Source organism: Camelina sativa, chromosome 13, assembly GCF_000633955.1.
Source record: "Camelina sativa cultivar DH55 chromosome 13, Cs, whole genome shotgun sequence".
Classification (NCBI taxonomy): Eukaryota; Viridiplantae; Streptophyta; class Magnoliopsida; order Brassicales; family Brassicaceae; genus Camelina; species Camelina sativa.
In genome coordinates, this window is record NC_025697.1 from 7,897,768 (window position 1) to 7,954,275 (window position 56,508).

At 33.7% G+C, this 56,508-nt stretch overlaps 8 protein-coding genes and 2 long non-coding RNA genes across 16 annotated transcripts; 4 read left to right on the plus strand and 6 right to left on the minus strand.

Annotated features, from left to right (window-relative positions):
• Positions 8,953-11,197, minus strand: LOC109124755 (myb-related protein 1-like). Of its 4 annotated transcripts, none has more exons than XM_010455748.2 (7): positions 11,077-11,197; positions 10,775-10,990; positions 10,610-10,686; positions 10,364-10,421; positions 10,173-10,257; positions 10,024-10,093; positions 8,953-9,850 (listed from the first exon to the last, which is right to left on the minus strand). In XM_010455748.2, the coding sequence occupies exons 2-7, from the start codon at positions 10,980-10,982 to the stop codon at positions 9,140-9,142; spliced, it is 1,209 nt and encodes a 402-aa protein (XP_010454050.1). In that variant the 5' UTR covers positions 10,983-10,990; positions 11,077-11,197; the 3' UTR covers positions 8,953-9,139. The 4 variants fall into 4 exon arrangements, with proteins under 4 accessions (XP_010454050.1, XP_019090329.1, XP_010454048.1 ...); XM_019234784.1 differs by having other exon boundaries at positions 8,953-9,862; XM_010455746.2 differs by having other exon boundaries at positions 8,953-9,868.
• On the plus strand, positions 9,736-10,829 carry LOC104735879. Of its 2 annotated transcripts, none has more exons than XR_002034839.1 (3): positions 9,736-9,823; positions 10,533-10,637; positions 10,737-10,829. It is a non-coding gene; the product is annotated as an uncharacterized LOC104735879 (long non-coding RNA). The 2 variants fall into 2 exon arrangements; XR_759505.2 differs by lacking the exon at positions 9,736-9,823 and adding an exon at positions 10,202-10,288.
• Positions 10,885-13,700, plus strand: LOC104735878. Its single transcript, XR_759504.2, has 4 exons — positions 10,885-10,973; positions 11,092-11,290; positions 11,549-11,620; positions 13,184-13,700. It is a non-coding gene; the product is annotated as an uncharacterized LOC104735878 (long non-coding RNA).
• On the plus strand, positions 14,039-15,626 carry LOC104735882. Its single transcript, XM_010455749.2, has 6 exons — positions 14,039-14,231; positions 14,355-14,405; positions 14,505-14,556; positions 14,949-15,007; positions 15,146-15,191; positions 15,340-15,626. The coding sequence occupies exons 1-6, from the start codon at positions 14,163-14,165 to the stop codon at positions 15,462-15,464; spliced, it is 402 nt and encodes a 133-aa protein (XP_010454051.1). The 5' UTR covers positions 14,039-14,162; the 3' UTR covers positions 15,465-15,626.
• Positions 16,249-18,475, minus strand: LOC104735883. 2 transcript variants are annotated; one of them, XM_010455752.2, is made up of 3 exons: positions 18,295-18,475; positions 17,352-17,713; positions 16,249-17,269 (listed from the first exon to the last, which is right to left on the minus strand). In XM_010455752.2, the coding sequence occupies exons 2-3, from the start codon at positions 17,547-17,549 to the stop codon at positions 16,508-16,510; spliced, it is 960 nt and encodes a 319-aa protein (XP_010454054.1). In that variant the 5' UTR covers positions 17,550-17,713; positions 18,295-18,475; the 3' UTR covers positions 16,249-16,507. The 2 variants fall into 2 exon arrangements, with proteins under 2 accessions (XP_010454054.1, XP_010454053.1); XM_010455751.2 differs by having other exon boundaries at positions 17,352-17,769; positions 18,295-18,474.
• On the minus strand, positions 22,799-24,863 carry LOC104735884 (NAC domain-containing protein 92). Its single transcript, XM_010455753.2, has 3 exons — positions 24,426-24,863; positions 23,882-24,162; positions 22,799-23,615 (listed from the first exon to the last, which is right to left on the minus strand). Exons 1-3 carry the CDS (start codon positions 24,625-24,627, stop codon positions 23,088-23,090), a joined length of 1,011 nt encoding a protein of 336 aa, XP_010454055.1. The 5' UTR covers positions 24,628-24,863; the 3' UTR covers positions 22,799-23,087.
• On the minus strand, positions 33,999-37,794 carry LOC104735885 (apyrase 2-like). The gene is made up of 9 exons (XM_010455754.2): positions 37,158-37,794; positions 36,392-36,520; positions 36,232-36,288; positions 36,059-36,151; positions 35,573-35,778; positions 35,286-35,377; positions 34,930-35,147; positions 34,647-34,836; positions 33,999-34,377 (listed from the first exon to the last, which is right to left on the minus strand). Exons 1-9 carry the CDS (start codon positions 37,479-37,481, stop codon positions 34,265-34,267), a joined length of 1,422 nt encoding a protein of 473 aa, XP_010454056.1. The 5' UTR covers positions 37,482-37,794; the 3' UTR covers positions 33,999-34,264.
• Positions 37,975-39,654, minus strand: LOC104735886 (probable aquaporin SIP1-2). Its single transcript, XM_010455755.2, has 3 exons — positions 39,117-39,654; positions 38,449-38,724; positions 37,975-38,356 (listed from the first exon to the last, which is right to left on the minus strand). The coding sequence occupies exons 1-3, from the start codon at positions 39,411-39,413 to the stop codon at positions 38,198-38,200; spliced, it is 732 nt and encodes a 243-aa protein (XP_010454057.1). The 5' UTR covers positions 39,414-39,654; the 3' UTR covers positions 37,975-38,197.
• On the minus strand, positions 46,241-49,008 carry LOC104735888 (jacalin-related lectin 23-like). Of its 2 annotated transcripts, XM_019234735.1 has the most exons (4): positions 48,934-49,008; positions 48,396-48,612; positions 48,099-48,202; positions 46,241-46,396 (listed from the first exon to the last, which is right to left on the minus strand). In XM_019234735.1, the coding sequence occupies exons 2-4, from the start codon at positions 48,594-48,596 to the stop codon at positions 46,351-46,353; spliced, it is 351 nt and encodes a 116-aa protein (XP_019090280.1). In that variant the 5' UTR covers positions 48,597-48,612; positions 48,934-49,008; the 3' UTR covers positions 46,241-46,350. The 2 variants fall into 2 exon arrangements, with proteins under 2 accessions (XP_019090280.1, XP_019090279.1); XM_019234734.1 differs by lacking the exon at positions 46,241-46,396 and having other exon boundaries at positions 47,623-48,202.
• On the plus strand, positions 51,696-52,265 carry LOC104735890 (NAC domain-containing protein 35). Its single transcript, XM_010455758.1, has one exon. The coding sequence runs from the start codon at positions 51,810-51,812 to the stop codon at positions 52,263-52,265; it is 456 nt and encodes a 151-aa protein (XP_010454060.1). The 5' UTR covers positions 51,696-51,809.

The window sequence follows — 56,508 nt, forward strand, 5'->3', positions numbered from 1 at the left end:
TAGGTTGCTGACCCAGTCCTTCCTTGGAGAAGGCTTTTGTCTTAGTCTCTTTCTCACAAATTTTAAACCTCTCCATCTCTTTCTCAATAAGCTTCCGAGCGTCAACCAGAGATTGCTCATATGACGCACTGACCTAAAAGTCAAATGACAGACATTCTCCTCAGTTTCGGTCTAATAAAACGAATGGATATTAAGATTCATACAGCCTATATGAAACCACCACCGGTGCAAAGAACCTTTACTAAAGATGTTCGGTTTGGTTATAACATGATAATATTGAAATCACCACAATGAATTTAGACAATAGAGATAACTAAACAAAGCCACAGCTAACGGTTCGCAGATGCAATTAAAGAGAACAAAAGGGGGCCATGTAAGGGGTAGAAGATGAAGAAGAAGAAGAAGAAGAAGAAGAAGAAGAAGACTTACTTTTTTATCTTTGATCTCACTGGACTGAATCCAAGTCTTGATCTGGTCTCTGTAGCGCTGCAACTTCTTGATTTCCTTCTTCAAGTCCGCCTCAAACTTTTCCTTTTGGTTGACATTGTCTGTATCATATACCTGAAACACCAAAAAAGTCAGTGTTTTTTTTTCCTCTGTCCAGTAAAAAACTTTTCTGCTTCGAAAACAAACATTCTGCTCACATTCCACTGCATAAAAAACAAACGGAGCTCGATATTGAGTTCCACTGGGAAAATTTACCTCACAAAACAAACAAACAAATTGTTTATTAAATAAACAAAAAACAAATCAAGTTCGATCAAGGGCCCAATGCATAAAAGCAACAATCGCAATCCCTAATCTACTACACACAGTGATATCAGCAAACTCAGTTCCATATTAACACGCTGAAAATGGTACTAACACAGTTCCTAAAACACGCGAATCTAAAAAGTTCAATTCTATACATCTTCCTGCATTATCGATGTAAACAATTGAGAACCAAACAAAACAATCAATAAAATTGAGGAAAAGAGAGGAAACGTTACCTTGTTCCAGATGCTGTCGAAAACATCGACACCTTCTTGAACCTTCTTAAGCACCCGATCTATCTCGCCTTGTAATTTCCGGCTCGCACCCATCACAGCCGAACCAGAGAAGAGACTCCCAGAGAGAAAAAAAACAAAGGTTAATACGTCGGATTTTGGGTTTGGGGAAGTAGCGCTGACAGTATTTAGGGTTTTTTTCTTCTGATTTTATGAAAAAATTGAAAAATAGGGTTTCGCTTTCAGAGGTGGGACGAGAGGAAGAAGAAGATGATGATGATGTGTAAAACAGATGATGAATGGATTTTGATTGGATCGTTAAGAAAGATCAGAACGAGTTTAATTAACGAGTTTCGAGTTCGACATTGACGGCCCAACTTTGTTATAAAGAGTACCGGGCTTTTTTTTTTCACCGATTTGCCCCCTCGTTCTTTTATTACTTTCTGAATTATACCCTTATTTTTTTTTGTCAAGCTTTTTCATATGTGAAAGTTTAATAAATTTTATGGATATAAAATCATTAACAAAATATTGAAAGTGTTTATTTTTAGGTATGAAGAAAAAACATATAAAGGCAAATTATTTAATTGTGGAAAAAAAATAAAGGCAATTTATTTAAAAATAGTTATGAAAGATTTTGAATTATGGCGCGCATAATTCATGGTTTTAATTTTCTCATCTAACGGTTTTTTAACGATACTATTTTACCACTCATATTAAGTATACTTTTCAGCCTTTTTCATTGGATCAACGATTTTTCTTTAACTTTTTCGAAAAAATAGATACGTACTCAACATTTGTATTGAAGGTATATCCATTTACATAAAGAATCTGAATTTATATACTACCATTTAGCAATTCTTGTGACGGTTTATATGTTTACTTAAATATTATTAATTAAATTCAAAACTACATAAAGAAATTAGTTCAAAATAAGTACATAATATTTGAGTTATGGTGGTTAATTTTTCCATCTAACAAATTTAAAAGATATTATTTTCGTGCTCAAATTTAAATAGTAAATACTCTTAGTATTTCCTATTACTTTTCCAATTGATCTATAAACAAATTAAATTTAAACATTTATCGGAAAAGTGAAATAAAACTCTCTTACTCAATGATCAGTAAATACTCGCTTTATCTTAAAGAATTTTGAATTTAAATATACCTAATTAGTAAATTGTACCACTACTATGATATCTTATTAATTAAGAGGGTGTTATTGGATTCTAATTTATCAAAAAAAACTTTGAAGACTTCAACAAGATCACCAAAAATGAATAAGTAAAAGATTTTTAATGATCTATTTAAAGAAATTAAAAAGATTTTAAGGATTGATATAAAGTAATATATAGTTTTGTTAATTGGTTTTCAAAAATCTTGTAAAATGTTCCAAACAATCTCTGTATTTTTGTGATACTTTCCATGACTTTATTTTGTAAAAAAAGTGTATAAAACCATGAACTAATAAAATAATAATTAAATTCATCAACAATCATAGATTCTTTTGTTTTAGTTGAATAACACAAAATACAAAGAAAAATACTATTGAATTCATTAACAATCCTATATTTTTGGAGATGGTCTTATACTCTTCTAGCACTAATTGGACTTATGACGCCAAAATACAAACATTATCGTATTGATTATAATAAATGGAATCATATAACATAACAAATTATATTAATGTGTGTTCCTAAACAAATATTTTGTGCGTGTAATGTACCAATAAGAACTCATGTTCCATTTGTTCCTTCTCTTGGAGCTTGGGGAAAGCCTCTAAAAATTCCTTTGGATTTAAAAGATCCAATCCCTGAATTTTTGCTTTCATCCGAGAATGCAAAGATCACAGGTAATGTAAGTCCACCTTTTGACATACTTCCACCAAAGTTCAAGGAAGATGGTCAATTGCGGTTCCCATGGGCAGCCAAGATGGACCCAACAATTCGCAACCTTTATCGTACAACATCACCAACTTATTTGGAGGATGGTACTCCCATGGTCGAGATTCCTAATCATGTTTTAGTGCAGGGATTAGAAAATCAGAAGGAATTTTTGGTTGGTCAGTTTATTAGATGTTATACACCATCTGGAGGTGTCATACATGTTGTTGCTAACAGGATTTGGGGTAAGAAGAGTAAGATCTTCACTCGTAATTTAGGTGACTCCTCTTTTCTTTTTCATATCCCACATGAGTCTACTAGAACTTGGGTGTTAGAGCGTGGTCTATGGCATATTGATGATTGCATTATGTTTGTGGCACCTTGGACTCCTACTTCTTCTTTAGCTTTTCCTGAGATCACTTCAGTTCCGGTATGGGTGACTTTAAAGAACAGTCCAAGCTGTCTTTATTCAGACTGGGGAATTAGTTGGATAGCTTCAGGATTAGGAGAACCCATGCTAACTAACAAACCAAGGTTGGATCCAACCCTGATGGGTGAGGCCAAGTTGATGGTGGGAGTGGAATTAAACAGGCCTTTTCCACATAGAATTGCATCTGCTGACAAGTTAGGTAATGTCTCAATGGTAGATGTTGAGTACTCTTGGCTCCCAAAAAAGTGTGATAAATGTGGTCACCTAGGACATAAAGAAACTAGATGCCTCCTTCTTCGCCAGTCCAATACTGTCTCCACTCCTTCAAAGGGTTCTCCCTCAGAGGTTGTTGCACCAGTTGAAGAGCAAACTGTTGTCTCCCCCCAGCCAACTCCACTCGCTCTTCTCAAAACGTTCTGATAGATATTGTCTCTTCTTTAAGTCACTCTCCTTCTATATCGGAGGATGGACCATTGACACCAACTACCGTTGTACATGGTTTATCTCCTTCTAATGCGTCTTTTAACGCCATCTCTTTTTCCGCTACATTGGCCTCTTCAAAGACTGCACCAACTAAGACTTTTTCAATGATTGGCTCCCCTCCGGCTATGGATACTATAGTTACTCTTACCCAACAAGGTTTATTGGTAACTGAAGTTGCGCAAGAGAATATTTTTGGGAGCAATACATTTGCTTCTTTAGATACATGTTTTGAGATGGGTGACTTCTCTCTAAGGACTCGAGGAGGGAGGTCAATCAAACCTACACAAAAAGTTCAAGAGAATGAATGGACTATGGTTGGAAGACATGGCAAACGTGGTCGTGGTGGCCGCGGGGGTCGTGGTTAAGCATCATAGTTCCTTGATTTCTCTTTCTGTAATCTAGAATACACTTGTGTGTTCTTATCCTTTTAACTACTTTCAAAAACTATATGACCTCAAAGTCAAATCCTTGTATTACCTTTTATGCATTTAATTTGAAAGCCTTTTAACAAAAAAAAAACAAATACTAGTTTACCTGCAGTATATTAACTGACAAAAATATTTGTGTTAATTTTGTACTTGTCAGATATATCCTATTCCTACCATTCATTAATATTTTTTTTTTTCATTTAATAAAGTCAAAAGATATGTTCAAAATACTAAACAAATGTCAACAACTTTTTGACTCAAAACAATTTTATTAGCATAAATGGAAAAACATTTAACAGTAAAATTAAACAGATTGGGAAATATGAGATTACCCAAGAGTAAGATTAACTATATTTTTTTTTTCTGGGCAAACAAGTAAGATTAACTATATAAGTGGAATTTCTCTAAAAGACTAGCATAATCTTATTCAGTTAAATTTATACAAAAAAAATTATTATCATCATGGGTATCACAAAAGCTTTGGTGATTTTTCAACTTGTCATATTAGCAGTTTCGATGTCCAACCATATTGTTATTGCCTCAGGTATATTTTAATCTTTTGTGTTTGTGATTTTGTGTTTGTGATTGTGATATTCTAATAATCATAACTTTTGGAGTCTATACAAAATTCTAAATAATGTATGGACATGTTATACGTAATTATATATACAAAGATACAATACACATACTTGCATATACATAAAAATTGTTATATTCTCTGTTCAATTTTTGAAAAATGGGCCCTAATTACATATAATTTTTTTTGAAAATTATTTATGAACCTTAAAATATATTTAATTTAGTATAGCCAGGTGCAAATGCACTTGTTGCACATGTCTATCACTGGCCATGCATATATATATTTTAATATATATTTTTGGTGGTTTTGTGTAGATGCACATATCAACAAACTTCCCGATAATTGCATTCATGTCTGTACTAAAGGACATGGGTATTGGTCACGAGTAATATATGGGTCACGAGAATGTTTCGCAGACCGTACTAAAAGGGGATACCACAACAGAGATTGTGTAAGCCAAGGTATCGTAGATCATTGTTGTTGTTTTTAGTCCCCTAATGCTAAGCAATTCAAACGTTGTATTTATACAATTATAGCATCAGACTTAAGAGTATCGTGTCAATTTACAATAATAAAAAAGTATTGTTTTTTTATATGCCTTCGCAATCAAACTTAAAAAAAAATAGTGGATATGAATCATATGATTAATTTTATAACAGTAAAAGTAACATTACCCCGAACAAAACACTGGACTACTTGATGGTCGTGCCTAAGTTAGCCACCGCCACAGAAGCAAGATTAGCTCCCAAAACATGAATTCAACCGCATTGAATCTCACTTCTTTATTTGCTTCTCTCTTACAAGCACGTTTCTGAGTTTGATCCAAAAAATGCATATGTGGTAAGATCTATTTGCATCACTAATTTTGATGTTAAGTGAACTGGAGAGTTTTAACTTTGATGGCTAATGAGAAAATTCTCCTTTGCAATTTGATCTACTTGGGGTAATTCTCCAAGTCTCTTCTTCTATTTGATCTCTGCTAAAAGTTAAAACATAATTTAGTTCAAAAAATTGGAATCGATTTAGCTCGTCTAAAGGCAAACCGGAAATTGCAGGAGTTGGGTTTTAATCATTCAGAAGCTTTTGTAAGGAAAACACTCTCAGAGGAAAAGAGGGTTGTCGTTTAGTTTGTTGAAGAGTTTTAAATATTCTGTTTTCCTACTTGTCCTGTTTCGAGTTTAAACAAGTACGTAAATTACATTATGGCCTTGTTCAGAAGTGAATCGCTGTCGCAGCCACCAGTGACCAAAACTATGCTTTTACTTTTCTTTCACTCCTTCTTCATCTTCTTTTCTTCTTCTTCATGCCGTTGCGACTGAAATCCAATCTGGAGTGGCCAGATGAAATAGTGACACCACATATACCTTTGTTTCGAAGGAGCTACTGTCGCTTGTTTGAACTATGTACAAAGATCTACGGAGAAGATGATCTGAGAAGATATTTTGCAACCTAAAAAACATTTGAGGTTTAATTGGGAATTTGCCAGTATTATGATTTTACCCTCTTATATATTAATAATTACAATATGTTGTTGTTACTAAAAGAGTCGATGGTTTGAGTGGTGCAGCCAACAAAAAATACGTCGATCGTCTATGTATTTTGAAATGCTGATCAAGCCAATAAATGAGTTTTAATTTACAAATTTTGTATTCTATTTTCAACATAGCTACCGCTGTATTATTTGTTTCTAGAGTGTTGTTCCAGTTCTATATTTTCTTATTTTGAGCAAGCAATCTTTATGGTGATTTGGATTTTTTTTTTTTGGCTCTGTTTTAACTCTTATTATTATTATTCCTTTTTATTTGTTTGTATTTGAAAAATTGGAAGAGCTATACTGTTTATGAAGACAAAGGGTCGAGAAGCGTCATATATTTTATTACATCGAACGGATCAAAAAGCGTTGGCCATTTTAATATGTATAAATAATGAGTGAGTGTATTCAACATCACATTTTAAGTGATTTGTGTAAAAGTTATAAATCCTATGTTATTCAATCATGGATTTTAAAAAGTCTCATGAAATCCACTGTTATTCAATTGATGATTTAAAAATCTACTTTGAAATCCACTGTTATTCAAAACAGTTTGTGGATTTGGATTTCAATAAGTTTTAGGGATTTTGGAGGACTTTGGATGATTTTGGAGGATTTGTTTAGTTAAAAATACAAATATACAAATCTTATGGTTTTAGGTGGGATTTGAAAGAATTTTACCATAAATCATATCAACTCCCCTAAAATCTATCAAAATTCCAAATTTTCTAAATCCCATAAAATCCTCCACAATCATTGTTTCAATACACTCCCCTGAGTTCTTCAGAATGGTTTTAAATCCCCTATATATTAATAGAGAAGGACTTTCACCAAAAAGCTGAGGTATCGCGCTTACAGAGCTCTTGTACATTTTTTAATTAATGTCGTTACTTCTTATTATTATTTACATAAATATGCAATTAGATATGAGGTAATGTTTTTTTATTAGTCTTTAAAAATGAAAGATTTAATACACTATTAAAATCCAAAATATATTTAATTATCACTTTCATAACTTATTTAATTATTAAAAGTAAATTACATTTCACAAAAAATTATAAACTATTTATTTAAGTTTTTGAAATGCTAAAGTTATTCTCCTATTTTGAAAAATTCTGATGACTATTCAACTATATTTATTAAATTAATTGAATAAATTATTAAAATAATCGTAAAAGTATATTACATACCACAAACAATTTAAACTTATTCACCTATTTAACTTTTTGAAACGCAAAGCTTATTCTCCCGTTAAAAAAAATCCAATAACTATTCAAGTATATTAAAAATTAATTACCACAATATAATCTTAAAAATAAATAACATTTCACAAACAATTTTAAATATGTTCACCAATTTAAATATATGTGACTCAACAATCTTAACATGATATTTTGAAAACCCTAGACAATCATTTTTCCCTATAAGTTTTCACCAGAACTACATTTTTTGATTATTTACCACTTTTTATATATTTTTCTCATTGCATTTTTAGACTTAGGATTAGTTTAAATTAAATCAATTAGTCTAAAAAATATTGCTTTATCTATTTAATGGCATAGTGATTATAGATAACAATGTGAAACATAAAATATGTAAATTTGATTTTAGAAACACAAAAAAAAACATCAAAACTTTCTCCACCACATTGAAATTCTTTTTCACGTTTAAATAGTTCACGGATGAAATGTATTTTTACACAAAATAAACGAAAACTTGAATAAACGAAAAATAAACTTTACTTACAGATTTTGTTTAGACAAACGAATCTTAAATTTCAAATAATAATATTATTCATAATATTTTATTTGAATCAGATTTATTTTGCACTATGTGCGGGTTGGTACCTAGTCTATCCTTATCAAGGCCAGCTAAATAGAGTTACTAAATGATATTTATAGTCATTTACAATTAATGTTTTTGAAATCATATAAATATTATATGTTACTAAATAAGTCAGTACGTATATTCAAACAACATAATATTCAAATGAAACAACAACAAAAAATGTAATATGATATTTAATATTTTAACTAAAATCACACGTAAAATCGCAAATAGATATAACAAAAAAATATTATCTTTTAAAGTATATATGTTGTATATCGCTGAGTAAAATAAATTTAATATTTATATAGATATATACTCAAAAATTGAAATGATTATATTCGAGCTCAACAATTTCTACTGATAGGAAATATTTTATTGTACAAATTCTAGTGTGTAAAAAAAATTAAGAGCCTACTAAAACTTCAGGGACGAAACGTGACATTGGAAACAAATGAGGTAAAAACTCGACCAAGATCTACCAGACCCGACCCGGTTTGAAAAAAGGCGTCGGACAATCCCACTATCTTCTCGCCTCGTTGTGCAGCCGTTCGTTCCTCACTTTCCGGTTTCTCTCCGATTTGCTACGATGCGTCCCAGACTCTCTACTCATGAGGTGTTCTGAAACGCATTATACGCAAAGGCATCGATGATCTCTCTATCTCTGCCTACACATGTGTAGTGTAGGCATGTTTCTTACTTTGTTGATGTCCGAATTTGATTGAAAGCACGGAGCTTTTACGTCCTTATGAAGTTTAGTAAATTTATCTGTATTACTGTATATGGTGGAGATGAGATCATAGCTAGGCAAATCAATAGTGTTGCACAAAGCTTCGACTAATAATTCAATCTTAGACGAATCTCTCAAGCTAACAAACAAAGCAAATCGAAGGTTCTCTTCTTTGAGGCTTTTTTTTTTTCACTTTCTTTGTGATCGATCATAAAAAGGTTGATGCTTGATGCAGTCTTTTATAGCCTTCTTAGTTTCTTCTCAGTTCCAACTAAAACCATTCAAATCAAACTGTTTCGTTGTTGTGCCATAGTTTTCGTCGTGTGTGTTAAGATCTAGCGTTGTTCTCGTGTGTGTTTCCATCTTGCAACCTTCACCATTCTCGTTGAATCTTTCTTGTGTATACTCACTGTTGTTGCTACTCCCTCCTCTGTGTTCATGTTGTAACCCCACTCCTATTGACAATCTTCCAGGGCTTCTTCTTGAAGACGAGATTCTTGCTTCTGCGTTGCTGTTAACCATTGTGGAAATATATGGTTGTGGCCTGTTATTATTCTCTCTGATGCTTTCTTCTTCTGCCCATGTGAGCTCCATTCTATGGAAGAATGGTTCTTCCATTACCTCTTTCTGCTCTGAAGTTGAGTCTCCGATGTATGTTCTTAGTCCCAATCTGTTGTTCTCAAGCATCTTTGGTGCTTTCTGGGTTCCTTCACTTGAGGTTAGGCAACTGTCAAGGGAGGAGTTAGGCGGATAATTAGTTGTTTGCATCTGTTGTTGATGGCGTAGCTTCTGCACTTCTTTCGGTTCTAGGAAACTAGAGTCTGGATATTCTGCTGACACTTTAGATACTAATTCTGAGAGTTGAGCTTTTGTTGCTTCGATCCCAGCTGCGCCTAGGTTCTGTCTTCCAAGAGTTTCTTGTGCTTTCTCCAGGATCGACTGCAGGTACTTTCCTTGAGCCTCTATCCTGAGCTGCAAATGTCGCTGTACCTGACTCAGTATAAAATATTTTTAATGAAATTGTAACTAAATGCTTTGTTCTCTCTGTTTCTATATGGTAGTTCTAGCTTCTATTGATGGCTGCTCTATTATACACTATACTTATGATTTTCATCGATTTATGTGTGTTTTTAACATTTTGATACCTCAAGCTGCTCGTGTAGCCTTCTCTGAACTTCTATTTGCATTTGAAGTGCATCACTTATAGGCAAGTTCCTGAGTGCACAAAAATATGTCATTTTTTTGAAAATGCAATACGTTAGAATATGTAAGCAAATAGCCATAGATTTCTTACATGCTCGGCTGTGGTCCAATGCTTAAACTCTCACTATGACTTTCCTCTGCTTCAGGGAGGTTTTCTTCTACCATGGTCATCACACCTAAACCAGGTTACTTTAGTAACACTTGTAGGTAATATTTTGGAGAAAGGAAAATGAGTCTTTAGATTGAATTCTTTGTATTCGAGTATTGAATAACTAAGCTTACTTGTCTTGTTTAAACTGCTGTTGGCTTGTCCATTAAGATTCTTGCTCAGCCTATATTTCTGGTAGTCAAATCAGGAAATCAATAACCTTTGTAAAAGCAAAAAACAAAAAAAAAATATTACAGATCTTTCACTTCTTGACATATCGTCATTTTTGTTTTTCTTTAACAGTTTTTCTACCAAGCAAATTCATCAACGTTGAGAGCTGATGAGTTTAGGCATGCATGTTTAAAGTGTTGATAGATTACCTGAAGATGACTCTTGAGATGGTATAAGGTAAGGCCTGGAATACCCATGACTTTCATGATTGTCTTAGGAGTAGCTTCTGCAGAAACAAAAGTAGACACATTAATACTGATCATGTCTAAAAGCCAGGTTGTCAAAATGGTTCATTTGTTAATAATATAACGTACTATCTCCTCCTCCAAGCTGGTTGACCGCTTCAACAAATCTCTCGTGAAGATCTGGAGTCCATTTTAGTCGTGGCTTTGCATCGGTTGAGAGGATGAGTCCAGAATCTCCTGTGCCATTTCCTCGGAGGAATGGATGCCTTTCAGAAGGAATGGGCATTCTCGATGAAGAGAGGATGCTCTTTCCTTGGTGCTGGTTGTGGTAATACATAAGTCTGTCTTCAAAATAAAATAAAAATGTAAATTTATTCAGCTAGCAATACGGCATTAATAATGAGTGTAAAGACCAAATGTTTTTCTTTTACCTGACACAATCTTAGTTTTTAAGTGCAGCCTGCTGCTCTCAGTTCAGAAATACACTATGGTCTGCAACTCCACCAACTTGGGAAGATGTCTTTGCTGCTTTCCTTATTTATGCTCTTTTTCAGGCCGGGTCTCTCAAGAGTTAAAAGTCTTTGCAACTTTGCTTTATATAGAAAGTTGAATGGGAAAAAGGCAAACTAGAGGATGATAACTAAGGTATGGAATATGAATAACTGGTCCAATCGTTGCTTTGTTATTTGTGTTCTTATCGTTTATACTGTAGGTTGTGTGCTTAGATTTTTTTTTTCATGTTTTGATTCCTCTGGACTACAACTTTTCAGTGCAATTCAAGCCTTGCATTAGATACCAGAATTGATCCAAAATTAATGCATCATATGCGCATTCTTTCACCATTCTGGTATATGAAAGTATCTTGTTCTCCAAATCTTTTTGACAACTTTTCTACTTGGGCAGGGGAATTCATTCTTTTTCCTTATTCCTCAAATTTTTTCAAAGTCCACAGCTCTAACCTCTCTATCTCTTGAGGTATATTCTCAATGCTTTCCACTTGTCTGTATTGTTTTTGTTCCTACTTGAAAGTCATTTTTTTCCAGTCTCTAGATACATCTTTAGTCTAAACATTTCTATTGAAACTTTAGGATAGATTTGATCAAAATCAACAATGGCTTATTTGGCCATGTTTCAACAGTTTATAGTGATTATATTTGTATGATTTTATGATGAAGAATACCCAAATATGTTTCATCATTGTTTTGTCTTGAAAGATAATTGAGAAAGCGAATGTAGAATATTTCATGCTGTCTCCTTCAACAAGTGTAGTACCTATTCTCTCTAAACAGTACAATATTAGTGGGGGACCCATAGCTCTCATTCTTTGATTGGCACAACTTATTTGGCCCATCTATGCATGTGTTATCTATGTATGCATATATGTATGTATTTATGTGTGTGTGTAACGTTTCCTGTCTGTTCCAAATGCAATTTAACATGTCTTCGGTGCAATATTTGTATGTTTATGTGTGCATATGTATAAGTTCGTGAAGCATATATGCATCTAATGTTTGGCTGCTTTCTTTCTTACAGTGTACTTCCCTGAATCTCTGTAGTGATGACTACGTCTCTAAATTCCATCATCGATCATATTGTGGTGTTGGATCTGAATTTGATTTTGACTTCACAAATAGATTTCTCCTGCCTGATTAAGTATAAAGATACTTTTCTATATGATATACAGCTATATAGAATAAGTTCATAGATAAAAGATATATAAATATAGAATTCTGTGATTGCCAAATGCTGAAGTGATGGCTTCTCTATGTGCAAATGAGAATATATCCACTATCTAGTATAGCGTCTCACATATCTTAATGAGTTTGATAGATGCCTTACAAAAAATAAATAGAAAAACTAGGTGAGAAATATGGTCTCTTGTTTTAAAGGAAAATGTCAAAAAAAAAAACACAAATCTTATGTTCCTTGAATGATATCTTTGCATTTTTTTCAATCTTTTTTTTGGTGAAATCTCATGGTTCTGATTTCTCATCAACACTTTATTCTGTTTGGTGAAGAACCTTTTCATAACCTTCAGTTAAAAGTATTTGAGCATATTGCCAAAATAGTTGATTGGCATGTGGGTGGGAATATGCTTCCACAAAGAGAGGCTTCACATTGTGTGCTCAAAAGTCTATTTTGATGAAGATTAGAATACCATTAAAAGCAAATTAAACCATGTAAAATATGTGTTGGAACTCTTTTGATTAATTTCACTTTCACCATATATTTATAAATATAATTCTCTGTTTTGTATCAAATGTAGTTTCAGAAAAGATCAAATTTTGAGTATGCTTTGTGTTTTTGCAGAAGTAGAGCTGAAATCATTTTACTACATGTTATCGCCTGTTTTATAATAGTTAAATTGTAATCACTCTTTCCTTTACTTTGCTGATTGATCGTTGAAAGGTCACTCTTTTAAGTAAAAAATAAACAAAAGAGTGATATAGAGTAAATGTTCTTCCTTGTACGTTCATTTCCCTTTGACAGATTCTTTGTTCTTATTTAATAACTTTTTTACTGTTTGATCTTCCGTAGGGAGCATAATTCAACACATGGGCTGCATCGTGGGGTTGTGATTCGCTTAATCGAACAAGAGAGTTGGATTGGATTACATAAAACAAGAAGAAGCAGGAAATGACCGCGGAGGAATTATATTCTTTTGCAGAGAGTAAAAAAGTGGGTTTATGAGAGATTCCAGAGAATGAGAATATGAGAATCCAAAACTAAAGAAAAGCTTGGTGAGTCGCATTCTCAACACTCAAGCATCTTTATTGTTCATCTCAACCCAAAGACTATTTCGGGTCTATTTCTTTCCGGTTTTGTTAGTCTCGTTTTTTTATTATATGTGGGATATTTTAGTGAATTGTGATTCTTATAAGCAAAGCACAACAAAAGAAAGATTGTGTGTTTCACCACAAGACAGGTGATGTCTGCATCCAACCGAAAGCAAATGCAGCAGTTTTGTGAATTTTGATTTTAATATTAGTATTGAAACAATTGTATATAAAACAAAATGCGACTGGCTGGCTTAATTCAACATCTCGTATCCATTCTTATAAAAGAATGATTGTCTAGTTGCAAGTTGGTAGTATACATTCTTGTTTTCCTTCTTTTTTTTCAGTTTATACATCCTTTTGTTCGTATACTTTCTGTTATATTCGTTGATTTATATACATTTTATTTCATCAAAAAGTTGTTTATGAAAACCCTTTGGGAACATGGAGAAGTAAGATTCCTCATCATAAAAAAAACTTGGATAAGCAAAATTGCAAAAAAAAAAACAAACCACCTTAATTTAAACCGGTTCTGACCAGATTCTTATTTATTGTCTTCACAGTTTCCCGGTTTGGATCGACTCGGTTTGTTTAAAGATGACGTGTCGACGGATTAGTCTTTCTTGTCGAATTCACAGAGAGAGGGGGCGAAGCAAAATAGTAAAACAATGGTATAAACCCTACGGACCCCCAAAAAAAAAAAACAAAAAGTTCTGATTTAGGTTTCTTGAGCAAGGAAAATGACGGATTCTGGACATGAGATCGAAATCAGATGCCATCATTGCGCTGGCCCTCTTACGAAAAATCTGGTATTTTTTTTTTTCCAAATCTTTGTATATACAGATTGCTGAAAATTTTGGCTTTTCTTTGTTTTTTTGTAGAGCAAGATTTGTTCTTTATTTTTTAATAAATTGGAAGTTGACTGATTTCAGGAAACCAGTGATTGGACTGTGGCTCCGTTCATCAGGGATAGCTTTTCTATGGTAAAATAATTTTTTGGGTTTTTTTTTAGGAAGACAAATTCGAATCTTTTAGTCTAAACTGTAGCTTTTAAAGCTCTAATTTTTATGTTTTTTTTTTAGATTGGATCAGCTGTTGGTGGTACTGCAAGTGCATTCATTGGGTTTAACCATGGTATCTCTGACTTTAATCTCTCATTGATTTGTTATCTTCTTGTGATTATTGCTTTCATTTCTCTGAGTTTTGTTCTTCTCTTGTTGATTGTGTCTGCCTGTGTAACCAACCAACTTCCACCTTCTAATATGCGCTAGTTATGAGATTCTTGTATGACTTGAAGAAACAAAGAGTTTTGGAGTGTCTTAGAATGTCTCAGAAGCTACGAGTAATCATAGTTTATCTAGTCTGTCCCTGAGTGCATTTGAATCCACTGCTATAACAATCGACATTCTTTTATCAGTATTTTGTTATCTAGCTATGTTTTAGTTATAGTGGTTGCAGTTTAAAGCTTGCTCGAAAGAGTGTGAATCTATATGTACTTACTTTAATGCTCTTGTTAATGGAAACAGCAATGCCAATTGTACGCAAGTGGATAAAAGGACCCATGTGGTTACATTTTCTTGTTGGGGTAAGTTATCAACAAAGATGCAGAATTTCATATTTGTGTTTCATATTCCAAAACTTGTTAAATACATAAACCGTCCGCGAAAAAGACCAGTAAAATTGTTTAGTCAATTGATGTTTCTTCGTTTTGGTATCGATGTAGGCACCGCCTGTTATAGTTCTTTCATCAGCCTGTGCTGGACTAGCAGGTTTGAGATCTTCTTCTCCTCCTCCTCCTTCACTGCTTTTTAAGATCGTGGAACTTAAGTTCCTTTTGATCATACAGGAAGAATGAAACCAGTATGAAACCAATAAGCCTTAAATTCTGCATCTTTCTTTGTGTTTGAATGTTTGCAGGTGGCACTGTCCCGGCACTGGCACAGCTCGCTTCATCTTCATATCGAGCAGCAGTCCATTCGTCTCAGCCACCAAAGACACAAGAGAAGAACAAAATTCACAAGTCTACAACTTCTCCTCTGTAAAACACACAGCACATCACTGTCTCTTGTTCATTTTTTCTCCATTTTGTATGTCAATCTTTTGTTTGAGAGAGAGCTTCTTGGTGTAAATACTTCTGTTTTATACAAAACCCTCTTTTTGCTTAAGAAAGATTGAGCCATCAAGATAGTCATGGTTTTGGTATCCTTTCTGGTCAATCTCATAAACACACACATAGACAGGGATAATTTTTGTTGTTTGAGGACCTGTGGGGTTTCTTAATGATTTTTGAAACAGTTTTGGATCTGTTTTGTTAATATGTTTTTACACGAGGGTAGTCCTGGAATTTAGTGGATTAGGGTTAGGGTTTTGGACCAAAGATATTATAAAACTCAAGCAACTTCGATTCTATGAACTTAAAAACTACTTGATCTTATCTGAGCTGAGAAAAAGGGTTTATCGTTAGGGTTCTTGATTTTTTCCGGCCAACGAGTAACCCCATTGTCCTTCCTTTCTCGAGGAGGGTATGGTCCGGCTGCTCCGGTTACGAAAGAGTTTCGATTGAGCCTAAATCGTTAATCTCCCCCTTTGTTTTCTGCGATGAAGACTGCTTGCTGCCTGAGCGCTCGATTTACTCGCCGCTGTGATGGCTATTGCGAGCTTTAACACCCCCCCAACAACAATACATATTTGTTTTCGAAATTGTTTTTGATTTGTTTTCAAAGGTTTCTTCTTTTTCTGGGTTTTTGTTTTTGTCATCGACGATACGAATTTGTTGATTCAAGGTTTTGTTTTTCGGTCCATGGTTTTGTTTTTACTAAGCTGAAGAAAATATCAAATATGTTTATAGCCTGAACTGCAATACAGAGTAGGATTTAAATTGGTCTACAAAATTAATACAAAAACTGCCTATTGCTTCTGTTTATTATAGTGTTCGAAACATTCTTGATAGAGAGAAGATGTTTAAAGATTTTGCCTTTTTGTTTTTGGGTTATAATGGCTTACTGAATGGTTAAAATAACGATTAGATGCAAGTAAGGGTTATAGAAGAAAGAACCTAATAGAATCGGGCAATGTTGGTTGGAGTCTAGGAAGAAGATAAGAAGCTTATATTCAAACAGCAGCGTAGTTTTCCCCATTTCTGGCTTCTTCTCGTAATGTGTCTTCTTTGATTGTTGCTATTGCTAGTGTTACTTGCTGTCTCTGGCCTTACAGCTGCTGTGTGGCTTCTTCTGAGAGATCTCAGAGCCATTTGCAATGTTTCAGAGGCTATCAGTGGCTGCTCCATTGTTTCAATGGTGTTTGAGCAAACAGGACATAGTGGGTCTCGGGTTTGAGTTGTTGGAGTCACTTTGTCTAGGCATTCGATATGGTAGACGTGGTGGCAGGGGAAAACACCAGCGGCTGGCATATCTCTGGATCTCAGTATCTTGTTTGAGCACCATGGAGATTTCTGTGATAAAAGCCTCTTGCAAACCCTGCATCTCTGGTGTGTTGGGGATTCTGGTTCGAAATTTGGGTTTTCGACTTCTGTTTCATTGGATCTTTCTACATCCAGCAACATTGAGTTTGGTGATGCTTCATTTGCTGGTGAGCCTTGATGGTCTCTCGTGGACATCATAAGACTCAGACTGGAGTCGGGATTTGTGGATGAGTCTTGTTGTGTATTATCAGGTTCAGGATTCTCAAAATCTGAAACCGGGTTGCAGAAGACTTGAGAGTAAGAGCAGTGAGTAAGATTGTAGGGCTGCTTGTTTGGGGTTTCCCATGGGGCAGATGACTCTGGGAGAGACAGCAAAGACCTAAAACTCGTTGAGATGGCTGTACTGTCTCTATCAGAACCATTCTCCTGAGACAGTGACATCACAAGGTTCAACCGAAAGATGAAATCATGAATAAATATAGTGGAAATGTAAAGAAGACTAACTTACCTCATTCAAGCATTGAGGATTTGAGCTAGCTGGTCTTGCCGGTACACCATTATTAACAATGCAGTGTTTCTGTTCATTCCCTCCAGAAGCAGACGATGTTGAATCCCATCTTGGCGATTGCTGAAATCTGAATTCCAAACTTTTCCTTTGTCTACTGCTCGAGGACAATGCAAAACCGTCGTGACCCTCATCGCCCATGTCCTGTTTCAAACCATCTCTAGTATATCCAGCAGGTGAGAAGCTGAAATTTGTCCGCCATTGCAGGGCATCATCTTCCCTTCCTCTTCGGGGTGGTGATGATTTTGTTGTAGTAACAAGTGGCCTTGAGGCCACAATACAACAGAGTGCACCCGTTTTGAGCTCTGTTTGATTTTCACAGCTGTCAAGTCCAAACGATACTGCCAAAAGGAAGAGAATTCTACACAAACAAGGATATCAGCTAAAACCAAAACCCTTTTGTAACTTTGTAAACACTGTGGAAAGCCGCCGAGTCACTGATTGTAATCTTAATTATATATGAATGAAATTGTTGATTATGAAGCTAAATCCCAGAATTTAGTGATTACTAAAGAATTAAGAAAACACTTGGAGCTGTACAAGAATCTGTAGCTAAGCTCTATCAAAACACCAAGTTTATAGTAAAAGAATGTAGTCACAACCGAGTTTAAGACAAAACACTAACTAAATTCATAACAGCTGTTTTTGAGCTCAAATGTAAAAACGGGAAAACAGCTGGAATTGAGATAGCAGAAAAAAAAACTTAAGCCAGCCATCATCACAACTCACAAGTGAAACAAGATTAAGCATCACTCTTTAAGGTACCAAAATAAACAAAACCCTTTGCGAGGAAGATGATCAAGAGTGTCGGTGAAAGCAGAGGATTTATACAGAAAAGGATAAAAAATTTGGAAAAAAAAGAAGAAAATGGAATACAAACACACACCTTCAAATTGGAAAGTGACAATCTGGGTATGAGATATAAACGGCGAGAGCTGGCTCAGAGGAGAGTAGTAATCAAAGAGCGCACTTCTTCTTCTTCTTTATTTTTACTTTTTTTTCTCTGTCTCTTTTTGTTTTTTGAAAGACGACGACGACGACGACGACGGCTATATGATGACTTATGTAATGAGAGAGATTGGCCAATTATTAACCCATTATTATTAAATCTATCTAATCCTTTCTTTTCCTTTGTTTATCATTTCAACTTTTTTTTCCTTAATTTAAAATTTTATTGTATTTTATTTCCTAGAAACATATTCTATAGTGCTTCTGGTTAATCCACTTTCAAATTATTTTTGTCGTTTTTTCGTAGTACCACTTCTAAAAATGGGAATCATCATCACTAATGGTTTGGTCAATATGGTTATGATGTGATTTGTGGTTTACCTATTTGCTTTCATTATGATGATATACACACATAAAAAACTATGTTCATTAGGATATAGATTAGATAGTGCTTACTCTTAATATTTGATCTTAAATCAAAATCTACTTTCAGGCCTCCTCCTAGATGCAGTAGTTTGCTAATCTCCTCCTCACAGCAATTAACGCCTCTGATTAATAATTAATCAATCAATCATTCGTTAAAACTCTTACTTTATAACTTTTTCTTTCTTTTTTTTCACTTGCTTTGGAAAACAATTTGTCTTTTTCTTGCTGAAGATTAAATTTAACGTTAAAAAACAAAAAAAAAAATTAGTGGCTCTTCACCAAAAAAAGAAAAAAAAATTAGTGGCACGTAAGATTCAATGTCTGTGTATATAAAGGCAACGAAATGAACTAAAAGAAGCCCATAGACTTGACATTAGTGTTAATTAAGGCCTTCATTTGTCAAACTCATGGGCCATTTGCATAGCTGTTTTATTGTCTTACATGCTCGATCTTAGATAAAAGGTGAAAGCCTATGCGACAAAATCAAATGTTAATATCGTTTGTACATATGTATATGGTTGTTTTTTGATATTATAACTTTACAAAAATATGTAGTATGAAATCGTATTTTACAGTTAGTTATGAAAACAAATCCGCTGTTAAAAAAAACAACTTCGTGAGAAGAAAGAGACAACAAAGGAAACGAGGCGATAGTAATCATCTAGAAACCCGTAAAAAAGGGCAAGAGAACAACGCAGGGGGGTTACCGGGTTAGCTTTGCTGCAAGTATCGATCTAAATAAAATGCTTCGCTTTTAGTGGAAAGTTTTGTTTTTATGCGCATTATAATAATATCCTCATCACATTCATGCATTTTTTTTCCCCCCAAAACTAATACTACTATTTTATTCATATCATTCATAAAAAGAATAACATAGGACATGAACCAATTATATAATCTATCAATTTCTATTTAGAGTAGCCCACTTAAGGTATAGTAAGCCCTTTTGAAAACAAAAAGGATAAAGAAAACTATAGTGGAAATATGAAGAATAATCTTACATATGAAAAGGAATAATTATTCTAATTGTGGAGAAGATATACGTAGTTAATTAACTTGTAACTATTGTAAAGCAATTATAAGTTTATGATCAAATACAAGTCCAATTTGGAACAAAAATAACAATAATCAGATTTGTGTCCTGAATTTGAGGTGGAAGAGACTCACACGCTTATTTTCAATTTCAAATCATCTTAGTACAATGAATCCAGAGAGACATCATTTATTTACGTACGGTTAACTGAGTTGTTATTATATATAGTCCGTTAAATGATTATCTTATCTCTCTATATACGAACTTTGAAACTTTATTGAGAAACAGTTAAAGTTAATAAAGGGGATAAGAAAATCTATAAAATCAAAGGGTATGTAATTTCTAAAGGCATGGCGTTATGTTTATATTTTATATAGAAAAAAAGATGGCTAGTTACACGAAGTATTGGTGAATATATGGTCACACATGCCAAGTATATTATTGTATACTTAACTATACAAAGTATATGTATTACATTGCCACATGCATGAACTATATAACGTTATGCGGTCAACATCATAGACATCTAATTCAGTACACCGGTTAATTGACTCCAGCAAAAACCAACGTTGACTCCGGCGAAGACCAACGTTGATTCCGACGAAGACCAACGTTGACTCCGGCGTTGACCAACACTTAAAAAAAATTCTAAATTAAAAAAAATATTATTATAGTAAATTATTTATGGGTTTTCATGATTAAAAGAAATTTTCTATTCAATATCCAAATATTTTTTATATATCTCTAATATATTTAATCTTATAATTAATTACTTTTTATTTTTCAAGCTAAAGTAAATAGTTAAATAAAAATCATTTATAATTATTTTCAAGATAAAAAAAAATCATTTATAATAATCTTCAAGATATAAAATCATTGATAATGATTTTCAAGATATAAAATCATTTATAATTATTTTCAAGATAGAAAAACAATTTATAATTATTTTCAAGATATATATATATATATATATATATAAATCTCTCATAATCAAATTATTTAATTACTAAAAAATCAATAAAATAAAATTCAACTACTTTCATTAGAAAATAATATGCAAAATATTGAGTATATGACTCTTTACTCTAAATTTTGCATGGTAAATGTTATAAAAAAAATTATACACTCTTTACTTTAAAATTTACATACTCAAAATAACATATAAACAACAAAAAATTAACAATATTTACTTCTAACATATGAACATTTTCATTTTTACTCTCTTTTACATAATTACAATATGTTAAATTAATTTTTAGAAATTTTTTTTAAGGTTTGGGTTCTCTATATTACATTTAGGATATATTTAGGAAATATATTTAAAATATCTTTAGATATTGAATTAACATATAAACAACAACAAAAGAAATTCACAATATTTACTTTTAACATATGAACATTTTCATTTTTACCCTTTTTAACACAATTACAATATGTTAAATTAATTTTTAGAAATTTTTTTAAGGTTTGGGTTCTCTAGTTTATATTTAAGATATATTTAGGAAATATATAAAAATAATTAGATATTGAATAGAATATTTTTTAATTAATAAAAACCATAAATGATTTAATATAATAATTTCTTATTTTTAATTTTTAATTTTAGAAATATTTTTTGGTCAACGCTGGAGTCAACACCGGTCTTCACCGGAATTAATCAATCAGTGTACCAGATTGTATGTCTATAATGTTGAACACTTAACGTCATATAGTTCATACATATGACCATGTAATACATATATTTCGTGTAGTTGAGTATACAATAATATAGTTAGTATGTGTGACTATGTATTCACCTATACTTCATGTAGCTATACGTTCATGATACTTTTTATCAATAAAGCTTTACTAAGATTTTATTATATATTCCTTTGGTGTTCTTCAGATCGGTGCATTTGTCGTTTTATATATATATATAGAAAAGAATACCAAGAATTCATAACAAAGAATATTATAGTACATGATCAAGTTTCAACCAAAAAAACAGATCTGCTGCCAAATCTTAAACACAGATCTGCAGCCCAATATCTTATTCTATGTAAAGACTAAAGAGTAAAGACAAGCTTTGTTGCTTCGGTCCCGAAGAAAATATACTCCTAATTAAGATATTCTATAGATGTACATTTATTTATTACGGTACTAGTAGTAATAAATATAAAAAAATGACAAGTGCTGAATAATGTAAAACGTACTAAAACTTTCAAATGTTAAAAAAAAAAAATAGGAAAACGTAATGTGATTGATCATCGATGTAATTAATAACCAAGTAAGTTCCTTAAGACATAAGATTTAGGGATCTGGTATTGTATTCTTACAAGAAACCCATATCATTAATCACTGTTCTTAGTTGAAATGTTTTTTCTTTATGTTTATACTAAATGAAATACATTAATATATATAGTGTGTCATACATTCATAATAATCTAAATTATTGGGCATATGAAAAGGCTAATATGCTGCCCAGATTCGGGGAACATTCACATGCTTCATGAGCTGTGTTTATTTCTTCTCTCTCAGTTTTTTAAGATTCCATCTACTGTTACTGTATATGCATATTTTCTATATCAATCTCTGAAAACGTTATATATGTTGATTTTTTTTAGGTTTTTTGGGTAAACATTATGATGAATTGATTGTTGAGTGATTACCAATGACACAAAGTAAAGCTTCGTGAGAAGCATTTACTAACATTAGTGGCGTACTTATGTTATTATCCGAATTCAAATGCAATTTTATATTGTAACTTATCAACCGTAAAATAAACTACAGTGCCTGACATTCACGTACGTAATCACCATCATTTTCTTCTGTTTCTAAATGGGAACGTTTCTACTTGAGTTTGGATGGTATGTATATGTCAACTTGTTATAAATGTGAAATCATATTTGCATAGCATTAGCGTAAGTGTAACCCAATTGCAATTAGTATGAGTATATCAAATTGAACTAACAACGCTAGAATATATAAATATCGTAAATCTTAATAATTAAAATTCTATAAGAAACCATATAAAGCTAATTTATACCGATACAGTTTACATTGAGATATAACATATGCACTAAAAAATCCCAACTTACCACAATCTTGTTTTTCCTTTTTTTCCCCCACACTATATATATAAGCTAATCAAACAATCAACTAATTAAATAATATCAATGAAGTGAAAATAACTAGGATTAACCCTCTAGTAAATCCTATACGTATATGTATATTAACTACATGATTTAAATCCCAACAAATATACTCTTTCACCAAAGTTAAATAATCAATTATTAGTCCCATAAGAACCCCCTCAAGTCACATAGATCTTCATACGACTTGCTACCATTCACCATTCCCATCATCCCCATCTCCTGTTTCATTACCGGACCCGAAGACACCTCCGTGGTTGCTGTCGTGGTAACGTTCACATCTGAGCTAAGGCATGTTTCTTGAGATACACTAACAAGCGATTGCTCCATCTTGATCATATCGTTGTTGTTGTTGTATGTAGAGCCCGAAGCAGAGGCAGAACCAAAACCCTGGTGGTTGAAGATTGACTGGTAAGAATTGAAATGATGGGGTTGGATTGGTGATGAGATATCGTAAGTTGGAGGGTTGATGGGTTTGAAGTTGGGTTGTTCGGTTTGACTTGTAAAACTCGGATCTATGAGAGGAGGAAGAGATGAGAAGTCTAGGAGATGATCAATGTTCTCTAGAGAATCCATCCTTGTGAGATCTTCAATGGGTATTCTCGTCATTGGTTGGGTTGTAGTAGAAGGATTGTTCTTGTGAAAAACCCTACACACGACCCATTCGTCCTGTAATCAAGATCATAAACAAACAAACGTATATATTAGATTTTTACTTTATTTTTGAGTTTGGGATTCAATCTTTATTTGGATATATGAAAACGAATCAAACTCTTTTGAAAAGGACTTATATTTTCCACCAAATTTAACAAACTTTTGGTTTAAGAAAACTACGAATAATAATTATAAAAAATCTTAGAGCTTTCATCTTTTGAAATCGATTTCAAAAACACTTGAGAATATATATATGGAATTTTAGAATATAATGAACTTACCCTTGCAGATTTGGGGAGATTGTGATACGAGTATTTGCCTTCAAGACGATACTCATGCATGACCCAATTAGTCTTTTCACCTCTTGGAGCTCTTCCTCTATAAAACACAAGTGTTTTCTTCATCCCAACAAGACAACCTTTGCCTTTGAAGATCTCCTTATCCTTCCCGGTCGCTTTCCAATATCCTGACTCGGTCGCACGGTTCGTCCTCATCCCGGTCGGATACTTCCTGTCCCTTTGACAGAAGAAGTAGAACTCTTTCTCCCCCATCTTTGCCCTCTCTATATCAAACAAACAGAAAACAAGAATCAGAATATTGATCAAGAAGCCTTTTGTGTTTTGAAATGGTCAAAGAAAGATTGAAATTTGTTTGGCTTTGAAGTTTTGAAAAATATAATTGGATCAAAAACAAGCTAGTTAAACCTCAAGAATTGATAAATCTTAATCAAGAAGCTAGAGCCTTTTGTGTTTACACTTGGATGGTCAAACAAAAATCGAAAAATATTTTCTTTTCTATTTTTGCAAATATTGAACTACAACTTACTTGGCAAATCCCAAGGCTCGCACTTGTTGAGATCAGCTTCTCCCATGGCCACAGCCGTGAATCGGCTGTTTAAAACCTTCTCCTTGAGGTAGTATGTAATGATCTCTTCGTCTGTTGGATGAAACCTGAAACCAGGTGGCAAATAAACAAGCTCTTCACCTCCATGATTCAACACCACGCCTTCTTCGACCACAACCGCCATGATCACTTACTTTTTATATGTAACAGTAATTCTATATACTTTGAAAGATTCAAGAAACAAGAACAATATATATTTTTTTAAGAAACCCAGAAATGTTTGTAAACAGTGATATGCTTGTTTCAGAGAGAGAGATAGGATCAGAGAGATCCACAAGAAGAAGATGAAGAAAGAAAAATGAAATTGTAGAAAGCTAGCTGGGAGAGAATCTTTTAGGCAGTTAAAGGCAGAGAAATAAAAGTATTGAAAGGGTGGAAAAATGGCTTTTAAATAGAGGAAATGGAGGAGCTTTTTTTGTAAATAACTAAAAGATAAATATTATTATTGTTTTTTTTTCCTTCTTCTTTTTTCCTTCTTTTTTGGTGATTTAGATAGATACGTAGGCTCCAAGCAACTTCCTGAATTGTTGAACAAGTTTCACATAGACAACAATTCGATTATTATTTTGTTTAAAAAAATATATATAATATATTAAACCCAAAATCAGTCGTTGATAATACATTTAACAAACTGTGGAGATCAAAATTATTCTTACAAATAATTTTTGGTACACAAATTTGTTTTGAAGTTGAAAACGTCTCCATAGCTAACAATGATTATACTTAATCTATACATACATAAAGTTAATTATATGTTGATTGTCTTCATTTCATAGCTTAACTGGTTTTAAATACAAAAACTGTGGCTTCTCAATAAAAATACAAAAACTGTGGGGAAAGAACGCTTGGAATAATACATATCAAACAAAAAACGTGTTGAAAATATAAATTCACTAAAAAGAGTTATAAGTTGTAACTTTTTGATGTGTGGACCCGTCATTAGTTCTTTATTTTAATTTGATTATTATCATTATCCTTTCGAAAGAAAGCCCTAATAAGAAATCTCATCTTTTTCTGTAGTTTAGTTTTATATATACTTGAGTTTCATATGTAATCTAAAAGTTGTATACAGTATAATCATCATCCGTATTATTCTATCGTTTCTATAAAGTCGAGAAAAAATAATATGGTTATAAAGTATACGTTTTCGTGTATGTTAACTGTAGAGAATATATAATTAGCTGAGTATTATTAAATTGGTTAGCACCGCTTCCTTCCTCTACTCAAAAGGTTGAGGTCTTTTTATGTGGTGTTTGTTTTATCCTTTCCAGTGAAGCCGAAGAAAGACGAAAATTATATTAGTTAATCAACTGGTAGCAGTGTAGTTTAATCTGGATTTCATTTTCTATTAATTAGTATGTGTTTATTATTCCATAAAGACAAAAACATCATACCAAACTTGTAACTTGTTGCAATTCATATAGTAATAACACGTGATACATATAATTTATTTGTATGATTGCTTGAAATCCGTGAAATAATTAGCTATAAGTTATATAAGTTGGGTAACTAACCTGAAATTATCCCAAGTCGGTGAATATATTATACTGTATTGACTACTAGTCAAGCTCAAGTCGCAAAGTTCTTGACATAAAATCACACGATCGAAGTTAAGATTTTGCATATATTTTGTAAACTCGGTAGAATATGTTAAAGAGAAATACCAATATAATGGACTACTCTACTCTTGTAGAAATTTTAATTAGGTCATAGCATATATATCGACGTCAAAAACAAAACATAAATTAGGTCATGTACATATATCATCAAAATAGAAAAGTGTGGCTGTGTATTCTAAGTGTTTACTACATCGTCTTGACTTTTTTTGGTGTGTAAAATACTGAGATTTAGGCTGTGAATGGAAGCATAGTATTAGCAGAATTGACAACAAAATTATGAATAACGCACATATGTGGTTTTGCATTAAAAAAATAAAAAGAAGAGAAAGTGCGTTTTTTTTTTATGAGAAATTAACTTGGACCGCTATCAAAGTTCACACAAGTTATTACCCAACGGGACAGATGAAATACGCACTGGATAATATATTTATTTATTTTAATTAAAAATAGTATATAACTGTTATTATTTCTCCTACATATATACTTTTTGTCACGGTCTCAAGACTATCTATTCTTATCATTGTTATATAATATTAAAATAATACTATTATTATTATTATTATTGGATAAATATTGAAAAAATGTAATATTTTGGTATATTTAAATTGTTAAAACATATTATAAAAATTGTTTCTTAATTTAATAATTTTTTTCAAAGATTTCTTTCAATGAACACAAATTTACATGATTAATTTAAATAATTTTTGGTCTTTAAAATTAATAAATAATAGATGAAATTACTATTTATTAACAATGAAGAAAACAATTCAGTTTATGATATATTTGTTTATAAACTTTATTTATAAAATGTATTTATTATATATAATTATCAGTTATTAATAAAATAATATGAAATTCGCACATCAAACAAAAAATTTACCAATCAAACAATTTTCAATTTTGTACATCAGACCAAAATTTCCTTGAATTTAATGAGAAATTAATGGCACCTTACTTATTAGACCTAATCTCCAACCAAATTAACTGTATAATTGTCTTTACTCGTTATTATATTGCACAGTCTAGTCTAGAGAATAGTTCAAATATGTTCTATGACCGTTCATCCTTTTCTTGAACAGTCTAGTACTACTATACATATTGCAAAGTGTTGTATATAATAGGAAATCCAAATTTAATTACAGTTATAAGAAAATTGTACATATATATTTTAACAAAGAATAATACTAATTGAAATATTGCTTTATATATTTTTGTACGCATATTAAAAAGTTAAAATACATTCTATTTTCCAGCCTGTCATTGTGGAGATAGTTAACATGCGACAAATATTATTAGTAATCTTACACATTGCCGACTCAGATCAAACTGGAAAGTCGTTTTAGTCAGCACGCTGTAACGAATCACAGACTAGTATCCAACATTTTGAAAAATTAATTACTCACTAATTCATATTTATTGCATCTTAGCTCATTAATATATTAGATATACTGTACTAATTAATTTTAATTTTTTTCGTTTGATCTGTTCGTTTTATTGACCGACGAACTAAAACATGTCCCAGAATATGCTATAGATTAGGTATTGACATTAAATTGGTTGAATGTAGGATATTTACTAGTTGAATGTAGAATATTGTGCTTATATATATATGTGACATCACATATATATACAACAGCACAAAATATACTAGTTTTGTCTCACATTAGAAAATGCAAATTTTTTTTTAATCACTGAGTTGTCAAAAATATATATATATATAGTAAAGTCCAAAGTTTCAAAATACATGTTGGCAGTATATGTTTTTTAAATTTTTTTTATCAGAGTGTCGGAATCATAAGATTGTTTTGTTTTGTCTGAATGTTATTAGTCCGTAAATATCTCGGTTAAACGCGTCTGTGATCACATAGGGAGCATATATTAAGGGAAATGGATAAGACTAATAATTCAGATTAAGAAGATTGGTTTAAAAATATATAATGATGTGGACCGAAAGATATGGAATGAAATCTGGGATTAAAATTAAAACTAAATACTGTTTTCTTAATTCCTTCTTGCTAATTTTTATTTTTTCCTAGAAGACGTGTGGACCCCTTTGGAGGGAGCAATTATAATATGTATGTGGGTGTAGCTTAAGAAGGTTGACTTTTGCTCCCCGGAGACGAGACTGCGAAGCCAAGGAGCAATATCATTGGTGGGATGAGAGCTCTTTGACGTCAACTTTGACGTCATCACTACCCCTTTTCAACGGATCTTAATGGGCGACGTGGACCCACCACAAGCCGTTGAGATGTGCGGCCCGAGATTATTTTTTCTTGTATTTTGTTTGTTAATTTGTTTGTCATGTTTATGATAATAAAATAACTATATAAGCTAAAAGTTTTAAAAAATATGTTTATATCGTCGCTTCTTTAGTGTATATACGTAATGACTATTTATTTGATGATAGGAGTCACAATATAGTGATATGATTTAACACCAGCAAATTAAAACTTTCCGTATATATTTGTATATGCTAGTTGTTAAAAACATATACAGTATGCTTGTATGTATGTAAAGTTGGTGTAATGTGAATATGTATATAGCCACATGATGTAAGTATGTAACATAATAATGAGATAATGATGATGGATATGATGTCATTCAACATTGCTCAAAGTCATGGCCACCACCACCACAACCATATATCAGGAGGCATCCGTATCTCTGTGTGTGTATATATAATATTTATGTGTAAATTGGAAATCTTAGAAGCTAATCTCACTAATTAAACAAATAGTTTACATAGGGACTTGTGGATCAAATTGACGATCTTCTTTACTATAAGTATAGTCCAATCAATAACTCAAATAAAATATACACCCAATTATTTGTTTCGTAGTTTGAGACAGACCACATATGTATCTTGCAACTACAAGAAGTTAGGATCGATGTTATTGTTATTGTTGGTAGGAATCTAATTTTTATATACTATATTTAATACTCCATATGGCTATTTCGAATTTAGCAGCTATTTCTTTGAATTTTTTTAACAGCTATATCTGTGATTAATGTTATAAAGTAAAAAGGAACTTAATTTTCTTTTTTTACTACCGCAGTTTGGTTAAAAACTTAAAATTCAATGCACGCGATACCATCTTAAACCATGCGCGGATATGAATACGTCGTTTCTATTTTTTTTAGTTCTATTCATTTTCCGTCATTTAGAGAAATTACTTTCGTCGTGCATATCAAATATTGTAACAAAGTTACTGTTACTGACTTACTGTTACTGTTATTACGTACCAACGTATATTATACAAAAAATGTATTGTAGAAATGTGTTGTGTTTGATCTTTTTTTTTTTTTTTATATGCTCGTCTATGATCATATGTCTTTTTTTCCGTGAAAAATACTCATATATCAAACACAACATTAGCATACGTTATTAACTTATTTGTTTACGGAATAATTATATGTAACTTATATATAACTTTCTCTTTTAAACTTGTTTTTCTTATATCGAAGCTGTATTTATCTTTGAGACAAAATCATTTAGATGAATTTCTTAGATGTTTATATGAGTATTATAGCCAGCTAGTATACATATATATTTATCTTATAATCTAATAAATTGTGGATGAAGATACATTTAATTAAATGGTTCAAATCTAAAAATGTTGACAGTTGTATTTTGAACATTAGAGTAATTTTTTAGTAATCCCATCTGTATATTCACTAGAATATTAAATATGATGGGCAGTCTTGCGTCATTTGGAGAGGAAGAACAGAAAAATATAATATTGTTAAACGATTATTTAACACACAATTAACTATTATCTTATCGATTAGTTAGGAAAATTAGATTTGTAAATTTTGAAAGTCAATTTGCCAACTTTTTTCCTTCGAGGGCTTTGCTAGTTAGCGGCTTATATAGACTAGACTATTCTGTCATACATGTTCCACCTCACCATATTCCTACGTATGTATGTGTATACATACACATTCGTATATATTTTGACAAAAACAAAAAAACACATTCGTATATATACATTTGAAATTCTTAATGTTTGGAATAATATAGTCATGATAAAATATATATCCTCTCTGTTTCATATTAACTGTAGTTTTACATTCTTTTAAAAAATTTCTTTCAAAGTAAGTGCTGCAATAAATCATTATATTCTGATAGTTAGTACTCCGTATTACTCTCTTTGTTTCACAATAAATATCTAGTAAATGTAATTTTGATATGATACAATTAAAGAACATGTTAAAATTTATCTGATACTCTTTCGGTTCAAATGAATTTCTTATTTTTTTAATGTACTCAAGGTTAAATTAGGATTTCATACCAATTTTTACATTAAAAAGTTAAAACACACAAATAATCCTAAAATAATGTAAACAGAAGGAATAATTTTTATGTTATAGACCACATAATTCAGATCTTCTGCCATTGGATCACATTTATTTTAACTATTTTGTTCATCTTTAATCTTTCCGTAAAATTCGTTGTATATGTCGTCTAGTGTTATAAATCATCAAATTTCATTTTGTTTTAACATCATTGAATAATAACTATTGGTTAATATATCATTCATTCTAAATTTATCATGAGTGGCGAAGAAGTTAACTGATTTTAGAATTTGTTTATTTAAAGTATGTTGAATACGTTAAATCACTTATTTGAATTCAGAAAGAAAATAAACTATTTGCAAAATAAATTTGAGCCCTATCATGCTTTATGTGTAAAATCGTCATAACCTTCATGATTTCATTTCGTCATTCTAAACAATATTAAACTGAATTTGATTTGTAGTTGAGTTGTTTGTGATAATATTTTTGATATGACATCTCGTAAAATCAAATATGCATATTGTATGTTATTGATAGAAGAATCTTTTGAAATGGTTCGATATGCTTGTAATCTCTTCTTCGATATGACATCTCATAAATCCAAATTAATATGCATAGTGTATGTCGATTGAGGAAATTTTTATCCAAAATCATTATGATCACATACGCATATCGTATGGTTGAAAAAAAAATTATTTAAGTAGCAACATGCTTTTAAGAAGTATACATCTACGCGTGTATTCATTGTTTCCTAAACACGTATATATGTAGTTAATTAAAATGAGTTCATACGTGCAAACAATAGCATAAGATTTATGCCGTAAAGATCATCATACCTAATTAGGGGTAAAGCCTCTCATCATATTTTTGTTTTAATAAACCAAAAATTAGCACGTCCAAAATTGTTACTAACTTAGAACTTAATTACTAGCATCGATCACAAAAAAATACTATCAATATGTTTATGATTATAAGACTAGACAATTATATTTTCATAAACTTACATACCTAAAATTTTAAAAAGGTAATCCAAAAGTGTTTACGTAACACAATTTTCTGATATATATGCTTATATACTTTTATTATATGGCTATATATATATTTGTTTACAATAAAAATAAGAATTCATAATAGAATGCTAACGCTTTCAGAAAGCTATGACATAAAAACATAATAGTTTACGCGGAAATTTTGTTATATATTTTGACAGTGTATATATTAAATATATATTATCAATTTCGATCATTTTCATTTAATTAATTCGTGATTGATCTTAATTAGAAAACGACTTATTTGATCTTCGGTGTAATTAATTGCTCCCCCATTGCAAGACAGCTAATCAACAATACATGTATTTAAACGTCACACACGCACATATGTGGACATACACAGGATGAAGCATGGAAATCAAAACTTATTACAGCAAATGATACAAATCCAAGTGTGCTGTGTGCATCTACACCAAAATATGTTAAACAAAATAAGTAAAGAAAGGATGATATTTCCACAGTTCAATTATTTTAGCTAATGTATGGGTCATAATAAGTAAGTGTCACATCGATAAAATTATTTAGCTCACCAATCACAACCTGATACTTATTCATGCGTGTTCATCGAATAATCCCTAATAAGGTTATTTTCTTCTTTTTTCTTTTATTATAATTAGGTTCAAACTCAGATTTGTTCTACGTAGGAAGAAACAATCGTCTCTTTAGTTTAACTCCAATGATTCAATTTCACTTTTTTTTTTAATATACAAAAAACTTTCATATCAATATAGTCTTCTATATAAGATTGATCATTAATCTCTTAAACGTTTGTTGTCACCATAATCAAACTACTGAACAAAACTAGAGATTGATTATCATTTCATCAAGGATAAGTCTTTTCAATATGTGAAAGGTAACACTTAAGATTCTTCGTTGAAAATAAATGTGTTATATGTCGTCATTTTTATGGACAAATTAATATTATTGGGTTTGCTTTATTCTATTTCTTAAAATTCAAATGATGCCCCAATAATTCATTGAAAAATAAAACTTAGCTTCACCATGAAGCTTGAAAATATGCCCCCCTTTTCTTAGATATCAACGTAAGTTAATTTTTGAATCCTGATTTTCTTTTTATATCATATGATTTAAACAGTGATTAATATTTGCACATGATATCATATAATATGTTCATTATATATTGAAAAAATTTGTAAATTTCCTTGCTATGTAATCCTAAACCAAAAAACACTTCAAACTTTGAACTTAGGTCATGAACCCAATATGCTGCCGTTTGTTCTAAAAATTAAATCCGTCTCCATGTAGCTTATATATATAATCATAATTAACGTGCTAAATTTTCTTTACAAACCGAAATTTGTTTTTTTTTATCAGTTTTCTATATGTAACCATGGTAGATTTATGAGTCAAAATCCCAAACTAGTTTTCAAGCCTGTAAGACTCTAAGAAATAAAATATATATATATATATTTAATATGTCTAGAGAAAAAAAAATCAAAACGACTTTTGTAAATGGTGAAAGTCTATTTTTGATAGGGGGAAAAATAAACCTTTGGAAAGAAAATTTTGTCAAAATTCAGAAAAGGTAAAATACTAAATTATTTTTGTTTTTGTGTAATTTTTCGGGAAGAAAAAAATCCAAACTGTTTCAGAAATCAGAAGCAATAATACATGCATGGCTTTTTTCAAGCTGGTTCTATCAGAAATTCAGAATGGTTTTGGAATTTGGAGCAACATCAATCTTCAGTGTTCATAATGTTTTTTTTTTACAGAGTAGGATATATGTGCCTTCTCAGTCTCAGGCCATACAAAATACAAAAGACCATTGAGTATTTTGTAATTCTTCTGAATACCTTCTTACCTATATTTTTTTTTGCTTAACCTATCTTATTATTACTGAGGTTGAAATCTTCGTGTAATATAATTAAGGTTAAAATGACGGTGATTTAAGTGATATATAATAAGTTTTAAAAACATGCTACGTATGAAAAAAAACATAAAAACTTGCTACGTAGATTTCATGGTTTTGAAAGGTATATTTCTCCTNTTTTTAAAAAAAAAAAAAAAAAAAAAAAGTATATTTCTTTCGCCAACCAATTTTTTTTTTTACTATTTCGTCGATTAATTAGATTACTTCGTGATTTTTATGAAACTTTTGGTTCTATTTAGTAAAGATTAATATATATATATATAATATATATATATATATATATATATATAAAAATTTAAAAAGCCAAATAAAAGGATGAATCACCGTTTGTTGTGTGCAAGTAATTGCCTATCTTTCGAGGGACAAGAGCGGGGAGACAATAACTGGAGTTCAATCACCACGTGGATTCACGAAACACCACAATCACAACAGACGTCCTTATCACAATTATTTAACTGAAAACATAAACATGCGAAACTGTAATATTTTTTTGATAATTCTTTTTTATTATTAGACGAAATATCATCTGTGTTGTTCCCATATCAAAAAAAAAATGCCAGAGACAAAAATAACAAAGTAAACTCATGATTTGTTCACGACAATATAATTTCATGAACAAATATACACGAACTGAAAAAAAGATAAGAATGTTGCAATCTTTCCATAAAAATATAAAAAATCGAGACAAAATAAGGTTACGCTATTTTACAAAGAAGAATCAAAGATCTGGAAAAAAGTAGATATGTATATTAATATAAGTAAAAAAAAAAACATTTTCTCTAAATACGATTATTATAATAAAAAATGATAAGTGGCTTTAAGGATGATAAAAATTGAGGTAAAGAAGAAAAAGCTTTGGGAGAAATCAAAAGAATTAAGGTTTTTGTCTAATTCCCAAAATGTTCCTCACGGTGAGGATACGGCCTCGATGGCGCTACCTAATGGCCACGCAGCTTCCACGGCGTGTTCTCCGTATTTTACCTTTTTCACTAATGTTATTGTCTGAGATGGCTCCAATCCTGTTTTATTTTTTACCACAAAAAAAGCTTACATTAGACAAAATCAAACAAACACTTATAGTAATTATAAAGAAAAATACTTAAAACTTGTACTGCATGCAGGACCAGACCATCCTAAACCTAACTTTATTTAACGTAACTTCGTTTCTTTATGTTTTTTGGTGTAATCATATATACTAAACCTAAACTAAATTTTTGGACTCTATTGACCGTTGAAATTGGATTGTTGTTTTTATGAGTTTTAAGGTCACTATAAAGGAGATACTAACCGAATCCATCAATGAGCAGAGTGTATTGGTAAACGAGATCCATGCACAAGTAAGGCAAATTCTCTTCCTCCACAAGCGGGAACTTTGATTTTCCCTCTTCCAGATTCATACTACAAGCTTTCTTTGCTGCTTTCTCAAAGTCCTTGGGACGAACTGTAGCAACCGGTTGCTTTGGGTCAACAAATCCAGCCTGTGTCAAATACCAACCCATTGTACCGCGTTTAACAAAAAAAATTACAGGTTGTGTGAAAGCCTTGAGAAACAGTGTTTTTAGTTCAAATACCTCAGCAGCACGGTCAAAGAAAAATGAAGCAACAAACATATTCTTTTGGCCACCACCTCGACCACCATTCCAAACTCCACCGAATGTGCATTTCATGTGTGTACACAGTGTATCATTCACTTTTAGTGAGTTGATGGTTATCCTTCGGCACTCATCAAGACTCGCACCAGATGGTGAAGCAGTGCCTTTAAATTCTTTTCCTCCATACTTGTACTTACCTACAGTGAATAAAGTATGTTAGAAGAAACCCAAATATTGATCCAATATTCCTAAGAGCAATTGCATATCCTGAGATTTTCTTGCAAAGGAACGAGAAGATAATGCCAATAATCAAAACAGACAAAACAATCTCTCACCATCATAGCCTGTCACGACGCAGGGGTTGTCTGAATCGTCAGAAACTTTCAAAATCTCTGCTCGGGCAGCCAGTAATCCGTAATGTAGGTAACTACAAGCAAGAAGAAGCAAATAACAACACCTCACATTAAGGATTATGGATGAACGAAAGACCAGAATGTCTAATGAGTATGGCAGTCCAGAACATATGCAAATGAAGAGGAATAACTGCCGGTTCTTTGGGACTCGTTAGTATAAGACAATTCAAAGACACATTAAGTCAAGAAAATCACAAGAGGTGACAAACCTGTGAACATAGAGGAAATACTTCCGTCCCTTCAGGTACATTTCTCTGACATATGAATCCTCTCCTTCTAATGGTTTTGGTGCTTTTGCAGCATCTTCCTCAGATATAGCATATGCCATTTGAACAGACCCCCCTCCAAGATCAACCACTCCAACAGTATCTGAGTATGGTTTTCCCAAGTTCCTTAGCAAGTAGTTAATTGTCACCTGCAAAGTCGAAGCCAAATAAGACGAAATGCCAGCTTGATTAGAGGTTGGTTCGTGCCCAACAGCTTGAAATATAATACTATATAACATACTATACTTCAAACTGTTACGGTTGCCATACTGAAACACTTGTAATTGAATAAGTAAGAACTAGAAAGGATACCAGTCCAGAATTTACTTCTAGATATGTTGACGATGAAATTAAAGGTATGGATGCAGACACATAAGATATACAGCAAGATGACTTCTTGTAAGCACTAACAAATGTGGGAGAACATACCCACTGATAAGAACCTTCCTGAGTACCATCCAGTACAGTTACAGCATTTGCCTCAGTTTTCAGCATGCTTCTATCTCTCAAGAGTTCCCTAACCTTATAAACAAAATCATAATAAAGTATAAGAGCCAAGGGACCTAGCGAATGTGACTGATAATATATTGAAATATAATTACCGCTTGCAAAATGTTCTCAGATGCTTCATGACCCAGCGTCCTCAAACCTGCCGTTGCCTGACAAGATATACAGAAAATCACTTCTGATGATTCACAAAATAAACAAAAATAATATGAAAGAGCTTCAATTATCTATGCGGGGCAGAATTCATTTCCATACTCCAACTCTGACAGGTGTCTTTGGACGCAACTCGCGAGGAACAGAAGCTTCTGCTTTGTCAAGAAGAGAGACCAAAGAGTTTGCTGCTTGCCGGGGATCAGTAGGATACGCACTCAACCCTGGTTTTAGCTGAAATCAAAACAGTAAACAGCTTAGAGCCAAAGTTCCAACAAGCACCAATAAAGGGAAAACCAAACCAGAAATTCAAGCCACTGCGATATAATGAAATGCTAGTTAGGTGAGTTCAAGCTTCATGTTGATTCCGGTAACACAGATTTCATGTCAATTCTATACACTGAAAGCAAATTTATACGCTTTAGGTTTATCTAATTGAGCTCTGCCTCAGGGCGAGGCAAGAAAATGCTATGATCAAATCTAGAGGAGGATCAAATATAGAAACTTACAGGACTTGAGTGCCTTCTTTATCAGTCAAACAAACAAAAAAACATACTATAACCTCATTCTTTCAAACGATTTCGACATGCCGGTGCGATGCGATTGTTAGATCAAGGAGATAGAGTATGAGTGGATTTCAGTTAAGCTCTATCCAACAGATATGAATGAATATGCTCTGGCTACATAGTCCAAGTCTTTTCACACACTAACAAGTACCAACCATATTAGCTTAAATAACACAAATGCACCACTAATCACTATAAGAATCTGAATCAAGTCTCGAAAACGACACAAGATCTATCAAGCAGTGCAGGTAAACGGTAACTCTTTAGTGTCAAATCTAGTAGGAAACGGAAACAATGAATCACACCTGTAGAAAGAGCTCAAGTTCATTGCCGAGAGGGATAAGATCCAAGTTCTGATCAAAACAGTAAACATGTACACGGCTACCAGAACTCCCAGCATCAAAAATCACAGCGTAATTCTTCGGACCTCTCGAATTAGGACCTCCTTTCCGATTAAGCACATTGTACTCCTCAACGACGGAATCAGAAGTCGATCTCCCAGGCATTAGCAGAAGAACAAGAGCGATCAACACAATGGGAACCGAAATCACAAGCACAAGACCACGGTGGCGCTGGATCTTGTCAGCGATAGATTCGTGCCGCCCAATTCCACCACGCTTCGCCGTCATCTTACCTCCGTCGGCAGAGTCAGATGTAGGAGAATGGTTACCTGACTCCAGAAGCTCAGTTGAAGAAGGCGAACGGTAGCGTATCTTACCGTTGCCGTTGCCGTTGCCGGTGCCGGATGACGCCGTGGTCTGCGGCGGATCCTGTAACGGCTCCAGATTCGACGGTGGATTATAAGAGGCGGCTTGAATCGCCGGATTTGATCTGGAGTATAAAAGCCTGGATCCAACACTTGTGTGCTCGATCCCAGATCTGTTTATTTGTATTTTTCAGCAAATAGATACAAACAAACAAAAGACGTTATGGGTTACGATTGCGGGAGATGGTAACTCCCGTAAACTTTGTTACAGTAACTCCCACAACGAGCTTTTACATTAACCCAATATAATTACTGTATAATTTCTCAGTAATGTTTGCGTGATTTGCATTAACAACCCCTAAATTTTCATAACTCCGTTGAATCAAAATCATATAAGATTGTAAACCAAAACCGGATTGACACAACCACAACCAAACCAAATAAATTATTAAAACTAAACCAATGATAGTAAACCGGACGAGAGTGAAAAGATTACGTACAAACCAGAGAAATATGACGTGACGTCGGACATACGAATCCATGAAGAGAGCAAAGAAACATATATAAAAAGTCTACAAAGTACAAACGATCTACAGTACGAGTACGAATACGAACAAATGTTGACTCAAATACTTTTCCTCAGGCTTTCTTCTGTTTCTTCTGGACCAGACTTGGCGGCGGAAATAGAATTCGAAAGAGCATAGCAGATAATATAGCTCCCGTGAAGGAGCTAACCCAATGCACATAGAAATGGTCCCATGTATTGTGAGACTTGTATATGTATGCCCATCCAAATGCCTACACATATATTGCAATATAAATTAACCACAAGACTATAATTAACAATATATTGAGTAGCTATTAGGATCAATGAATGATAATGAACTTACAATGGCGGGATTCATGAATGGTCTAGTGAAGTTAGATCCTACGACAAACACTGATACGGTAGCGAGAGCGAGCAAGAAAGTTTTAGCGAGCAGTATTCGGGGACCTCTTAGGATTATTAGTAACGCCAAGAATGTAACACTGAAACTTAGAATCACTTCTGCGATAGCTCCAATGTGTGCATCAGCTTGATACGAAGGCTTTCCTCCAATCATAGTCCTATACTTTTCTGGTATCATCTCCATGATCGTTATCGCACCTCCTGCCGCACCAACTGCCTGAAATTAAAACATAACATCACATAAGGAAACAAACATGCCAGCTGGTTCCAGTTGGACTCAAAAAGACATCGCAGCATGGACACACACAAAAGAAACTTCACAAAAAGCCAAACAAACCAAAAAAGATAGTTTGATATTCCTGGTCTAAGTAGATCAACACATTGTTGATTTTTCTAACCAAAATAAATGTAAGAACATTCAACTACAATGTGTAAAGATAATAACTTTATTAAATAATTCTAATTCGAAGAGACCGACAAGACACACAAAAGCGAATACTTATATGAAAAGATGTCACAAAGTATTAAAGGTCATAATCATAAGTTCATAACAGAAGGAGAACTTGGTTTGGTTTCAAAAGCTAGTTAGTTTAAATCATAGCCACACACCTGAGCAGGAGATCTAATGGCCAAGGAGATGAGAGAATCTCCAGAAACGCCGGCGGTATAAAACGCAGCGTTTCCACAAGGATTGAAGCTAGCGCCACCAAGGACGTCTCCGATAACAGTAAAAATCGAGATGGAGACGAAAACAACCAACGTTGAGATCACCAGAGGTGCCCAAGTGATACCATGAAACCCGGCTGCGGAAACAATCGCCGCCGTCTGTATCCCAAACGTCGCCGAGAGAATAACCCACAAAAAGGTTATCACCATATCGCCTAACGCCGACTTGACCGCACTCATCGTTAGTCACGTACCTCTTCTTCTTTTTTTTTTCTTCTCTTGATCGTATTGGTTTAAGAAGATCGTTGTTATATTGTTTTTTTCCTTCTTGAAAATCAGATGTTTTTTAGTCCACTCAAAATTGTATTCTTTATAATTGCAGAAGGAAAATGATATGTATGAGTGACTCACCTAACTGATAAGAGTTTTTGGGGAAATTTCGAGATAACGGGTTACTGATTATCCCAAAATTTGTATAAAAAAATAAACTATTTTTAGCTTTTATTTTGTAAAAGATAAATAAAAAGTTTGTAGAGAAAAAAAGAGTATTATGCTTATTACTAGAGAGGGCCTATTTATTTCCAAAATGGGTTTGTATATAGATCTAATGAGTTAATTTGGACAATTAATCTTATCTCTTACTTTGCTTTGTTTCACTTATCTTTTTTAATGTACAAGTATATAATTCCCAAATGAATGAAGACACTATAAAGAACAGATACATATTACATATTACCTGTCTATTACCTGTCGATATGAATTGGGCACATACAACAACTTCTTGTCTTTTCCTTTTTTCCAATATACTAGTGTCAGAGTAAAAACAGAGTAATATTTGACTCTTCTTTGTTTGAATATTTGACTATCAGTAAGATTTGTTAAACAAAATAACAAAGGAAAAAAAAAAAAGCAAGACGAGGATAACGGAAGAACATTTTCATATACTGATGACAACGGTCTCTCACTTAATATAGTAAGATATTGATTTGACCTAATTAATCAAATTTCGCAAACCCTAGAAGAAGAAATATAATTAATTTAATTTTTGGAGTCGCCAACGAAGGAACATTACTGCCTCGAAGATGGAAGGTAACTCCTACCGTTTTAGAGTACCCAGTCCAATCGTAAAACGACGTATCCTAAATCATGCTTCTCGCAAATCAACGGTCAAACAATGTTCGTCGCTAATTGGTCCCGGAAAATCATTCCAACCAAGTCAGAATTGTCTATAATACCTGTATGGTTGGATTTCGTTGGCGTACCACCGGAATTCTTCAGTAGAGAAGGACTCGAGCACATAGTTGGACTAGTAGGTCATCCGGTTTGTCTTCACCCCCAAACTGAAAACCTGACTAACATCGAGGTTGTTAAGGTCTACACAATCATCGACCCTAGAAAACCCATTCCAAAAGTTGTAAATGCCCGTTTTGAATCAGGATATACCAAGCGCATCCAAGTCTTCAGTCCATGGCTTCCTTCGCTTTGTTCTCACTGCAAGCAGGTGGGACACACTAGCTCAAGGTGCTCCAAAGCCCCAGTCACTTGTACTGTGTGTGGCTCTGTAAAGCACCCCTCTTCCATTTGCCCTCGAGCTAAGAAAGAAAATCAGCAAGGTACAAGTGGAGCAGCTTCCCATCATTGGCACAAGTGCTACAGTCTCTCCTTCCCAGCACTCACCACCAACAGCTCCTGTTATTACTCGTGACTCCAACCCAGACGAGGCCTATTCTGAACCCAACCATTCCCGCCAAGGTCATACCGACGGTTAATGCCCCCAGTCAGATTTCACCGCCCGGTTTACCTTTCTCAACCCGACAACCCCCATTAAATGTGGCTTCGTTGGGGCTTGAGGAGGGTGAAATCTGCGTTGATCTTCGCTCTAACCAGTTTTTTCCACCAGGTGTATAAAGACTCTGACCCCGATGGCGCTGCCTCTCCCTCAAGTCAAGACAGTCTATCTAAGGAAGATGATAACCCTGTTGATGATTAAGACCGTTTCTTAAAAGTAGTCTCTAAATGTATGTTGAGGCAGAAGTTGAGAAAAGCTAGGGCTAAAGGCCCTTCAAACCTCTAACCATATCCTCCTTTAATGGATATTTTTTGTTGGAATGTAAAAGGGTTTAACGACTCAGTAAAGCGACATAGTTTTCGGAAATTGTTGCGTAGTAATCAACCGCTTTTTGGTGGGATAATTGAAACCCATGTCAGTCCTGTGAAAGATCCAGTATAGTATTGGATGTCTTACCAGGTTGGAATTTTGATGGTAATTATGATTTCTCGGATTTAGGCAAGATCTGGATTGTATGGCATTCATCGGTTCAAGTCACTATCCTCAGCAAATCTCTGCAGATGATTACTTGTCTCGTGAAACTGCCTTTTGTTGCTACGGAGCTAGTCATTTCTGTAGTTTATGCGTCTAATGTGAGTTCTGCGGCTAGAAAGCCACTTTGGAGTGAATTGGAAGAACTAGCTCTCTCCCCTACTGTGACTGGCAAACCTTGGACTGTCCTAGGTGACTTCAATCAATTTCTGTTTCCGCATGAACACTCCAACATGGATCAGAATGCTCAACCAAGAGGTATGTTAGACATCTTTAGATGCTTTACAGATTCTGCTCTTTCTGACCTGCAATACCGCAGAAACACCTTTACCTGGACGGTGGGGTTTGTTGCAAAAAAACTGGATCGCATAATGGTGAATGATGACTGGAATTCTTTTCCCCCCTCCTCCTTGGCTGTCTTTGGCGAGCCAGGATTCTCTGATCATAACCCTTGCTGTCTTTTCCATGATTCACATAAGCAAAAGAGAAAGAAGCCCTTCTAATTCCTTTCATTGCTAAATCGGCACCCTGAGTTCGAAGCTTTGATAAAGATTTGGTGGGATGGGTTCCAGTTTGACGGTTCCAACATGCTGGAACTCTCCAAGAAGCTTAAGGAGCTTAAACCGCTGATCAGGGAGTTCAGTAGAGATAACTACTTGGATCTAGAAAAAAGGACGAGTGAAGCTTATGATCGCCTTATTCACTGTCAGCAAACCTTGCTCTCTGCTCCTTCCCCCTCTCTAGTTCTGCAAGAATCAGAGGCTCATAAAAACTGGTGTACCCTGGCCCTCGCGGAGGAATCATACCTCAGACAGAAATCACAGATCTGTTGGCTCGAAGAAGGTGACAAGAACTCAAGGTTTTTCCACCGTGCTATCCAATCAAGACAAGCTAAAAATGAGATTATCTTTCTCCTTTGACGACTGTGACCAGATAATTGACACCAGTCAGGAGATCCAGGATTTGGCCATTAACTTCTACCAAAAGCTTCTTGGTGAGCAACTAAATCATTCCACCGCGTCTACCCAGTACATTTCCTCCCTTGTCCCCTAGGGATGTCCTCCTGAAGCGATCAGAGTGTTCTCGGCGCCTATTACCCCTCTGGAAATCAAGGTAGTTGTTTTTTCACTTCCAAAAAACAAAGCTCCTGGTCCGGATGGGTACCGTGCTGAGTTCTTCACTGCATAGTGGGATACAGTAGGACAAACTATCATCAACGCCGCTATGGAGTTCTTTACTTCAGGCAAGCTACTCAAGCAGTGGAACGTCACAATCCTCTCCCTGATCCCAAAGACTCCAAATGCCCAAAGAATCTCCGAGTTTCGACCAATAGCCTGCCTTAACACTATCTACAAAATAGTTTCAAAGGTTTTGGCAAACCGGATCAAATTGGTTCTCCTTCATCTGATTTCAAGTAATCACTCTGCTTTTATTTAAGGTAGACTTCTGGTGGAAAACGTACTAGTGGCAACAAAATTGGTTCAAGGATACAACCAGAACAACATTTCTCCGAGAGGCATGTTAAAAGTGGACTTAAAGAAGGCGTTTGATTCAGTTCACTGGAGTTTCGTCATTAATACTCTTCAAGCAATGGATTTTCCGCCCCACTTCATCTCCCTGATTAATGAATGCATCACCACGCAAGTTACTCAGTTTGTATAAATGGTGAGCTGTGTTGTTACTTCAAAGGTGAGAAGGGTCTGAGACAGGGAGATCCCCTGTCTCCTTATCTCTTTGTTCTAGTCATGGAAGTGTTCTCCAACATGCTCTCTCTAAACTATGACAATGCCCATATTGGACTGCATCCCAATGCCAGTGAACCAAGGGTTTCTCACCTAGCTTTTGTAGATGACATCATGGTATTCTTTGATGGATCCAGTCAATCTCTTTACATCATCGCCGAGGTCCTCCAAGACTTTGCTAATCTCTCAGGTTTGGCTATGAACAAGAACAAAATAGAATTATTCTTTGCTGGCTTGAACCAAGTTGAAACCTCTCAGATCTCTTCTCATGGTTTCAAAATTGGTTCATTACCCATCCGCTATCTTGGTCTTCCATTAATGCACCGAAAGCTTAAGCTTACAGAGTACCGCCCCTTACTGGACAAACTCATTACTTGTTTCTCTTCCTAGACCGCCAGATCCCTATCATATGCGGGCCGAGCTCAGATGATCGCCTCTGTGACATATGGGACTCTCAACTTCTGGATGTCAGCCTTCCTCTTACCTAAAGGATGCCTGAAAAGGATTTAAAGTCTATGCTCGAACTTTCTCTAGAACGGGGATGCTACCAAGACAGTTTCAGCAAAGGTCGCATGGCAAAGCCTCTGTCGGCCCAAAACCGAAGGAGGGCTCGGGTTTCGAAACTTCGCTGTTTGGAACAAGACACTTTGTTTGAAACTCATTTGGAGGTTCCTAATAGTGTCGAACTCCCTGGGGCCAAATGGTTAAAAAACACTAAGGTAAAAGAAGAGGTTTTTTGGTCCATCGACGCGAAGAAGCAGACCACTTGGACCTGGAAAACCATCCTCAACCTACGCTCTTTTGCTCCTCTGATAGACTTTATGGGACCTTCGGGTCCAGCCCAAACAAGTATCCTGCTAAAAGAGACAGTTTCCAATGCGTGCTCCTCCGTTGGCTGGAATCTCAGAGCAGCGAGGTCTACTCAAGCGGAGGACCTTCAAATCTACCTCACCTCCATTGCGCTCCCTCTCGATCTCATACCTGATTCATACGTTTGGTGCATTGAAACAGATGAGCTTGACAACTACTCCGCAAAAAAGACCTGGGAGGCTCTCCGACCAAGATCAACTCTGCAACCCTGGACAGCTCATGTCTGGTATAAAGGTCATATCCCTAGACATGCTTTTTTCATGTGGTTGATGCATTTGGACAGGTTACCAACAAGAGAGAGACTAGCCAGTTGGGGTATGCACATTGATCCAACTTGTTGCCTATATGGGTCTTCTCTGGAGTCATGGGACCATCTCTTTCTTCGTTGTGAAGTAAGCGAGATCCTTTGGAGGAAAGTGACCCATCGTCTGGGATACAACACTTTCTCCTTTCACATGTGGGTTGCTCTCTCTGCCTGGCTCGATACCAAGGACAACACCTATCCCCGCTGTCTCCGCCGTCTTGTAGCCCAAGCTACCCTCTATGGCCTATGGCTGGAGCGTAACAATAGATACCACAACAACATCTGTACTGACGCTCAGGTCCTCTTCAAGGGGATAGACTGCCAAATCAGAGATGCGATACTGGCAAAGAAACATCGCAAGCAGTTCAGAAACGTCCTTCAAATCTTGCTCAAATATGATTAGTCTCTCTTCTAATCAAAATGCATAGTTTAGAGCTTTCCTTTTTTATTATTTTTTGGCAAGTATTGCTCTTTTGTTTCAAACTGACTGTATTCAATTACAGAGCTTTCATTCTAATGAAATTCACATAATTTAAAAAAAAAAAATTAAATTAACTTCGATGAATATAACATGTTACTCTCAAGTAACTAGATCTCAGGTTATTATTACTTATTAGTAGCATAAATTCGTTAATGATATAGATTAGCTAGTAGGAATTAGAACGTGAACATATCATAGGGGTTCCAAACTTAAAAGAAAAACTTGTGGTCTGTTTCCTCAAGTAAGAAAGGTTAAACTAAACTAAAACAGTGAAAACTACCATATACTGCACATTTTTGCTTCTTATATCTTATTAACTGTTCCGAACCTAAGCTTCTGACTATTGGAAACCAGACCAGCCCACTACGAAACCCATACAATTATTTGTTTTCTTTTGTATCTCTCCTCTATAAAATATATTTTTCAAAATTTGATACTGGATATGGGCCAGTCTTTTCCCTAACTGCATCTATTTATTTTATTTTGTGAAAAAATTAATGTATGTTATTCGCTTTGAAATTTATAGCTAATCTTATATATATATATATATATAGGCCACTCTTTTTAATGATCTAATTCATTTTGAAATTTATATTAATAATACTAATAATTTGTGTATGCAAAACCGCCCTAGAGGCAATATCTCATTATCGGAACTAGATTGTTCTTTAAAGAAAATTATCACAATTATCCAAAAAAATTATAACAATTATCAAAAAAAAATATCACGCCTGAACCATGCCGTACTCCCTCGCTAATTGGAACAGAAGTAAGCACAATTTATGTTGTAAAACAGAGTAAAAGTATAATAAAACAGAACGCCAAACAGAGGAAGATGGAAAAATCTTACTAAAACGTTATGATAAGGCACGTACATCTATCCTAATTCAAAGGAACAAAGCAGATTATAATAAGGGCGTCTATACCACAAGCACAAGGTCCACAACTAACAAGGTATAACATTCATGTTGTGTTTCAAAATGTCTCGCAAGACTCCATAACGTGCCCATTAATATAGCAATCAACTTGTCAAATGCATGCATATACTCTTAATTATAGAAAAATGAATTATCTTCTTGGTCAAGTAACTGACATGACATCAGAATAGTGAAAATGGTGTTTTACTGTTCTTCTTGTCCCTCTTCTCCTTCTTCACCTTGGCCTTCTTCTTCTCCTCCTTCTCTTTCTCATTCCTTTCCTTCTCCTCCTCCTCTTTTTTCTTCTGCTCCTCCTCATTTTTCTTCTGCTCCCTCTCCTTCTTCTTCTGTAGCTTCTTCATCGGGGCAGAACCTAAACCTGAATCTGAAGTAGCCAACAAGACGAAGAGTAAGAATGATACAGTATTTCTCTCTTGTAAGATTTCTCTAAAGAGGAAAAGATGAGGTATACTATGGAGAAAGAAGAGAAGGGTAACCTTTTTTTTTTGTGGATGGAGTTGAAATGGATCCCTGAGAGATAGCTCAAATGAATGACTCTGTCGGGTTCTTTTTGAGACTTGGGCAAAACCTCAATGAATGGAGTCTGTTTGATTGATGTAATGAGTACTATTTTGACCACATACACATCAGCAGCGGCTTTTAATGTGACTTCATCGCCCCATTCGGAGTTCTTGGACATGTTCTTGACATAGTCGGAGAAGTTCATGTTATTAACAAATTCTTTGTACATCTTTGGATGAGATTTAAGCTGATGAGGAAATTAAACAGCGTCATCAATCAATCAATCAATCAATCATCATCATCATCATCGTATAAAAACAAAAAGAAAAAAAAAAGACAATCTGCAAATTAAAGTTAGGAAAAGTTTCAAGACTGAGTTACCTGTTGTACGATTTCTTGTCTAACAAGTTTATGAGAATCGGAGGTTTTATAAAGTTGATCAGCTAAAGCACGGAACTGAAATAGAATTGACAAAAACAAGAAAGGGGTTATACATAAATCATAATACGATCATTAAACAAATATATATCAAGTTGGTTGAATATAATTTGAATTAGAAACAACATTCATTGCCTGGCAATTTCCATCACTTTTCATCTTGATTTCGGTGAAACCTTCCCACTCCAATCTGAAAGCAAGGAAAAAAAAAAAAAACATAAATAGTTGAGATATATCGGGCAAAAAAAGTTTGGTTGAACAAGTTTACAAAAAGAATACCTATACTCTAGTATTTGGCGGGTGTTAGACATCTTTTTAGAGTTGTGGTTCTAGTTTTACCAAGAAAGATTAAGAACACAAGAATGTTTGAAGAATAACTCTCTAATTATCTCAAAGTAAATAACTCAAAACTTTAAGCTCACACAATCTCTCAATCTTAATCTCTCTCTAAAACTCCTTACAACTTCTGCAGACCTTAGCACTCTTTTTCTATAAAACACCAAAACCAATTCCTAATAGGAACCGAATAACATTATGTCTAGATATCTCTTAAAAAATAAATCGATTAGGAAACCTGTCGTAGGGTTAGATTTGAATTACAATTCTTTTCCAATTATATGGTTCTTTTATAGACCGAACAAAAAGGAAAGTTAATAGATGTTGAAAACAAAAAGGAAAGTTTTGCAGTTTTNTTTTTTTTTTTTTTTTTTTTGACAACAGAATACAAGATTGGCTCAAATGAGCCAATACGAAGAAACATTGTTTACATAGATAACATTCAGACAGTCTTTTAAAAATTTAAATAAATAAATAAATATAGTTCATTATATTATTTTTGGTATGATTTTTACGAGAATTATCTTGACCAATGCTCCACGTTTTAACGCCGCCGTAAGATCCATCATCCCAAACACATCCCCCTGGACCACCTCGTGCATCCAGCTTGTAAACAGGCGGAGACGATGGCGTGGTTAGAGAGCCATGTACAAAGTAAACTCCAAGAGCGTCGAGAGCATTACCCGATCGTCTATGAAATCCTACGATCTTCTTTTCCCCGTCCTCAATATCAAACTTTGTACCAGTGGTAATTCCAAGCAAGTTTGGACCAAACAATGGAGACTTTCTACCCTTTGAGGTCTTGAAGACGAGGTTTGCGATCACCTCCGTGGCACATATATAGAGAAGACACACCAAAGAGGAAAAGATGAGGTATAATATGGAGAAAGAAGGGAAGGATAACCTTTTTTTGTGTGGATGGAGTTGAAATGGATCCCTGAGAGATAGCTCAAATGAATGACTCTGTCGGGTTCTTTTTGAGACTTGGGCAAAACCTCAATGAATGACGAGGTTTGTGATCACCTCCGTGGCACTTAGCCACTCCGCGGTAGTTTCCTTCCACCGCTATGATGTGTTCGTCCGGATATTGAAGTACAAACTGTATAATGAATTAATCATCATTTCAGTCAAGAAGTTAACACTTATTAACCAACCAAAAAATCAAGAAACTAAAATATACGAAATAATTTTTTTAATTAACCGAGCTTGTCATATTGTTGCTGTGGGAGTTGCAGAAAATTTATGTAGAAAATTAAGAATGTGAAATAACGGAATAAATGCGGCGGGAGAACCTCTTTGGGTTGTTGAGCTATTTTCCCATATTTACTTGTTACTACTTGGCCGTCTTCCTTCACATACTCGAATTTGACGTAGGTGATACGATTGATATCTTGACCTACGTACACTTTTCTTACACCCTCGTACACATCGTCGTCCCATTCACGCCCTCCTTCACCACCGTAGAGTGCCACCTTCCGGTAGAGTTTGGCCATTTTGAATCGTCAAATACTGTAAAATGAAAACAAATTACTAAAATATCAAAACCCAATATTAAAGTACGTATATTTTCAAGTTTTATAATTAATTAATGTGTCCTAGGCCGGATCTGTAATTGGTGGTACCCTATATATCCTATTAATTAAAATGCAGAACAAGACAGACCAAAATGATCCAAGAATCACATAGAGAGCAATCAACTGATGTTGATCGATCTAATATTATTATAATATAAATCAACTGATGGTATAATATAAATTAACAAAACTCAAGGTGTAGCTAGTTTTTTATAAACAAAGCAAAAAAAAACTTGAGAGAGATAGAAGAGAGTACCAGTAAATTATTGATCTCTGATGAGTGAGAATGGAATGAGTGATAGATATATCGATGAATGTGTTTAACTATGTATATTTATTGACACCCTTTGGAAACACGTTTTTTGTTGATTTCAATAATTTTAGTTATACTTGTAAGTTAAAACTAACTCCTGATTGACGAGAGACGGCTCTTCTTTTTCTTTTCCCTTTACTTAATTATGAAAATATATGTATATAAGAAACAAAATCTGTTACTGTACATGACCAGCCCTAAAAGAAATGAGTGATTCCAAGAGCATGTCTACACTTGTGGGCGATAGAGGTCACGAGGGATTCTCTCACAAATGCAATATACACTACAATATGTCCATTGTAGCATTTTGTCTTTGTATTTTAATGGTCCCATCCACGTCTTCCTTTCATCACCTCAAAGTGTCAACAACATCCGGAACATCCATTTCGAGTCTTCAAATCCTGAAAGTAATATATAAGAACGTACTTAATTAATATGTAGCTTTATAATTTTTTTCTAAGCTTGATCTGTTATTGGTAGACACCAACACGATGGTAACATTTGTAGCCTATTCTCATTTCTCAAATACATATATAGCACAAAACACCAAAATGATCCAAGAANTAACATTTGTAGCCTATTCTCATTTCTCAAATACATATATAGCACAAAAGACCAAAATGATCCAAGAAATACATATATATATATATGTAGAACGAGCAACTGATGGGTAGGGTAAACTATTCACAGTGTGACGTTGATAGATTAATGATAGCTCTATTTTATTGATGTGCTATATAAATCAATGACGATAAAAGTATACTGTGAAATATAATATTTTAAAATGCATCCGCATATTACACTAGAGTTTGCTCATACGGTGACCCTCCCAAACATTCCACTCGATCTTGTCTTTAATATTTTTATAAACGTTATCTTAAAAAAAATAGCCACTGATGATGATTCGTGTGCGTCTCTTGTTTTAATATTGTTGACACTATTGCCATCTCAGTAGCCGAGAGCTTCGTACGTGTTATCTCAACNTATATATAAGAACGTACTTAATTAATATGTAGCTTTATAATTTTTTTCTAAGCTTGATCTGTTATTGGTAGACACCAACACGATGGTAACATTTGTAGCCTATTCTCATTTCTCAAATACATATATAGCACAAAAGACCAAAATGATCCAAGAAATACATATATATATATATATAGAACGAGCAACTGATGGGTAGGGTAAACTATTCACAGTGTGACGTTGATAGCTCTATTTTATTGATGTGCTATATAAATCAATGACGATAAAAGTATACTGTGAAATATAATATTTTAAAATGCATCCGCATATTACACTAGAGTTTGCTCATACGGTGACCCTTCCGAACATTCCACTCGATCTTGTCTTTAATATTTTTATAAACGATATCTTAAAAAAATAGCCACTGATGATGATTCGTGTGCGTCTCTTGTTTTAATTATTGTTGACACTATTGCCATCTCAGTAGCCGAGAGCTTCGTACGTGTTATCTCAGTCACTTACGTTAGACATGTAGATTAATAATGTCTTAATTAAATTTTATTTTGTAATAGTTCAGAAATCTTTTGCATGTCATTTTCTTTTTATTTTAAACAATTTCCAATTTTGTATATCAGACCAAAATTTCCTGGAATTTTATGAGAAATTAATGATGGCACCTGAACAGCTAATCTCCAACCAAATTTTTATGAGAAATTAATGGCACCTTAACATCTAATGTCCAACCAAATTAACTGTAATTGTCTTTACTCGTTATTATATTGCACAGTCTAGTCTAAAGAATAGTTCAAATATGTTCTATGATCTCGTTCATCGTTTTCTTGAACAGTCTAGTTACTCTAGTACTACTACTGTACATATTGCATATAATAGGAAATCCAAATTTAATTACAGCTATAAAAAAATTGTACATATTTTAACAAAAAATAATACATATGAGACTATCCTTTTGAACATCATGTTCCTCCAAAATAACTTTCCTTTTTGTAATTAGGTCTATAAAAAAACCATAAAACTCAAATAACCAACCATCCGAAAAGAATAATTCCAATTAGCTTAAATCTAGCTTCAATCCCAAATCTAAAAGATGCCTAACACCCATACTAGAGTATAAGTATGCATTGAACGATTTTTTTTGTAAACTTGTTCAAAAATTGTTCGATGCATATCTATAAAATATATATTTTTTTATATTTTGTATCTCTCCTCTATAAAATATATTTTTAGAAATTTGATATTTGGATTTTGGTATGGGTTAGTTTTTTCCCTAACTGCATCTATTTATTTTTGATTTTGTGAAAAATTAATATATGTTATTCGCTTTGAAATTTATAGTTAACCTTAGATATAGGCCAGTCTTTTAAAATGATCTAATTCGTTTTGAAATTTATATTAATAATACTAATAATTTGTGTATGCAAAACCGCCCTAGAGGCAATCTCATCATCGGAAAAAGATTATTCTTCAAAAAAATTTATCGACTTAAACATTTTCTTTTTAAAGGAAACTGGATTATTTGTATTGGATTACATACGAACAAAAACTTATAAACTTTATTGTGAATTTGTTTGGATGTTTTTTTTTGGATAAAACATACAAAAAGAAAGCGAGTAAATTCAATATAACAACAATCCAATAAATAAAATTTTGCAACGAACTTTCCTTTTTGTATGTTTTTATATATATCTAAAATTAATCCAAAATTAATATCCAATAGACGGTACTACAACTCTATATATATACCCCTCACGAGGTTCATTAATTCTCTCTCAATTATACCATCTCGTTTTTGAATTTTTCAGACAGTTGCTTCGAGGAATTCCAGAAAGAAGAAGACGATGGCGATGGTTGACGAGTGTTACGCTGATGATGAAGAGGATGAGCTGGTTGGCTTTGGATTTAGTCCTTCAGAAGAAGAGCTCATACGCGATTACCTTCTGTCTAAGCTTGGCTTCGACCAAGACCAACGAAACAAGATCTTCACATTAGAAGACAAGGAAAACAGCTACGCAGAAAAGCCGTGGCAGCTTAATCACACAAAGAATGATATCTTTGAACCTAACGAGTGGTTTTACTTTGTGAAACGGAACCGCAAAGTAAAAGGTTGGAAAGACACTGGAGGGTTGAAATATGTAAATGTCGTGTCGAGAAAGACCGGTAGAGTGATTGGGAAGAAGAGGAATCTCAGCTTCTACGTCAAGAGCAAACCGAGTGTTTGGACCATGACGACTGAGTATTCATCTATCGACAAATCCTTCCGAAACCAAGTTCTCTGCCACCTCAAAGGACCATGATGATTCTGCTTGGTGAATCTCAAAGAATGATTATGGAAGACGATAGCTTTGCTTCTCTTTATTTTTAAGTAGTTAGTTATTTTATTTCATTAATCATGTTTCGTTGAAGGTGTTCTTTCGTAATCTTGATTATTTATGCCACCTTTTTAAGTCAAAGGAGAGTCTCCGATCTATATTTTCTTGTATATTTCAATTCAAGACACAAAAGATCATTCAAGCGTTGCAAGTTTTCACATGTTGTTTTTCAACCTTCTCAAAGTTTTTTTTTTTTTTTTTATGCCACCTTAATTTTTAGGTCAAGGAGAGTCTCAGATGTTTTCTAGTTATATTTCAAGACACACTGGTCATTCAAAAGTCAAAGATGTTTTCCTCTTTTATCCAGGAAGACATTAGACACAGTACCTCTTAATCTCATCTAATATATGACAACAATGAGATATTAGTAGATTTACTTGTGAAATATACAAAATAAAGCTTGTTATCTAGCTAAAAGCAAATTAATTAACCTCTTAATTAAAACCTTCATGATAAGAACTTATGTTTTGTACGTTAGTACGTATCAATAGAAAAGGAAAGTTTGATGGGGTTCTTGTTTTATTTATAAGTCCATATTATAAAATATTAAAAAACAAAAACAAAAAGATATTGCTATTTGATTTCCTATGTTGTATTTGTATTATCTGATTGTGGTGGATTCTTCTTCATCTGAAAGACCCGATTTGTAGTAATTTGCTTTTTAGAATAAGAAAAATTAAAAGAGAACGGAAGAATCTTTTCATGTTTTTGAGGAAGTCGATCTCTCACCGACGTATGAAATAGCTAGATTGATCTGACCAAAGCCTGTATAGGGCTTTAGCGTCGGCCTTGTGATTTTGTGGGTCTCAAACCTTACCAGAGAAAAACTTGTGGTCAATTCTGTTAAGAGTAAGATAAAGCACACTCAAAGTCTCAAACTATACCATTGATGCATTGACCCATCTATATTTAAATCTCCCGCTTCTGACTATTGGAATTCACACCGGCCCAGCACGAAACACAATTATTTCTTGGTTTTCATCTCCTCTATTAAAAACATTGTTTTCAAAAATAATGTTTGGATTTGTATTCTTGTATCATACAAGTTGTATGGCCCGTTTTTTCCCCTATGTTGGCCCATGATTAATTTGATCAGTACCATACTCGTTACTCGTTTTTGAAATTTTAGCTTACATGTGATGTGACTATGGGAGTAATAGTGATCGATCAACAATCAGTAACAATATATGCAAGAAAATAAAACCTTCGTTTAGTGCTCTTATACCCAGTTCGATTTCTAGATAAAAAACATGTGAAATTTTCGTTTATGATAACTCTTTCATATAACTCCCAATTCACCATATTTAGAGTTTCTTAAGTTTAATATTATTACATTTCAATATTTATAGTAGATATATTAGAAAAAAACATACTGAACCGACAAATAGATGCACACAACTGACAAATTTGTTGGTTGAGGTATAAATTGGCAGCGAAAAGGGACTTTTTAAAATGTGAACTTTGACTGTGAATCTCCCCCAAAACTCTCCCCAACTTCTTTGTCACCGTCATCGTCAAGCTTACGCCAAAGTCGCCAACCATATAATTTATGACACACAACATAAACTGACCATCTTTATATAGGAACACACATAAAGCATTAAACTACTTTTTTTTTCAAATGTAACGCTATATTCTTTTTGTTTTGATTTGTCAACAAATGTAACGCCCTATTCAATTATATTAGTATTTGGTAACTGATACAACTTTCATAAAGTTGGTTAAATTAAGATACAATTAATACTCTAGCTCACGCTTCTTGTTTCTTTCTTTTTTTTCTGTAACGCGTGCGTTTTAGTTTCAACATAAATCTATAGTTAATTTTTCGTAAAGAGTCAGTAACTCAAATGGTGGCTAATATTGTTATTTAGTAGCTACAGTTTATGGTTAAAGCTTCAACATGGATATAAAAATTAGGATTAAAACTTTTCTACTACCATTTTAACTGTGGTTGATTATGGCAGACATTTTAAAAGACAATAACTATGATTTAATTATGAAAAAAAAAAGATGACTATGCTTTTGGTCAAATGATAATGGCTTGTAGAGCAATTTTCGATATTGAAATTAATAGAAAAATAAACAAATGGATTTTGAAATAATTTTCTAATTTTCCCATTAGGAGGAAAAATAGCAGCAATAAGGTCAACGACAAAGAAAAGTCAAGACTTGTTTATTTCTGAACTCTGACCGGATATCACTCCACGAGGCCAGGCTGCTGCAATCTACAACGTCTGGTTTCAGTTTGGACCAATAAATATATTTTCAAAATTAATCAATAAATATATTTTCAATAAATATATATATTCTTAAAATTATGAATATAAAGATAAAATTAATCAGTTTAGATAATATCCAATCCAACAGCTTATAATGTTTTCGATATAATTGTTGAATATGTGTATATATATATCAAGGTCACACTCAAATGTGTTCAGAACACTGAACTGTTTCCATTCATTAATGTAGGCTCATTGATTGAACATAATGGAAAACTAAAAATGATGATAACTAGCCCTGCGACTTCGGTTTATTCAGGTAATTCGGATCGGTTTTTTCGGTTATCGGGTTATTCGGAAATTAAAAACTCTACCGAAACTAACCGGTTAATCAATAGGGTCGGTTCGGTTCGGACACGGTTTATTCGGTTCGGAGGGTCGGTTATTTCGGTTAATAACCAAATGTCAATAAAACACTGTATAGGACCAAACACAACTCAACACATCAGAAAATACAAACTGTTTCATTACATTTAACATCTCATGTGCTTATGATAGCATACAGTTCATGCTTACAAAAGACAACAAGTACAAGTGTTCATAAGTCAATCCTACTTCTCTTATACATAAAGAGACTATGGGAGACAATTTACAAAAAAAGAACACTTACAAAAGTCTCCATGAAGGTCTAATACTTAAGTCACAAAGATATTAGGAGACATTTGTTCAAAAAATAAGTCACTTGCCAAAAGTTAATACCGAGAATGAGAATTGACATTATACCAATGATCCTCTCCTATTACCAGATGGATTTGGTCTATTGTCATTTTCTACTAACACGATTCCAAAAAATAGTTAATAGTTATCAGTTTTTTTTTGCAAAAAGATATAGAGTGTGAGAGACAACTATTTAAGATCATTAGTTGGTTCTAGTCTCCTTTGTTCATCTCTACATCACGGAACTGCAGCTGCATGAGTCGCATTTTCTGTAGCTGCACAAGGAAAATGATTATCAATTAGTCAATTTGCTTGAACGTAATGAAAAATGTAAGAATTATGAGAAAATGATTACCTAAGGACTCATGAAACTGCAATTCTTCAAACATCTGAACTAAGCTGGCTAATTTCTCAGCTTGAATGGTGTTCCTTAGCCATTGTTGAGTGCAAACCAACAATTCAACCATGAAAGGTGACATAGAACTGCGATATGGGTCCAAGATGCGACCACTGGTGCTAAATGCGGATTCATAAGCAACCGACGACACTTGAACAACAAGGATATCTCTAGCTAGCTCGGATAAGACTGGAAATTTAGAACTGTTGCGCCCCCACCAAGATAAAACATCAAAGTCCAATCCCAAAGCAGATGGAGTCCTTGGCACCGGTTTCTCCAACAAGTAAATATCTAACTCACTGCTACATTCTTCATTTGTAATTTCAGCCACCATCTCATAGTATAGTGTATCCATCCTCTCATAACCATCCTCATCCGACAAATCAAACAAATCATTTGCGGATACTACAAGATCAGTTCCGACTCCAGCAGTAGTTGGTACTCCAGATTCACTTAAGCTCAACTTCATCACATACTCTGCATACAACTTCTTCATGACACCCTTGATTGATGATCTTAGATGAGTACTTTCAACACTGTCTTTTCTATATAGCTTGTCGAAGCAAAGCCCAGCAAACTGCATCTTGTTCCTGGGATCAAACACACTTGCGATGATCACAAGTGGATTCATGTTCAAGAGACCATCACAATATTTTTCAAACTTACTCCTCATCATCATCGCTTCTGTCTTTAGTAGCACATCACCGTTTGTGCTTAGATTGATCAGATTCCTCTCAATAGTCACAATCTCTTTATAGCAAAAAGTAGAGGTCACTGATTTGGTGGCTGAGAAAGACAAAGTGCAGTTGAAAAATATCTTCAAGAACTTAACTAA

What these genes read in the sequence shown, in the direction of transcription:
- LOC109124755 (XM_010455746.2), bottom strand. Translation starts at nt 10,982, where the DNA reads ATGTATTACCACAACCAGCACCAAGGAAAGAGCATCCTCTCTTCATCG. An exon ending in CCAGCTTGGAGGAGGAGATA is followed by an intron (nt 10,687 to 10,774) that starts GTACGTTATATT and finishes TTGTTTCTGCAG; the next exon opens with AAGCTACTCCTAAGACAATC. An exon ending in CAGCAGTTTAAACAAGACAA is followed by an intron (nt 10,258 to 10,363) that starts GTAAGCTTAGTT and finishes AACCTGGTTTAG; the next exon opens with GTGTGATGACCATGGTAGAA.
- LOC104735882 (XM_010455749.2), top strand. Translation starts at nt 14,163, where the DNA reads ATGACGGATTCTGGACATGAGATCGAAATCAGATGCCATCATTGCGCT. An exon ending in TCAGGGATAGCTTTTCTATG is followed by an intron (nt 14,406 to 14,504) that starts GTAAAATAATTT and finishes TTTTTTTTTTAG; the next exon opens with ATTGGATCAGCTGTTGGTGG. An exon ending in GGTTACATTTTCTTGTTGGG is followed by an intron (nt 15,008 to 15,145) that starts GTAAGTTATCAA and finishes GTATCGATGTAG; the next exon opens with GCACCGCCTGTTATAGTTCT.
- LOC104735883 (XM_010455752.2), bottom strand. Translation starts at nt 17,549, where the DNA reads ATGGGCGATGAGGGTCACGACGGTTTTGCATTGTCCTCGAGCAGTAGA. An exon ending in ATCCTCAATGCTTGAATGAG is followed by an intron (nt 17,270 to 17,351) that starts GTAAGTTAGTCT and finishes TCACTGTCTCAG; the next exon opens with GAGAATGGTTCTGATAGAGA.
- LOC104735884 (XM_010455753.2), bottom strand. Translation starts at nt 24,627, where the DNA reads ATGGCGGTTGTGGTCGAAGAAGGCGTGGTGTTGAATCATGGAGGTGAA. An exon ending in CGAGCCTTGGGATTTGCCAA is followed by an intron (nt 24,163 to 24,425) that starts GTAAGTTGTAGT and finishes TGTTTGATATAG; the next exon opens with AGAGGGCAAAGATGGGGGAG. An exon ending in ATCTCCCCAAATCTGCAAGG is followed by an intron (nt 23,616 to 23,881) that starts GTAAGTTCATTA and finishes TCTTGATTACAG; the next exon opens with GACGAATGGGTCGTGTGTAG.
- LOC104735885 (XM_010455754.2), bottom strand. Translation starts at nt 37,481, where the DNA reads ATGACGGCGAAGCGTGGTGGAATTGGGCGGCACGAATCTATCGCTGAC. An exon ending in AGACACCTGTCAGAGTTGGA is followed by an intron (nt 36,289 to 36,391) that starts GTATGGAAATGA and finishes ATATCTTGTCAG; the next exon opens with GCAACGGCAGGTTTGAGGAC. An exon ending in CGTCGTGACAGGCTATGATG is followed by an intron (nt 35,148 to 35,285) that starts GTGAGAGATTGT and finishes TATTCACTGTAG; the next exon opens with GTAAGTACAAGTATGGAGGA.
- LOC104735886 (XM_010455755.2), bottom strand. Translation starts at nt 39,413, where the DNA reads ATGAGTGCGGTCAAGTCGGCGTTAGGCGATATGGTGATAACCTTTTTG. An exon ending in CCATTAGATCTCCTGCTCAG is followed by an intron (nt 38,725 to 39,116) that starts GTGTGTGGCTAT and finishes TTTTAATTTCAG; the next exon opens with GCAGTTGGTGCGGCAGGAGG. An exon ending in CATTCATGAATCCCGCCATT is followed by an intron (nt 38,357 to 38,448) that starts GTAAGTTCATTA and finishes ATATATGTGTAG; the next exon opens with GCATTTGGATGGGCATACAT.
- LOC104735888 (XM_019234735.1), bottom strand. Translation starts at nt 48,596, where the DNA reads ATGGCCAAACTCTACCGGAAGGTGGCACTCTACGGTGGTGAAGGAGGG. An exon ending in TAGCTCAACAACCCAAAGAG is followed by an intron (nt 48,203 to 48,395) that starts GTTCTCCCGCCG and finishes TTCATTATACAG; the next exon opens with TTTGTACTTCAATATCCGGA. An exon ending in AAACCTCGTCATTCATTGAG is followed by an intron (nt 46,397 to 48,098) that starts GTTTTGCCCAAG and finishes CCATTCATTGAG; the next exon opens with GTTTTGCCCAAGTCTCAAAA.
- LOC104735890 (XM_010455758.1), top strand. Translation starts at nt 51,810, where the DNA reads ATGGCGATGGTTGACGAGTGTTACGCTGATGATGAAGAGGATGAGCTG.